This window comes from Schistocerca gregaria, chromosome 3 (assembly GCF_023897955.1).
Source record: "Schistocerca gregaria isolate iqSchGreg1 chromosome 3, iqSchGreg1.2, whole genome shotgun sequence".
In the NCBI taxonomy this organism is placed as follows: Eukaryota; Metazoa; Arthropoda; class Insecta; order Orthoptera; family Acrididae; genus Schistocerca; species Schistocerca gregaria.
This window is the reverse complement of record NC_064922.1, coordinates 486184047-486256135: the sequence shown is the minus strand read 5'-3', so window position 1 is coordinate 486256135 and position 72089 is coordinate 486184047. Positions and strand designations below refer to the sequence as shown.

General features: G+C 43.7%; 1 protein-coding gene and 1 pseudogene across 1 annotated transcript; one reads left to right on the top strand and one right to left on the bottom strand.

Annotated features, from left to right (window-relative positions):
- Positions 1-38204: 38204 nt before the first annotated feature.
- On the bottom strand, positions 38205-39641 carry LOC126355439 (uncharacterized). Its single transcript, XM_050005748.1, has one exon. It carries the CDS (start codon positions 39639-39641, stop codon positions 38595-38597), a length of 1047 nt encoding a protein of 348 aa, XP_049861705.1. The 3' UTR covers positions 38205-38594.
- A 3581-nt stretch (positions 39642-43222) lies between these two features.
- Positions 43223-43340, top strand: LOC126357206 (5S ribosomal RNA; annotated as a pseudogene).
- The last annotated feature ends 28749 nt before the right edge of the window (positions 43341-72089 follow it).

Below are 72089 nucleotides of genomic sequence, written 5' to 3'. Positions count from 1 at the left end.
GCCAAAGTCCCAGCGTGATATTTTCAACTACTTTACTGAACTGTAAGATGACCACATTCTGTTTGAAAGTTTTCCTCACGACTTTTCCCCTTCGCCGGATTGCGTCGTCACTCCTGAATTAAATGACGTTTTTTTTGAGAGTTTTTCACAAGGATGATTACATAATGTTGTTACTGGGTCTCAGTCACGTATGTCGTCTGGACTGGATGGTATTCTTAAAGAATTTTATGTTCATTTCCAGTCTCTCACTTCCAGGTGACACAATAACATCGATGATCAGTAAAGTGATAGGGGGAGCTTCGCTTCCTGCTCTGGTCCTTATCCTGAAACTCTAGGGTCGACCTGATCTTGAACGTTCTCTTAATCTTTGACTATAAAATTGTCGCTCAAGCTATAAACCCCCTTGTCTCTCTGAACTCCTCGACAAAGTCACTGGCGTTCGCCGAAGTTATGTTCGCACGATACTAACTTCCGTTATCGAATGTCGAGATGTCGTTTGGGTAGCTGCAGTCACTAATATCTCGGGGGCCTTGCTTTTTCTCGTCTTCCACAAGGCATTTAACATCGTCAATCATAGTTTTTTAATTAGTGTGTCAATAGCTTTGGGTTTTACTAACGGCTCATGCCAGGTCCAGGCCAAACTTTCCACTGGTATTCATGGACAGAAGCTGCGAACTGTCTCCTTATCCCCCAAATTTCGATCCGACATGGCCTACCCGTGGAAGCCCCTTATCCGTGCCACTCTTCGTTCTACTTTCAGAACCCTTGCCGTGCGAATACGTGGCTGGATTATATTGAGAGAATGATTCTCAGCCAGCGCTAACGCCGATGATGTCATGGTTTTAGTACGAAATGTCGATGATATTTCAAGGATTATTGTTTTCACCTTGCTGCTTCCCACATTAATGATCGTGAAAGCACGTTTCTGCCGTCGCTAGGCTTTAACCAAGTGGTAATTCCTTGGGCATGGTGGTTTTTCACAACAAGTCTTTAGGGAGCATAGTAGAATGCAACCCGAGCATAATAACGGGACTTGACTTGCGAGAGTTTACGACTCGAGTTCAGAGAGCGATTGAAGGACACGAACACCGTTCCCTTAGCCTCAGTAAAGAGTATTGCATTGCACGTATCTTCCCACCTCTCGCGATGATGGTCAGCAGACACAAAAACAATTCTTATAGCTACGACACATCTTTCGAGTTCAGTATGAAGTGGTGGCTAGGCTTCGAAGCTAGGAAAACTAGGTCGTCGCGGTATTGAAACGAGGGCGTCGATCTCGTTTGAATCACAAACTGCCTTAATATGTACACAGGTGCAGTATTCTATTACAGGTCTTTGATTTTACTGTCTCCAGCTGGTCATTCTTACTCTCCCAGTTAACGTTGGATGGCGTAACCCTAAACTGGATCATATCGACGAATGTTTTATAACTATCTAAGATCTTAGATGATAATATCCGTTCAAAGATGCACCTCACTACCGGAGACTTATTAACCCGTTGGTGTCAACCATCTTGCCTCTTCCCTGCTGAAATAGATCCCCCGTAAACATCCCAGAAATTTGTGTGGTGTCCTCTTGGTCTTCCTATATTACTGATGAAGAGTGCTTCGTCCTGGTACAGGGGTGTTCATCGTTTGATACCGAATCGGGGACGTCCTTTCCGCATAGGCCTTCGCGCCAATGATAGTTATGACGAGTGTCATCACACTGATACCTTACTTCACAGTCTGGTCTGTTGTGAACGGAATCATTGACACTGGAATCGTCAACCGTTGGCTTTAATCTATCGAGGGTCTGACTCTGTTTTGTCGGATGAATTCCTTATCCGCCCAGACGTATCCTTTTTCCCCTCAGACGAAAAGTACATTATTGAAGGAGGGAACGACCATGATCCCGTGACTTCCACCAGTGTCTGGAGACTGCGCATTGGAGGTGACCGTGGTTTCTACATTATCGAACGCTTTTTTTGCTTTGTAATGGACATGGTATTGATTAAGTTTCCTTGTGGGCTCTGATTTCTCCCTGTTTCTGGTGGACAGTCACATACAGCTTAGATTTATTCACTTTTCTTCCTCACAAACATTAAATAAAAATAAAAATAAAATTATAACGTACAGAACACAAATTTAAAAAATAAACACTATGTTGTGAGTTGGTTTCCTGGTTATTAAAAATCCTTTTCTCCAGTCTTGTTACTAATAATTATTTATTTTCTGAATTTGGAATTCATTTCTTGCATAATGCTTTGACTTTGGGTGTCTGAATGTTCATGAAAGTACCAAGTCAAAGTGGCAAAAAAAAGTAAAATAAAAAAAATTGAAGACGAGGCAGTGCGATGAGGAACGAAAGGGATGTGCAGAATCGCCGATGTTGAGTTGCGTTCGTGTCGATTTTTTTTTTTTATTAAAGCTTCCAATTCTATCCAATTTACATCAACACAATGCGGTATCTTAAGTATTTCTTTCTGTTACTGTTACCTTTATTTGAAGAGGCAATATGAACTTCTTACAGGCGTAAACGACCACTTTGTTTTTACCATGACACAAATAAAGCTAACAGAAAATAAGAGTGCAAAAAGTAACATTGTTTGTATCCAATGAGGTACATAAAACGCAGTAGGTAGGCAACACTAGATTGCACATTATTTCTTTTCTGTCCATTTGACATCCAGACTTTTCTTCACAGCACCGGTACACACATGTACGAGGAATATTCACCATAGAGATGTTCTAAGCGACCGCATTACATTTGCAAACACTTCGTCACTCTCTGGATCACACTTTTTTGGACTGCACGGAACACACGTGTATCCACCATTGCCAAAGCGGCATGCACGCGAGCCATTAGGTCGTGTACATCCGTGGGCGGAATACTATAAACTTGTTCTTTTAAGTGTCCCCAAAAATAAAAATCTAGTGGATTAAGGTCCGGAGAATGTTGAATACAGAACGTTGGATCTCCACGACCACTCCATATCTCTGAAAACGCTTCATTTCAGTAGTTAAGCACATTCATTTCAATGTGTGGCGGTGCACTATCATGCTTACATCACAGCTGTCGGTGTCGAACACCAAGTGGAATGTTTTTTAATGCGTCAGACAAAGTGCTGCAAAGAAACGTATGGCTCAGGGGCACATTCAACTCCTCCGGCAATAACTGAGGGTCCAACAGCACTCTTCTCAGGATTCCTGCCCACAGGTTTATCCAATAGCGTGTCTGAAAGCGACGTTTGCGGGTGACAGTTGGGATGCGTCCGACCGATAGTGTTGTTATGGAGGGTGAAAATATCTTCGGGAGGAAAGCTAGATTCGTCAGTGCATGTCACATCATTAATAAAATCTTTGTCATTTTCCACTTGGCGCAAAAGCCATTCGCAAAAATGTACCCCTCCAATGCAGTCTTCTGGCTGTGTTAACGTGTGAGCGTCAACGGAGCTGGTCTTCGTCGTTCAACACTTCAACAACCAGTCTTTGACATATCCGGAACACTACCACGGGTACTTCGTGGAGGTGACTGAAGAACGGTTTCAAGAATCACGTCCTATTTCTGTGGAGTACGTCTAGTCCTCGGACAGTCTCTGTCTATTACTCGTGGACGAAGATTCCCGCTTACCCGAAGGCGTTGCTCTAGGTGACGAAAAACATGTTTGATCAAAAAACTTTTTTTTTCAAGTGACTGTCAACTGCGTCAATATACTTAGTAAACGCTGCGCTGTCATCAGTATACATGGTAAACACTGTACTGCCTTCCAATATATTTATCCACAACCGGTTTCGATCGTTGATCATCTTCAAAGTGGAAAAATATTGTGACAACTTCACATCTCATGGTTTCATTTTACAGTGTTTTGTGTTTGCTTAAGCCGGTATTATGGCGAGAAGTATGTTTTTCTGATGTTTGCAAGTGAGTTATGGCGTCTTTTCTGGTTCAACAGCATGTGTGACATGTGAAGTTGTGACTATATTTTTCCACTGTGAAGATGATTAATGATCGAAACCGGTTGTGAATAAATATATTGTACGAGAGCACTGTGTTTACCATTTCTCCAAGTTCTTATTAGGGCGGACATCTTTGAGGGCACCCTGCAGCATACGTACGCACCGCAGCAGAACCTTGGTTATCGGATGCACCCAGTACCAATGTCATATCGACGTATTTATCGTTTGCGTACTCCATAGGGAAGCCGCCCTACAAGAACTTGACAGGGCAAGTTATGATTGTGGACTAGGCAATTAATAGACACATAAGTGCAGTTTAATGGATCCGACTGTCATGAGGTAGACTATTGTCATGTGATAAAATGATGTCCTATTGATAACTGCTGTTCCAACAGGACAATGCACGTCCGCATGTATCCCGTGCCACCCAACGTGCTCTACAAGGTGTAAGTCAACTACCCTGGCCAGCAAGATCTCCGGATCTGTCCCCCATTGAACATGTTTGGGACTGGATGAAGCGTCGTCTCACGCGGTCTGCACGTCCAGCACGAACGCTGGTCTAACTGAGGCGCCAGGTGGAAATGGCCTGGCAAGCCGTTCCACAGGACTACATCCAGCATCTCTACGATCGTCTCCATGGGAGAATAGCAGCCTGCATTGCTGCGAAAGGTGGATATACACTGTACTAGTGCCGACATTGTGCATGCTCTGTTGCCTGTGTCTATGTGCCTGTGGTTATGTCAGTGTGATCATGTGATGTATCTGACCCCAGGAATGTGTCAATAAAGTTTCCCCTCCCTGGGACAATGAATTCACGGTGTTCTTATTTCAATTTCCAGGAGTGTATATACTGCAGAATATAGATTGATGGTATTTTATGTAATTTCGGAAAATCAAAATTAGCAATTTCCTTAATCAGTTTATTGTATTTTTCCCCATTATGTGATTTTATTTTCGTTTTGATTAATTTCATAATATAGTGCTCCTGAATGGTACAATACATGTGCATAATTTGTCAAATCAATATCAGTAAATTATATAGCCTTCTCATCATTAGTAATCTGTATTTTAGCTTTGGTTTCATATACTTTTCCACCAATTATTATCTCCTTTGAATTTATCTGGTAAACGACCGACATATTTAAGTTCACCAACACAGTGCCGGGTGGGGTGGCCATGCGGTTCTAGGCGCTACAGTCTGGAGCTGAGCAACTGCCTTGGTCGCAGTTTTGAATCCTGCCTTGGGCATGTATGTGTGTGATGTCCTTAGGTTAATTTGTTCTAAGTTCTAGCCGACTGATGAGCTCAGAAGTTAAGTCAGATAGTGCTCAGAGACATTTGAACCACTTCACCAACAGAATTTAAACCAAAACCCGTATCTTCACTATTGTTGACAAATTCTAACCTTCCTTCACTAATATTTATTTGTTTAACATTACTCTGAGCTTTGTCGTTTAACTCTTTTCTACCTTTGGTGTCTTCTCATATTTCCTTTTTTCTACTTTTACCTTCTTCTTCCTATTTATTCAGTATACTTTGTATTTCAGATTCACTTAATGTATAGTCACACAAAGCAGGGTTATCATCAGACTATTCATACTTTTGACTTGTGTGCCTGGTACATCTCCAAATCCTTCTGAATGTGTATGAAAGTACGGAACCATGTGTTATTCAGCCACTAGTTGTTTCAATAACGTACAAAACACTATCACCCAAGCATACAATTCCTTGTTTTACTTGTTCTATGGCGTCAATAAGTGGTTAATCTTCTTCCTGATGTTTTCATAATGTGTACTTGGTTGTTTCTTCCGAAAACTTGAATTATTCTTTCATTTCTTCAACTTTTCTTCTATTTTGTTTAGCTTTCTTAACAATCTTGGGTCATCTTTTGAAAATAGTTAATACAGATTACAGAAACATTAAGAAATTACTTTTAACATGTATTTATGATGAACAATTCATTCACCTTACATTAGGAATCAACTTACCTTGATTCGGACTTCTAGTCATATTCATCATATGAGAGAACGTGGGATATTAATCCACCTAATAATTTTCTCTAAGAATATGATGCACTTCTCGATTTCAAACGAGTTACAGTACTCAAAACAGACACTGACATAAGTCAACATAATCTCGTAACGAATGATCCTATCTATGTGGTTAACATGACTTGTAGAAAAAATATTCTAACAATTCAGTAGAAAATTAGTTGCAACTTTTAATCCTTGCAGACACTTGAGCATACATTGTCATGTATGGCAAAAATATGATCACTTACGACGCATGACACAGAATATTAACTGAGAATTTTTGAACTGAAAAATTGTGTACCTAATTTTAATGGTCGTTGTCATGTAGATTATGTAGCATTTTGAATTTTTATAAGTGGTTGAACAGGTGTCTAGGGAATTAGCTGTTTCCTCAGCGTAAACGGTAATGGAAGATAAAAACCAGCTGCCAACACGAGGCCAAGGCTGAGTGAGATAAGATAGTAGCTCCTGCTTCTGCACAGACTCATGACAGACTGAGAGCAGCTTGAATTCTGTCCACAGTACTTTATCAAACCATAGTTTCCTGGTTCAGGAAACAACTAACAGATGTCTCATTTATGTTCTCGAGTCAACTTCGTTCTTCAGATAACAACTACATATAAGATTTGTGACTATTAGTTGTTTGCCGTGGTGGTTACTTCTGAATAGCTATAGGACTGGTTCGGCTGGCCAGTAGTATTGTTATTACCTATAGTCGTCTACAGCTCGAGCCCATCTACAAGAAGACATGAACACCCATCCTCAGCATATCTACGAGTACCATTTGCATACATTACTGACAAGACGCTGCCAGAAGAAGTTGGGTGGATGGTGGTCAGCATTCAAGTAGCAGTTTAACAGCAACGTTCAGCAAAAAAATGACCCCTGGGGGTAATGAAATAAAGGTAGTACCATCAGCAGCAATTCCTAGAGGGCCTTCCTTCAGAAGGCGCCGAAGGTTTTGCTGAAAATTTGTATAATTTTGGGACTTGAATTACTTTTCTAATGAATTCTATTGCGTACAATAAAACGTTTGGGTATATATGATACATATGTAATAAGAGGTTTCGTTTCTCTGCTTTTTTAAGTTCGAATTTCTTTTTCTACATTCATTTTTCACGGGAATAATTATGTTTCTTATCTGACGTTCACCATTCCAGAAAAAAATCTAAATTTTATAAGAGTAGTGGTGAACCAGAGGTGAAATATGGGATAAAGTAGATTTGTTCAGTAGGTTCTGGGTGCAGTTTACTTGTGCTGCAGTTTATAAGAAATTTTAATTAAATGGTTCAAATGGCTCTGAGCACTATGGGACTCAACTGCTGTGGTCATAAGTCCCCTAGAACTTAGAACTACTTAAACCTAACTAACCTAAGGACTTCACACACATCCATGCCCGAGGCAGGATTCGAACCTGCGACCGTAGCAGTCAGGCGGTTCCGGACTGAGTGCCTTAACCACGAGACCACCGCGGCCGGCTTTAATTAAATATGAGTTTATTTTGTAGTGTCCTGTAACATCTTTCCTCAATGTTAAACTCTGAAGATCAGCGTCACTAGCTCAAGGAGGTGACATTGTCGTGCTTGCAAACACTACACACACACACACACACACACACACACACACACAAACACACACATGCAGCACATCGGAGGTATTTGCGAAAACTCCACACTGTCTTTGTACCTCCTTCATTCGGTCGAGACTTGTGCCGACTTCGTATTTTGTAGTGATATGTGACGTCTTTAACTACTGATAAAGTGTGAAGTCTCCATCATAGTCTTTCTCAGTTTGCTGTTGATTTCCCCCAAATGGGGAGGGGGGGAGGGATGTACCTACATATAGTCCTGAACGTAGAATTAAATCCAGACTTTAAAACAAAGCACATAAAATAATGTGTTCTACTCGTCGATGGTGTAAAATGCTTTTGTTGTAAACACACCAGGATCTATACTAACTCTCTTCAGCACTTCTATTCTGCCATTATTTCAGTTATTGTGACATAAATCTGCATCAAAGACGCCTATTTTGAGTACTTCAAGTCCACAGAATGTGATTTTTGAGCATGTAATCCAGATTAAAATATTGAGGCTTTCATTTGCATTTTTTTTCTTTCCGTGAAGACACTTACTCAATACATCAGTGTTTCCAAGAAACCTGAATGTGTGCCTAATTGTATTCATAATAGGTTCTGGTAATGAGTTTTTATGTGGGTACGTTTCAATTCTGTTATTAAACTTACACCAGTCATCTGTCGGGCACAGACTGTGCATTGGTGTTTGGTCGGTGGATAGTTTGTGGAGAAAATTCCCCTCGCTGCACGCCTCATTGTCTCTAAATTATGTGTGGTTTTAATGATAGATCTTCCATAAAATAACTGAAGAGAATCAATTTCTTTCGGAGTAAGCCTGTCTTTTCCTTCTAGCGATTTTCCATCCTCAAGTACTTCACCTTCCTTCTCTTCCAGCAAGCGACGAAGGCTGCCATCAAGCCACTTTTGGATGTGGCCAACACATTCCTACTTTTCTGTTCTTGTATTGTACAGATTTTTGTCGGTTACAGCTTTCAACGAAGAGGAGTCCCCATCACAAAGCATTTATTATATCTAACACCATACTGGTCCTCAGATCTGGAGAACATCCTCACAACTACAGCAGCCTCCGTGGCCACACTTCAGCCACTATAATATTTAGAGCATGCTACTGCATGGCAGTATTTAGACATAATTTCTACATCTAAAACTTTACCTGAGTCAATACCAATAACAGATTCGAGTACCGGGCTCATTGAGCTCCAAATGTTCTCAGTTTGAGAGAGATCCGGCGACCTCGCTAACCAAGGTATGGTTTGGAAAGCACGAAGGCAAGCAGTAGAAGCTCTCACTGTGTGTGCAGGCCGGCATGATCTTGCTGACATGTAGGTTTAGGTTTGCTGGCATAAAGGGCAACAAAATGAGTATCTCCATACAGCTGTTAAAACTATTAAAATATAAAACTGAATGAAAATTTCGATAGTCCGCTGTAGCTCTATTTGTCTGAGTCAATTAGAGAACCACAAAATCGGAGCTGTAACAGAAAGCCTCAGCGTGGCTAGGCAAAATTCCCAGCCATCTTCAATTGATAAAAGCCGTAATCAATGATGAATGTAGTAATGGGACACCGTTTTCTAACATAACCTTTTCTTTATAGAAGTAGCCGTTACCAGGATTAATCCCGAGTCTGGAACAGGTGAACATTCTCGGCTGTTTCACTGTAAGAATTTCTGTTGAGTTTGTATACGATGTACTATATTTCAGCTAAAACGTATAAAATTAAATTAAGTTCTTACAATCGATACAGCTAAAACTATTCTTCTTATAGAAATTACGAAATAAAAGGTATACTTAAAATTCATATTATTAATTGCACAATCTAACGCTAACTATTAAATTTATTTCTAGATTCACATATAAAATAATGATGTGGCTTAGTAAAGATTCTTCTTTTGTCAAGAAATTATGTAAACTCTTTTGCTTTATAAACTCTTTGGAATATTGTGAGTACCACAGAACGTAAGGGGTAGCGGGTATGCCTCTGATGGAGACAGACGTATTTATGTGATCGACACTAACAATGTAATTCTGAATATTAAGTGGAAATTGTAAAAACTGTGTTATATTTAATAATGTGACAAAGAATAAAATTCAAGAAATATACAGGCATATCATCATCAGTTATTTATTCATCAGGAACCCACAACGTTAAATCAAAAATTCAGCCGCAAGAATGTACCCCTAGACGCAAGACTAGATGAGACAATCAGGATCTAAGGACTGAGAGCAATAAAAACTACATATGGGGGGGGGGGGGGGGGTGAGCCAAAATACGTACATACCAAAGACAGAAAATGACTATGTCCAAAACCAAGTAGGAAATCTTGTGGCATTGAAAACAGCTTCCAGTCGTCTGGGATAAATACAGTACCTGCATGTTTTTCTAGGAAATCTTATATCACTCATAATACAAAAATAAGACGTATTATCAGGAAGATGGCCTCATCATGACCTCCTTTCTCGGGCATATTAGCAGACATTTTTATTAATCATTTGGAGAAAAATTTCTTTCTCATCATTTATAGTTTGAAGAATATTATTGTATCTTATAGGCTGTATGTAGATGATATTTTCGTACCAGCAAAAGATAATGAGCAAGATGTGCTTGATTTGTTGGATGCGATTAATAATTAGCATCCAACATCAGCCTAATAGTTGAATTTGAGAAGGACAGCAGCCTCAATTTGCTCAATCTTACAGTGAAAAGGAATGCTACGCGGTTTGAACTTGACATTTATCGTAAGCCGAGAGACAATATCAAACTTAAACCTAAGTACGTCATGCATAAACTAGGAAACAGATGTAATCATCCAGATAGGGGTGGACAATGGCTACACTGCAGAGTTTGGGGGTAATATTGGTAAGGAAGTGTTTAATAAATTATTAGTTTCCTTTGCACCGGCAACAAATAAACTCTATTTCTCGTCATTTTAATATACTGGTCCCTTTTGTTAACGCATAGTACATGCACTTAAGAAAACTAATGTAATGACTGGCTCTTGCACATGAAGAAATTGCTTTCCGCTCTACGCACTTTAGTGAATCTGAATGATGATATGTTCTCACTTCCAAGAGTTTATGAGATAACTTGAGGCTCTTGTGAGTGCAATTAAATCGGGAAAACGAGTGAAAATTTCGATACTCGTTTCAAAGGACACAATTATAAAAATGATACTGCACTGGCTTGCCATTTGGTCTCAGAGATTCATGCACTGGGCCCCATTGATGAATGTTTCAGCTGTTCTGCACATCGAATCTAAGAGTACAGAATTAGTAATTTTGAAAGAGTTTACCCGCATGTTGTTTTGAAAGAACTGTTTAACTCAAATAGGAGATGCATTTCGTGATGTCCTACTTAAATTATTGTTATGGTTTTTATTGTTATGTCTCATAAACATCTTACCCACAATCATTATTGTTGCAGCTCTTATCATTTATTTTAACCGCATAATGTGCACCCAGTTTCTTACACTACCCACTCCCCTATTGTCTTCTCCCTCCCCTCCTTTTATCTCCTTCTGCGCTCCTCCTTTATAGACAAGCTCCTTTTGCTCGCCAGTGTCTATCATTTTTGACGCCGCTTATCCATAATTTCAGAATTCTCCCGCCGCCCGTCCTGTTTTCCTCATCCCCAACCCTCTATAATCTTCCATTAATAGTAAAAAACAAAAATAAAATAAAATTTTCTGACCAACTGAGTCATATGATCGTAGTTGTCGTTGGTATATATACACTCCTGGAAATTGAAATAAGAACACCGTGAATTCATTGTCCCAGGAAGGGGACCCTTTATTGACACATTTCTGGGGTCAGATACATCACATGATCACACTGACAGAACCACAGGCACATAGACACAGGCAACAGAGCATGCACAATGTCGGCACTAGTACAGTGCATATCCACCTTTCGCACCAATGCAGGCTGCTATTCTCCCAGGGAGACAATCGTAGAGATGCTGGATGTAGTCCTGTGGAACGGCTTGCCTTGCCATTTCCACCTGGCGCCTCAGTTGGACCAGCGTTCGTGCTGGACGTGCAGACCGCGTGAGACGACGCTTCATCCAGTCCCAAACATGTTCAATGGGGGACAGATCAGGAGATCTTGCTGGCCAGGGTAGTTGACTTACACCTTCTAGAGCACGTTGGGTGGCACGGGATACATGCGGACGTGCATTGTCCTGTTGGAACAGCAAGTTCCCTTGCCGGTCTAGGAATGGTAGAACGATGGGTTCGATGACGGTTTGGATGTACCATGTACTATTCAGTGTCCCCTCGACGATCACCAGAGGTGTACGGCCAGTGTAGGAGATCGCTCCCCACACCATGATGCCGGGTGATGGCCCTGTGTGCCTCGGTCGTATGCAGTCCTGATTGTGGCGCTCACCTGCACGACGTGCACGGCGCCAATCACGCATACGACCATCATTGGCACCAAGGCAGAAGCGACACTCATCGCTGAAGACGACACGTCTCCATTCGTCCCTCCATTCACGCCTGTCGCGACACCACTGGAGGCGGGCTGCACGATGTTGGGGCGTGAGCGGAAGACGGCCTAACGGTGTGCGGGACCGTAGCCCAGCTTCATGGAGACGGTTGCGAATGGTCCTCGCCGGTACCCCAGGAACAACAGTGTCCCTAATTTGCTGGGAAGTGGCGGTGCGGTCCCCTACGGCAGTGCGTAGGATCCTACGGTCTTGGCGTGCATCTGTGCGTCGCTGCGGTCCGGTGCCAGGTCGACGGGCACGTGCACCTTCCGCCGACCACTGGCGACAACATCTGTGTACTGTGGAGACATCACGCCCCACGTGTTGAGCAATTCGGCGGTACGTCCACCGGGCCTCCCGCATGCCCACTATATGCCCTCGCTCAAAGTCCGTCAACTGCACATACGGTTCACGTCCACGCTGTCGCGCCATGCTACCAGTGTTAAAGACTGCGATGGAGCTCCGTATGCCACGGCAAACTGGCTGACACTGACGGCGGCGGTGCACAAATGCTGCGCAGCTAGCGCCATTCGACGGCCAACACCGCGGTTCCTGGTGTGTCCGCTGTGCCGTGCGTGTGATCATTGCTTGTACAGCCCTCTCGCAGTGTCCGGAGCAAGTATGGTGGGTCTGACACACCGGTGTCAATGTGTTCTTTTTTCCATTTCCAGGAGTGTATTAATTGTGTTACCTACGCATGGGTCTGATTGAACAGGTAAAAAAACATAAATGTTCTTTCGACACAGTCGATGATTTTCTATGTATAGAACTGCCATGGATTGTGCTGTTACCTTTTAAGGGCATTCAACTCGCAGTTGTTGATGCAGCCATGATGTTTTGCTATTACCTACCCATCACCCATCCTTTTCCTCCTTCCACCGTCCCTCCGCCATGCACAGAGAGCCCTCGTGTTACTCCTCGACCACTTTCATCCCCCTCCCATTGCCCTTTCCCCTAACACTTCCCCTATTGCATTTCTAGCAAAAGAAAAATTAAAAAAAATAGTTTGCTACAATAATATTCAAAATAGATGACCAATGCACTCACATATATTTCGAAGCTATGGTGTTACCTCTAACTTTGTTGTCGTTTTATTTAGGTTTTAATAAATTTTTATTAGTGTTTTAATGCTGCTCTCCATTCGTATTATAAATGACATTACTAGCTTTTACGTATAATTGTATGTCATGTACCTATATTTTTCGTAATAAGCCCTTTATTATATTTATCCTTACTCTCCTTTTACAATGATTAATATTATCATAATTTGACAGTTGACATTTCTGTTTTTTGTTTTTGTTTATATAACTGTTTTATAACTTGGCTTACCACGTACCATAAGTAATTTTCGACCATTGCACTAGTTTATCTGCGTAGTTTATCCATTATCTTGGACGACTTGTTTTACAGTCACAAATAGGTAACTGTGTTGATTCTGTGTATCTTGGGTGGCGCTGGTTGTGAGCATGAACGTGCTGTAGCACCACCTAATGGTCATGCCGTGGTACCTCTCTGTACTCACAGTCCAAATTCTGTCAGTCTTCTCCTGTTCGTTTTAAGTCAACCATGTAACTTTGTAATCTGAGCCAGGGTGGGTATCTTCTGGCAAATTTGAAAGTTTCTAGTCTTCATGGATAGCAGGATTCCATTTTGTTACATGTGACTCATCTGTAGTTAACTGACATACCTTCTGTTTGCTGTATGCTAGCCCTCATTATCTCCTTTCTTTTGTATTACACATGCATCAGTTTTTATGTACATATTCTGAAAACGACTAAAGTCTAACCACGTAAACAATGGATTAATAAATGGTTTTCCCTGCACTCCAGTTCCTGCATCTGCGACTTATTGAGCAAGTTGCAGACTACGTAAATTATACTGGTCTTCCTGTCAAATACTAGAGGTTCGGGTAGCGATGATTGAGGTGGATTGCAGTCACGCTGCCTTCTGCCCTAAGGAGACCAAAAGACTCAATAATATTGAGATCTGCTGATTGTATAATGTCAGGGAAGACGAAAAGTTCATCTTCCTGTTCACAAAACTAGTCCTGGACGATGCGAGCTATGTTAACAGGGGTCCTGTCATCTTAAAACACAACGTAATTTTTGAACCATAGGATAGACTTGATGAGCCAAAACCGGCATATAACCCCCGGCAGTAGCGTGACATTGCCGAGGAACCCGGAGCCCCTGGAATACGACGATATGGCTGCCCAAATCATCAGTAGATTTCCGCCGTCAACCACTCTTGGGACGTAAACTCGGCCGGAAGTTGGCAGCAATATGAAACAAGGCTCATACGACCAGAAAACTCTTCTATACCCCATAGTCCAGGTTATATGAATGCGGCAGCACGTTTTCCTGCTACAGGCATTTGCATCACTGATGAGCAGTTTTGGAATTTCAGCTCGGCATGCAGTTCCCTGCTTATGGAGCTTTCTTTGTGTTGTTTTGATTCTAGCGCCGTTAGTGAGTTCTGGAGTGACTTTTGCAGCTCTCACCCTTTCATCCTCTTCAGTCACCGTATGTCACGATCACTCAGTGCACATGTTCGTCCGCGTTCTGATTCAGCGGATGATGTCTGGCTCTGGCTCTGAAAACTATGGGACTTAACATCAATGGTCATCAGTCCCCTAGAACTTAGAACTACTTAAACCTAATTAACCTAAAGACATCACACAACACCCAGTCATCACGAGGCAGAGAAAATCCCTGACCGCGTCAGCGAATGATGTCTTCCCACTTTCCCTTTGTATTCGACACGATGCCTCTTGAAACACCAAGCACTTCGGATACCTTGGCTACGGAAGCACCCACCATACAAGCACCAACAATTCGCCCTCGTTCGTATTCAGTTAGCTTGACATAATGCACTCACAACTTCACAGAACGCTGTTGCGACCACGACTGACACTTGCAACGTATTGACCCCTTTACACAGTTGCCGTTAGAGATGAAATAAGATAGCACGTCTGCCTAGCTTCTCCATTTATGTTAAAGCATGCATTTTTTGTGGTGTTTCCATACATTTGTCTAACCCATGTAAATGATGACTGACTGTTCCATCATCGAGCAAATTTCCGTACAACAGAGCAATGGAGGGAGGAAAATGATAGGCAGCTATGAACAACTGCGGATACAGCTTTGCATCCCTGAGCTGGAAGACTGTCCGACTTGTAGCTCGTCTCTCTCTCTCTCTCTCTCTCTCACACACACACACACACACACACACACATATATATATATATATATATATATATATATATATATATATATATATATATATATATATGGCTCACTGCAGTGATAGTTCTTGCGACCTAGCTAAAGCAGTGAACAACATGAATAAGAGAAATTTTGCTTCATACTTTTAAAATATTCCAAGTCCTCTAAATACAGAAAAGAAAAACTAACAGGTTGTTTTCGAACATTTTTAAATGACACCGTTCCCGTTCCAGCCCCATTCCTATAGCTAGTAGGGGTTATCTTATTGCCACAGCATTTTTCTACAATAATGAGCTACGTATATACTGAATTGGGTTGAAATTGCTCCTGGCGTTCCTGGGTTATGCTTCTGTATCACCCCTCTTCATACCCATCCTCGGTCATAGAAATGGCAGGTTGTCTTACGGTCACAGTCATTTTTTCCTCTCATACTTGTACGACATTTGGTAGAAATTGCTTCAGTCGCTGCAGAGTCACTGTCTTCGCTCCACTACCACTATGCACCCCCTATTCCAAGGAGTGCAAATTTATCGGGACTGTCACCATTGGGCCATGAGACCTCGAGCACTATGGATTATATACTGATTTTTGTCGCTGTCAAATATTTTTACATCTCACGGCTTCTCATCCCAATACTCTCCCCTACATTAGCTGTAGACAAATAATTATACAAATGAGATATGTATATAAAAAATCTGAAAAACGTTGCTCCAGGCGTTCTCAAGTTAGGCATCTATGTCACCCGTTTTCATCCTCATCCCGGCAGCTGTGGGTGGCAGATGGGTCTTGTACCCTCAGGATTCTTTGCAGATGTCCGTAAAACAACTCATCAAAGTTTCATCGCAATCAGATGACTGTCATAGGAACGCGTAGGAGACGCACAAACAAGTATTCACTTTCATTTATCACATTGATAATGCGCGTTAAGAAGGTTCCCTGTCTTGGAGCCTTATTTTAAGCTCATATTGAATATTTTTTGCAGAAAAAGTGATTTGTTCTTACAAATCCTTATCAACAAACCAAAGTACTTAGTAATGGAATTAAGTTCACATTCTACTGCTTTATAGTAATTAAGTGTTTAGTTACAGTGAACATCTGTGTGCCTGTCGTAATACTTGTCGTTGCATAGCTTATTGGATGATTTGATAAAGGACTTAGACTCAAAACTAGTCAACAAATATCAAGCGAAATTAATATTGCCACGTTTACTGTTCTCTGCAATTTACTGCATCATTAAAACGACATATTCTAAATACAACGTAAATAGTTTCTGACCGGTAAACTGGTGAGTGCATGCAAATAAAATGACGTCCAAAATACTTCTGCATGGAATACGTATCTAAACGGTTCCCACATGTGCAATGAAAATTAAATGCTGCTCTTTAACGAGCATCTGTCCGAACGCTTGAGATGTTTCTCGTCCCTTTTCGTTGGGAACGAGCAAGTCGTAGTGCCGCTAACGACTCCTATGACTTTCGTGTTACGCAGGACACGCTTAAACCCGTCGTTAAAAGTGACATACGCTAGTTTCTTAGGAATTTTGACCACTTCTACCTTCCATGACATGTGTTTTGGACTATGGTCCAAATTAATTAATTCACTGCTTCAGTGGTGTCACTCATATTAGGGTCCAAGGCTTCTCTAAATCAAACTCACCTGTCAAATGTTTGTAGATATCATCAATTATTTTAATAACTTCACTGCTCAGTGATGAGTAATGATTAAAAATATCCAGTGTCTCATTCATCTGAGCCCGCTAGCGTTTACAACACCTTTCAGAGCAGTAATAGTTCTGCGGTAGTTATACGTTTAAATCCTGTGATAAAGTGACATCTAGTGGCTAATTACAGCATCTATATCAATATTTGTTTCACGTTAAAATGATATCCATAATCATTATGTAGAAATATTAATGGATATTGGGGTGTATTATATGAACGGTGTGTCTCAGCAATGCGTTGTAGTCCGACTCTTCTTAGTTGTACAATTGTTACGGCTTGTGTTTTCACTGTCCACAATTACGAGGGCGACTTTGTCCATCTGAGGTGCACTAAATCGACGCTCGTGTTCTCCAGGTAGTCTATCGGCTCTAATTATAACTTCATAGTCATCGGAAATCATTCGATCTAGTGCTGTTCTGAATATGTGCATCAGTTGACTGTATTTGTGTAAGATCCTCTGCACACCCTGCACTACTTCTCGTCTCAACCGTGCATCTTGATCAATTTCTGTGTCTTCATATCTCACGAAATATACTTGCGGAAATGTATGGTCCTCGTTGGGTAGTGGTACTTACTGATACCATGTTGTAAGAGACTTGTCTTTGGAGGGAAAAAATCGCTTTTATCTCTGTTAGTGTTGATCGAAGTTACATCGAGAGTAGTTACTTGGAAGTAGGCTTGTAAGCTTTTATATTCTGAAGAAATTATTTTGTTTCGGGAGCTTCCCCGGTCATCTAATGTAAAAGTTCCTGCGCAGGTGCTTCCAGTGGTAAAAATCTAGTGTTTCCATTCATGTAACAGAATCCTGGTGTTTCTCTACTGAATTCTTTCGCATTATAAAACTAGCAGATGTTATCCATTTTTCCGACTACTACGTGTTTGTCATATTCTTTCGTCCGGTCGTAGTGGAATGCTTCATTTGTTGGGTTGTACTGTTTACATGTCCTCGCCCGCACTTCGCGTAGGTTGATCTTTCCATGGGTGGCTTGGAGTTCGCAGTCTCTTATTATAAGACTGGGTCGCCATTTTTGATTCTTAAGTTCGTTCATTTCCTTGTTCTCCGTTTCTCTGCTTGTCACAGTGCTCATTCTCCTTCGCTGGCAAGTTAAACGTGCGTCGCGCTCTTCGTCTGTTTCGTTTTTTCGCTGTTCCTTTTGTTTTCGCTGTTTTGCTTCAAAACTGGCCAGATCTCCTATTTTATGTTTGCAAATTGTCTAAAATATAAATGAGATCAACTTTTTATTAACAAATACACTAAGTACACTTTAAACACTTCTCACGGTACTACTTCTTCGGTTCCTCCCTTCGACACTGACAAGAAACTAACATTAAAACCCATGATGGGTCTTGCTTTAATTACCCCTACCAATGGGTAGCGTCACCAGTAGCGAATTCCAGAACATGACACAAAGGTGAACATACCACAAAGGCTGCAAATGGACCACAACGTTACAGAGTATTTCCAAACATCGAGAGAGTTCTGGAATGTTCCGAAATGATCTGGGATATTCATGAATGTTAATCAACATTTTGGGACCTTTCTGAATGTTCCAGACTTATCCCAGGACATCCCGGGTGATTATGGAACATTTCGGAACATTCTGGATTGTTGTGGAATGTTCTCTAATACTCTCAAGTGTTCTGAAATGTACTAGAATACTCTTGAATGTTCCGGAATGCTCTCGAAACTTGTAGAGTGGGAAACCAACCCTTATATCTTCAAAAGCAGGCCTTTTAGGTGAAATGGTGAACCTAGAAGAGGAATAGAGAGCTATCACGCCTTGTAACTCCCTTGATTGTACCGGGACTCATTTCTGAGTTTCAGTGGCATGCACTTACTTACTTTCATAATATATAATTACTCGACATTTTCTCTTACCTTCATTACCTATAACATTGTAAGTATGTATCGTCAAATTTACTGTGATCGTCAGGCGTACATTTCTGAAAGGATTCAGTCTTGACTGCTCGATCGTTTGAATCCGAGAATACTCATCTGCGTTGCCGTCACTGTACAGTGTGTAGTGGGGAGGGTACACTGTGTACTGATGCGACTGTTTGGGCGCCCTTCACTACGACGTGTTTCATTTAGTTTGAGTCTGTTATAACATAGTGTTACAATCAACTACCTGTCATCTCACTTTTTTGTCAGTCCTTGACGGTGTTGCAGTTTCTTTCCGACGGTCTATATGCCCTATTTATAACTTCTGACATTGGTCATCTTTGGTTGTAAGTTGGTGGTACTTGTTTGCGGTGTGATTGTTGTTTTCCTGAGTAGGCCATTTTTGCTTTATCGCCGTAGCGAAATTTTCCAGCAATTCAAAATTTACTGGCTCATCTCCATCTCGTTGAATTTGTGCCTCGAATATGACAGGATGTTCACATGTCAAAATATCGTCGAATGGCGCTTCTGGCAACAAGGGGTGAAGGAAAATGGGTTTTAGTAATTCAGTGGTCTTAACCAAATTCAGTGAATATTATTATCTTCTAGCCTGCTGTTAGCTCCGCTGTATAGAGGATGAGTTACGACCAGTGGCTCTACCTTTCATTCGATCCTTGCGTAACCCTACATTTCTGCAGGATAATGCACGACCGCATGTTACAGGTCCTGTACGGGCCCGTCTGGATACAGAAAATGCTCGACTGCTGCCCTGGCCAGCATATTCTCCAGATGTCTCACCAACTGAAAACGTCTGGTCAATGGTGGCCGCGCAACTGGCTCGTCACAATACGCTAGTCACTACTCTTGATGAACTGTGGTATCCTGTTGAAGCTGCTTGGGCAGCTGAACCTGTACACGCCATCCAAGCTATGTTTGACTCAATGCCCAGGCGTATCAAGGCAGTTATTACGGCCAGAGGAGGTTGTTCTGGGTACTGATTTCTCACGATCAATGCACCCAAATTGCGTGAAAATGTAATCACATGTCAGTTGTAGTATAATATATTTGTCCAATGAATACCCGTTTATCATCTGCATTTCTTCTTGGTGCATCAATTTTAATGGCCAGTAGTGGTATGTCACTGGAAATGCTTCACTTAAATAGTTACGCACATTCACTCCGAAGTGTGGCAGTTTGATTCCTGTTGCGGGTAGTGTTAGCATCAGTTCTGATAAATCCACGTGACATGTGCAGCTCAGCTCTTTAGAGATACATGACGAGATCAAGATTACCAGATCAACTGCGTACTGCATACATTGATTCGGAATTATATGTGGTTTTTGTTAATTCTTTTGACCCGCTTGAAGTTTACAGGAGGTTATTACATCACAGTACTCATATCCGTTTCACTCAACGTGGCTGCTCCTCTAGCATGGTTCTTTTGGCGAATACAGAAGTGCTCTACGCTGGTCTGCTCAGCACCGCTTACAGATCTGTAGCGGTGTTCAATCGGCAGAAAAGACGATTAAAAATATATTCCCTCTCACTTGCACGTATGTGGGTATCCGGTTCATATTACTTACACCGGCCAGGAAGGAACCTCTTTATCCGTAATCAGAGGGGTCACGTCCCTACCAATACTCCGCATCGGTGGTGGTATCAAAGCCTGCTTACGAACAGCAAAAAATTTATCTTTAGCGGATCTTCTCCCACAGGATTCTACAGCTCAGCCAACCACTGTTTTTGAGAATCTCTTAGATGTAATGCTCATGATTTTTCCCCGCTGCCTAGGTGTAGGGGCATTAAAGCCGTCACTTCCGCGGTTCCGTTCCCGGGTATTCCAAACAAGCGTCGCAGAACACAAGACGATGATGCAGTTGAGGAGCCTTTGCCTTTGACTCGCCCTTCGACCTGCCCTCCATTGAAGGACCCTCTTCTCTGGCTTGAATTTGTGAACGAGGAAGGTATGCGTGCTTCTGCACTCTATCAGACGGTTCCTTATAAGTCTGCCTCCAGGTCGACTCGTCGGCGCCGCCTATTAAGGAATCTGTTTCAGGACCCCACTTGTCTGCTCCGTTCTATAGGATTGTCTCCGCTTCTCATATTAATACTGCGCCTTCTTTCGCGGCCTCCACGTTACAGTCTCTTGATGAGTATAAATAGACTGATTGACAAGGGCAGGGTGACCCCGTCGTTACTAACTAAATCTCCATACGCTATCCCCTGTCCATCAACGAGTGGGGAGCGTATGTCTCTCCCTCTCATTCTGTAACTGCATGACCCATTCACACAAACGCTTGAGGTGGCGGCAGCTCCGGGAAGCCGCTGTGAACAAGGTACCCACTTTGAGAGAGTCGCATCGTGGAAGAAGAGAAAACAGAAGATGGAGGAAATGTTCACACTTCTCCTCCCTACGTTTCGTCCTTTAATTCTGCAGTGGATACTGGATGACGCTTTTGTAATTTTGTAGTTTTTCTTCAATTTCAGTTGTCTGTTGACCATATACTTTCCTCACTTGAATGTTAGCACTATTTGTTCCCAACAACGTTTCGCTTCTTTGCGACAGTTTATATATGACTCTGGTGCAGATGTATTTTTTTTTTTACAGAACGTATTATTTGACCAGTTTTCAATTACTGGTTTCTCGATCTTTTTTAGTGTGGCTCCCGAACTTTCTACCGACACTATCTTGTTTCATAGGGAAGGATTCATCTTTCATGATCCGACTTTACCTCTTCTCTGTGCCCCTTCTGGCTCTGGTCGTTTTATGGAACGTCCGCGTACCTGCAAAGAGAAAATCACTTACCTACTTCGTAAATCCCCTACAAAGATTCTATTGGGTGGTGATTTTAGTTATGTTCCACGGCCAGTGGATAAGTCGCCTAATTTTATTTTTAATAAAAATCTCGATAACATTGTACGCTCCTTGCACTTACATGATGCGTGAGTTTGTCGGTACCCTACTCTTGTCTGATACACTTAGATTACTGCTACCTCCAGCAGTCGACTTTTTACTTTTCTGTTTTCTTTTGAGGGCTGCTTTTGGACGTTGAAGTGATACCTATTTGTTTTACTGATCATAGTGCTGTAGCCCTCACATTTAACTACATGGAGTATCCGGTAAAGTTGTATCGTCATCGTCGGATGCTCAATATAGACCATTTCCGTAGTGTTGTCATTCAGGAAGTATGGCTGGTTTTTCTCGTGCTGTAGAACGATACTCGCCTATTGTCGAATGGTGGACACTACATGCCAATCCACAAACTCGTAAAGCTGTCATCTATTTTTGTGGCGTAAGGTAACAGACGGCCGGCGGACTTCAAGATGAACTGACTTTACAATACCATCTTAACTGCATACGGGCGCGCAGGAAATGCGTTTTCACTGCATTCCTCGATAACGCCAATGATTGAGTGCCAAAGTCCCAGCGTGATATTTTCAACTACTTTACTGAACTGTAAGATGACCACATTCTGTTTGAAAGTTTTCCTCACGACTTTTCCCCTTCGCCGGATTGCGTCGTCACTCCTGAATTAAATGAGGTTTTTTTGAGAGTTTTTCACAAGGATGATTACATAATGTTGTTACTGGGTCTCAGTCACGTATGTCGTCTGGACTGGATGGTATTCTTAAAGAATTTTATGTTCATTTCCAGTCTCTCACTTCCAGGTGACACAATAACATCGATGATCAGTAAAGTGATAGGGGGAGTTTCGCGTCCTGCTCTGGTCCTTATTCCGAAAATCGAGGGTCGACCTGATCTTGAACGTTCTCTTAATCTTTGACTATAAAATTGTCGCTCAAGCTATAAACCCCCTTGTCTCTCTGAACTCCTCGACAAAATCACTGGCGTTCGCCGAAGTTATGTTCGCACGATACTAACTTCCGTTATCGAATGTCGAGATGTCGTTTGGGTAGCTGCAGTCACTAATATCTCGGGGGCCTTGCTTTTTCTCGTCTTCCACAAGGCATTTAACATCGTCAATCATAGTTTTTTAATTAGTGTGTCAATAGCTTTGGGTTTTACTAACGGCTCATGCCAGGTCCAGGCCAAACTTTCCACTGGTATTCGTGGACAGTAGCTGCGAACTGTCTCCTTATCCCCCAAATTTCGATCCGACATGGCCTACCCATGGAAGCCCCTTATCCGTGCCACTCTTCGTTCTACTTTCAAAACCCTTGCCGTGCGAATACGTGGCTGGATTATATTGAGAGAATGATTCTCAGCCAGCGCTAACGCCGATGATGTCATGGTTTTAGTACGAAATGTCTATGATATTTCAAGGATTATTGTTTTCACCTTGCTGCTTCCCACATTAATGATCGTGAAAGCACGTTTCTGCCGTCGCTAGGCTTTAACCAAGTGGTAATTCCTTGGGCATGGTGGTTTTTCGCAACAAGTCTTTAGGGAGCATAGTAGAATGCAACCCGAGCATAATAACGGGACTTGACTTGCGAGAGTTTACGACTCGAGTTCAGAGAGCGATTGAAGGACACGAACACCGTTCCCTTAGCCTCAGTAAAGAGTATTGCATTGCACGTATCTTCCCACCTCTCGCGATGATGGTCAGCAGACACAAAAACAATTCTTATAGCGACGACACATCTTTCGAGTTCAGTATGAAGTGGTGGCTAGGCTTCGAAGCTAGGAAAACTAGGTCGTCGCGGTATTGAAACGAGGGCGTCGATCTCGTTTGAATCACAAACTGCCTTAATATGTACACAGGTGCAGTATTCTATTACAGGTCTTTGATTTTACTATCTCCAGCTGGTCATTCTTACTCTCCCAGTTAACGTTGGATGGCGTAACCCTAAACTGGATCATATCGACGAATGTTTTATAACTATCTAAGATCTTAGATGATAATATCCGTTCAAAGATGCACCTCACTACCGGAGACTTATTAACCCGTTGGTGTCAACCATCTTGCCTCTTCCCTGAAGAAATAGATCCCCCGTAAACATCCCAGAAATTTGTGTGGTGTCCTCTTGGTCTTCCTATATTACTGATGAAGAGTGCTTCGTCCTGGTACAGGGGTGTTCATCGTTTGATACCGAATCGGGGACGTCCTTTCCGCATACGCCTTCGCGCCAATGATAGTTATGACGAGTGTCATCACACTGATACCTTACTTCACAGTCTGGTCTGTTGTGAACGGAATCATTGACACTGGAATCGTCAACCGTTGGCTTTAATCTATCGAGGGTCCGACTCTGTTTTGTCGGATGAATTCCTTATCCGGCCAGACGTATCCTTTTTCCCTCAGACGAAAAGTACATTATTGAAGGAGGGAACGACCATGATCCCGTGACTTCCACCAGTGTCTGGAGACTGCGCGTTGGAGGTGACCGTGGTTTCTACATTATCGAACGCTTTTTTTGCTTTGTAATGGACATGGTATTGATTATGTTTCCTTGTGGACTCTGATTTCTCCCTGTTTCTGGTGGACAGTCACATGCAGCTTAGATTTATTCACTTTTCGTCCTCACAAACATTAAATAAAAATAAAAATAAAATTATAACGTACAGAACACAAATTTAAAAAATAAACACTATGTTGTGAGTTGGTTTCCTGGTTATTAAAAATCCTTTTCTCCAGTCTTGTTACTAATAATTATTTATTTTCTGAATTTGGAATTCATTTCTTGCATAATGCTTTGACTTTGGGTGTCTGAATGTTCATGAAAGTACCAAGTCAAAGTGGCAAAAAAAAGTAAAATAAAAAAAATTGAATACGAGGCAGTGCGATGAGGAACGAAAGGGATGTGCAGAATCGCCGATGTTGAGTTGCGTTCGTGTCGATTTTTTTTTTTATTATAGCTTCCAATTCTATCCAATTTACATCAACACAATGCGGTATCTTAAGTATTTCTTTCTGTTACTGTTACCTTTATTTGAAGAGGCAATATGAACTTCTTACAGGCGTAAACGACCACTTTGTTTTGACCATGACACAAATAAAGCTAACAGAAAATAAGAGTGGAAAAAGTAACATTGTTTGTATCCAATGAGGTATATAAAACGCAGTAGGTAGGCAACACTAGATTGCACATTAATTCTTTTCTGTCCATTTGACATCCAGACTTTTCTTCACAGCACCGGTACACACATGTACGAGGAATATTCACCATAGAGATGTTCTAAGCGACCGCATTACATTTGCAAACACTTCGTCACTTTCTGGATCACACTTTTTTGGACTGCACGGAACACACGTGTATCCACCATTGCCAAAGCGGCATGCACACGAGCCATTAGGTCGTGTACATCCGTGGGCGGAATACTATAAACTTGTTCTTTTAAGTGTCCCCAAAAATAAAAATCTAGTGGATTAAGGTCCGGAGAATGTTGAATACAGAACGTTGGATCTCCACGACCACTCCATATCTCTGAAAACGCTTCATTTCAGTAGTTAAGCACATTCATTTCAATGTGTGGCGGTGCACTATCATGCTTACATCACAGCTGTCGGTGTCGAACACCAAGTGGAATGTTTTTTAATGCGTCAGACAAAGTGCTGCAAAGAAACGTATGGCTCAGGGGCACATTCAACTTCTCCGGCAATAACTGAAGGTCCAAAAGCACTCTTCTCAGGATTCCTGCCCACAGGTTTATCCAATAGCGTGTCTGAAAGCGACGTTTGCGGGTGACAGTTGGGATGCGTCCGACCGATAGTGTTGTTATGGAGGGTAAAAATATCTTCGGGAGGAAAGCTAGATTCGTCAGTGCATATCACATCATTAATAAAATCTTTGTCATTTTCCACTTGGTGCAAAAGCCATTCGCAAAAATGTACCCCTCGAATGCAGTCTTCTGGCTGTGTTAACGTGTGAGCGTCAACGGAGCTGGTCTTCGTCGTTCAACACTTCAACAACCAGTCTTTGACATATCCGGAACACTATCACGTGTACTTCGTGGAGGTGACTGAAGAACTTTTTCAAGAATCACGTCCTATTTCTGTGGAGTACGTCTAGTCCTCGGACAGTCTCTGTCTATTACTCGTGGACGAAGATTCCCGCTTACCCGAAGGCGTTGCTCCAGGTGATGAAAAACATGTTTGATCAAAAAACTTTTTTTTCAAGTGACTGTCAACTGCGTCAATATACTTAGTAGACGCTGCGCTGTCATCAGTATACATGGTAAACACTGTACCGCCTTCCAATATATTTATCCACAACCGGTTTCGATCGTTGATCATCTTCAAAGTGGAAAAATATTGTGACAACTTCACATCTCATGGTTTCATTTTACAGTGTTTTGTGTTTGCTTAAGCCGGTATTATGGCGAGAAGTATGTTTTTCTGATGTTTGCAAGTCAGTTATGGCGTCTTTTCTGGTTCAACAGCATGTGTGACATGTGAAGTTGTGACTATATTTTTCCACTGTGAAGATGATTAATGATCGAAACCGGTTGTGAATAAATATATTGTACGAGAGCACTGTGTTTACCATTTCTCCAAGTTCTTATTAGGGCGGACATCTTTGAGGGCACCGTGCAGCATACGTACGCACCGCAGCAGAACCTTGGTTATCGGATGCACCCAGTACCAATGTCATATCGACGTATTTATCGTTTGCGTACTCCATCGGGAAGCCGCCCTACAAGAACTTGACAGGGCAAGTTATGGTTGTGGACTGGGCAATTAATAGACACATAAGTGCAGTTTAATGGATCCGACTGTCATGAGGTAGACTATTGTCATGTGATAAAATGATGTCCTATTGATAACTGGCGAGAACTAGGGGATCAATATCTAAAAAATGAAAAAGGAAGTGGACGTGGATTCGGGCCATATCTCCATGGTGGATGTTTGGTGCTTGGTCCAACAGACAATATATAAAAGTTCATGATATCCAGTCTTACGAATTTCCTTTTTCTGATGGACACAAGTCCAGATTGTCCGCTCTCAAAAATTCTACTATCTCTCTCCCCACATCCACCACAGCTTGCGGCTCACCTCCAACTGCCCAACACTACAATAGCAAATATTCCAACAATGCAAACCAGGCAAGACTCCACACAGCACAGTCAGTCTTTTTCATATAGAACGCTACGTGGCATTACCAACATGAAAACCTAAACAGCCTACTTACACAGTACAGTCAGTGATTTTCATATAGAGCGCTACATCTACATCTACGTCTACATGATTACTCTGCAATTCACATTTGAGTGCTTGGCAGAGGGTTCAACGAACCACAATCATACTATCTCTCTACCATTCCACTCCCGAACAGCGCGCGGGAAAAACGAACACCTAAACCTTTCTGTTCGAGCTCTGATTTCTCGTATTTTATTTTGATCATCATTCCTACCTATGTAGGTTGGGCTCAACAAAATATTTTCGCATTCGGAAGAGAAAGTATGTGTCTGAAATTTTGTAAAAAGATCTCGCCGCGACGAAAAGCGTCTTTGCTGTAATGACTTCCATCCCAATTCGCGTATCATATCTGCCACACTCTCTCCCCTATTATGTGATAATACAAAACGAGCTGCCATTTTTTGCATCCTTTCGATGTCCTCCGTCAATCCCACTTGGTAAGGATCCCACACCGTGCAGCAATATTCTTGCATCCTCTAAGTGTCCTGCCAATGAAACGCAACCTTTGGCTCGCCTTCCCCACAATATTATCTATGTGGTCTTTCCAACTGAAGTTGATCGTAATTTTAACACCCAGGTACTTAGTTGAATTGACAGCCTTGAGAATTGTACTATTTATCGAGTAATCGAATTCCAACGGATTTCTTTTGGAACTCATGTGGATCACCTCACACTTTTCGTTATTTAGCGTCAATTGCCACCTGCCACACCATCCAGCAATCTTTTCTAAATCGCTTTGCAACTGATACTGCTCTTTGGATGACCTTACTAGACGGTAAATTACAGCATCATCTGCGAACAACCTAAGAGAACTGCTCAGATTGTCACCCAGGTCATTTATATAGATCAGGAACAGCAGAGGTCCCAGGACGCTTCCCTGCGGAACACCTGATATCTCTTCAGTTTTACTAGATGATTTTCCGTCTATTACTACGAACTGCGACCTTCCCAACAGGAAATCACGAATCCAGTAGCACAACTGAGACGATATCCCATAGGCCCGCAGCTTGATTAGACGTCGCTTGTGAGGAACGGTGTCAAAAGCTTTCCGGAAATGTAGAAATACGGAATCAACTTGAGATCCCCCGTCGATAGCGGCCATCACTTCATGCGAATAAAGAGCTAGCTGCGTTGCACAAGAGCGATGTTTTCTGAAACAATGCTGATTACGTAAAAATAGATCGTTTCCTTCGAGATGATTCATAATGTTTGAATACAGTATATGCTCCAAAACCCTACTGCAAACCGACGTCAATGGTATAGGTCTGTAGTTAGATGGATTACTCCTACTACCCTTATTAAACACTGGTGCGACCTGCGCAATTTTCCAATCTGTAGGTACAGATCTATAGATGAGCGGCCGGTTGTATATGAGTGCTAAGTAGGGAGCTATTGTATCAGCGTAATCTGAAAGGAACCTAATCGGTATACAATCTGGACCTGAAGACTTGTCCGTATCAAGCGATTTGAGTTGCTTCGCAACCCCTAAGGTATCTACTTGTAAGAAACTCATGCTAGCAGCTGTTCGTGTTTCAAATTCTGGAATATTCCATTCGTCTTCTTTGGTGAAGGAATTTCGGAAAACTGCGTTCAATAACTCTGCTTTAGCGGCACAGTCGTCGGTAACAATACCATCGGCACTGCGCAGTGAAGGTATTGACTGCGTCTTGCCGCTTGTGTACTTCACATACGACCAGAATTTCTTCCGATTTTCTACCAAATTTCGAGACAATATTTCGTTGTGGAACCTATTAAAGGCATCTCTCATTGAAGTCCGTGCCAAATTTCGCGCGTCTGTAAATTTTAGCCAATCTTCGGGATTTCGCGTTCTCCTGAACTTCGCATGCTTTTTCCGTTGCCCCTGCAACAGCGTTCGTACCTCTTTTGTGTACCACAGGGGATCCATCTCTTACCAATTTATGAGGTATGAATCTCTCAATTGCTGTTGCTAATATATCTTTGAATTTGTGCCACATCTAGTCTACATGTGTATAGTCAGTTCGCAAGGGATGGAGATTGTCTCTTAGGAAGGCTTCTAGTGACACCTTATCTGCTGTTTTAAATAAAATTATTTTGCGTTTGTTTCTGGTGGATTTGAAAGAAACGGTATAGAGCCTAGCTACAACGACCTTGTGATCACTAATCCCTGTATCAGTCATGATGCTCTTTATCAGCTGTGGATTGTTTGTGGCTAAGAGGTCAAGTATATTTTCGCAACTATTTACAATTCGCATGGGTTCGTGGACTAACTGCTCGAAATAATTTTCGGAAAAAGCATTTAGGACAATCTCGGAAGATGTTTTCTGCCTACCACCGGTTATGAACAAGTATTTTTGCCAACATATCGAGGGAAGGTTGAAGTCCTCACCAACTATAACCGTATGAGTGCGGTATTTATTTGTTACGAGACTCAAATTTTCTCGGAACTGTTCCGCAACTATATCATCGGAGTCTGGGGGTCGGTAGAAGGAGCCAATTATTAACTTAGTTCGGCTGTTAAGTATAACCTCCACCCATACCAATTCACACGGAGTATCTACTTCTACTTCACTACAAGATAAACCACTACTGACAGACACAAACACTCCACCACCAATTCTGCCTAATCTATCTTTCCTGAACACCGTCTGAGACTTCGTAAAAATTTCTGCAGAACTTATTTCAGGCTTTAGCCAGCTTTCTGTACCTATAACGATATCAGCTTCTGTGCTTTCTATTAGCGCTTGAAGCTCAGGGACTTTTCCAGCACAACTACAACAATTTACAACTACAGTTCCGACTGTTCCTTGATCCAAGCACGTCCTGAATTTACCATGCACCCTTTGAGATTGCAGCCAACCCCGTACTTTCCCGAGGCCTTCTAACCTAGAAAACCGCCCAGTCCACGCCACACAGCCTACGCTACCCGTGTAGCCGCCAGCTGAGTGTAGTGAACTGCTGATCTATTCAGCGGAACCCGAAACCCCACCACCCTATGGCGCAAGTCAAGGAATCTGGAGCCAACACGGTCGCAAAACCGTCTGAGCCTCTGATTCAGACCCTCCAACCGGCTCTGCACGAAAGGTCCGCAGTCGGTTCTGTCGACGATGCTGCAGATGGTGAGCTCTGCCTTCATCTCGTAAGCAAGACCGGCAGCCTTCACCAAATCAGATAGCCGCTGGAATCCAGGGAGAATTTCCTCAGATCGAAAGCGACACACGTCATTAGTGCCGAGATGTGCCACCACCTGCAGCTGGCTGCACCCTGTGCTACGTAGCATTACCAACATGAAAACCTAAACACCCTACTTACACAGGAAACAACTCCACCCCATTTCACAGTCATACAGACCCTTCCGCAGCACGCCTTGTAAATTACTGGTGACACGATGCGCAGACACAAACGGAGAGTATTTATTTTACATAAAATGTGTTAACAATAAATTGAATACAGATTTTAGTCACTAATGAAACAACGCATACGAAGAGAATCTATATCCGAGGTCTGTTCAAAAATTCCGGAACATTCGTAATTTCGTGGCAGTGGAGTGATGGAGCGAAATGCGGTTGGCATCCCAGCACACACCTGTGTTTAATACACTCCTGGAAATTGAAATAAGAACACCGTGAATTCATTGTCCCAGGAAGGGGACACTTTATTGACACATTCCTGGGGTCAGATACATCACATTATCACACTGACAGAACCACAGGCACATAGACACAGGCAACAGAGCATGCACAATGTCGGCACTAGTACAGTGCATATCCACCTTTCGCAGCAATGCAGGCTGCTATTCTCCCATGGAGACGATCGTAGAGATGCTGGATGTAGTCCTGTGGAACGGCTTGCCATGCCATTTCCACCTGGCGCCTCAGTTGGACCAGCGTTCGTGCTGGACGTGCAAACCGCGTGCGACGACGCTTCATCCAGTCCCAAACATGCTCAATGGGGGACAGATCCGGAGATCTTGCTGGCCAGGGTAGTTGACTTATACATTCTAGAGCACGTTGGGTGGCACGGGATACATGCGGACGTGCATTGTCCTGTTGGAACAGCAAGTTCCCTTGCCGGTCTAGGAATGGTAGAACGATGGGTTCGATGACGGTTTGGATGTACCGTGCACTATTCAGTGTCCACTCGACGATCACCAGAGGTGTACGGCCAGTGTAGGAGATCGCTCCCCACACCATGATGCCGGGTATTGGCCCTGTGTGCCTCGGTCGTATGCAGTCCTGATTGTGGCGCTCACCTGCACGGCGCCAAACACGCATACGACCATCATTGGCACCAAGGCAGAAGCGACCCTCATCGCTGAAGACGACACGTCTCCATTCGTCCCTCCATTCACGCCTGTCACGACACCACTGGAGGCGGGCTGCACGATGTTGGGGCGTGAGCGGAAGACGGCCTAACGGTGTGCGGGACCGTAGCCCAGCTTCATGGAGACGGTTGCGAATGGTCCTCGCCGATACCATAGGAGCAACAGTGTCCCTAATTTGCTGGGAATTGGCGGTGCGGTCCCCTACGGCACTGCGTAGGATCCTACGGTCTTGGCGTGCATCTGTGCGTCGCTGCGGTCCGGTCCCAGGTCGATTGGCACGTGCACCTTCCGCCGACCACTGGCGACAACATCGATGCGATGGAGCTCCGTATGCCACGGCAAACTGGCTGACACTGACGGTGGCGGTGCACAAATGCTGCGCAGCTAGCGCCATTCGACGGCCAACACCGCGGTTCCTGGTGTGTCCGCAGTGCTGTGCGTGTGATCATTGCTTGTACAGCCCTCTCGCAGTGTCCGGAGCAAGTATGGTGGGTCTGACACACCGGTGTCAATGTGTTCTTTTTTCCATTTCCAAGAGTGTATGTAACTGCCGGAAGTTTCATTGTTGTATGTCTTTTAGTTATTGTTCAGTGAACAGTAAGTACGACGTTGCGTCACATGGTTCGAGAATTTCGAGATGGCAGAGTTAGAGGAGCAATGCGTCTGCATTAAATTTTGCGCGAAACTCAAGAAAAGCTTTACATAGACACACCAAATGATGCGGGACGCTTACGGTGACGAGTTCTTAAGCCGTACTCCGTGTTAAGAATGGTTCTCACGGTTTACAAATGGCAAGACGGTACTTAAAAATGACCCTTGTGCACGATGCCCTTCGCTGCCTACCGACGAAGCTCATCTCAGGAACGTCAACGAAATCATGCTTGTCAATCAAAGACTGACTGTCCGAGAGGTTGCAGAAGAAGGTAACATTTCCTTTGGATACCGTCATGAAATATTGACACAGCATCTTCGAATGCATCGTGTTGCAACCAAGTTCGTCGCACGGCTCATGAGCCATTACCAGAAATACCTTCGCCTCGGCGTCTGGGAAGAGCTTTTGGATTGCGCAAATGGGAAAGAGATGTTCCTTAAGAGAATCATAACTGGTGATTGAGACGTAGGTCTGCGGTTATGATGTTGAGATCAAGGTTCAGTCTTCACAATGGGCCAGGAAAGGTTCTACAAGACCAAGAAAAGATCGTGAGGGCAGGACAAATGTCAAAGCCATGCTGATAGTTTTCTTTGACACTGAAGGATGGAGTTCATCATGAATTCACTCCGCAGGCAGGAACTGTTAATCGATGGCACTATAGGGACGTGTTGCGAAGCCTGCGAGAAAATGTAAGAAGGAAGAGGTCTGGAATGTGGTGAGGCAATTCATGGCTCATGCATCGCGATAACGCACCCGTACATTCATCCCTGTTGGTTGTAACTGTTGCAAAAGCGATGTCACTGTGCTGCCTCGTTCCCCGAACTTTTCAGACCTGGTCCCCGGCTTACTTTTTTGTTATTTCAAAGTTCAAAACCCCGTTGATAGGACGAAGATTTACAACAATAAACGATATATAAGGAATTTTCAGATGGCGCATCGCGCGAGCCAGCAAGAGGCATACCAAGACTGCTTCCGAAAGTGGAAGCGGCGTATCAATTGTGGAGGAGAGTATTTCGAAGAAGACAATGCACATTAAGTAAAAGGTAAGCACAGAAAAATTTTGTGGACAAAGTTCCGGAAGTTTTGAACAGATTTCGTAAATCTCCGAACACCACCTGGCGCTGCCAGTTGGGAAAATGATTGTTAGTCATTCTGTACAACTGTCGTGGCTATCTTCTGGGAAAGGTCAGTTCCCACACCAAGAGAACTTCTCCTCTTTAGCTTACACACAGAATAATCGACTGTACTCTCCCCAGCATTTCCTGTGCAGTTCCCGTAAGTGAACAGACAAAGTAGCTCCAGTGTGCTCATGTTTAAATAGTGGAGTGATTTTTCAGTTTATTAAGTGAGTACTTTTTCTGCCGTAACTAAGAGACTTTCTACATAAAATATGTTTCTATAAACAATAACTTCTTGATTTCTAGTGATATGCACGCCTAGAAATCAAGAAGTTATTGTTTATAGAAACATGTTTTATATAGATACTCTCTCAGTTACGGCAAATAAGCACTCACTTAATAAACTGGGAGATCCAGGCCTAACAAAACTCTACCATTTGGTGAGCAAGATGTATGAGACAGGCGAAATTCCCGCAGACTTCAAGAAGAAGATAATGATTCCAATCCCAAGGAAAGCAAATGTTGACAGATGTGAAAATTACCGAAATATCAGTTTAATAAGCCACGGCTGCAAAACACTAACACGAATTCTTTACAGCCGAATGGAAAAACTGGCAGAAGCCGACCTCGGTGAACATCAGTTTGGATTCCGTAGAAATGTCGGAACACGTGAGGCAATACTGAACCTATGACTTATCATAGAAAATGGATTAAGGAAAGGCAAACCTACGTTTCTAGCATATGTAGACTTAGAGAAAGCTTTTGACTATGTTGACTGGAATACTCTTTTTCAAATTCGGAAGGTGGCAGGGGTAAAATACAGGGAGCGAAATGCTATTTACAACTTGTACAGAAACCAGATGGCAGTTATAAGAGTCGAGGGGCATGAAAAGGAAGCAGTCGTTAGGAAGGGAGTGAGACAGGTTTATAGCCTACCCCAATGTTATTCAATCTGTATATTGAGCAAGCAGTGAAGGAAACAAAAGAAAAACTAGGAGTAGGAATTAAAATCCATGGAGAAGAAAAATTTTGAGGTTCGCGGATGACATTGTAATTCCGTCAGAGACAGCAAAGAACCTGGAAATGCAGCTGAACAGAATAGACAGTATCTTGAAAGGAGGTTATAAGATGAACATCAACAAAAGCAAAATGAGGATAATGGAATGCAGTCGAATTGACCTGGGTGATGCTGCGGGAATTAGATTAGGAAATGACATGCTTAAAGTAGTAAATTAGTTTTGCTGTTTGGGGAGCAAAATAACTGATGATGGTTGAAGTAGAAAGGATTTAAAATGTAGACTGCCAATGGCAAGGAAAGCTTTTCTGGAGAAGAGAAATTTGTTAACTTTGAGTATAGTTTTAAGTGTCCGGAAGTCTTTTCTGAAAGTACTTGTATCGAGTGTAGCCATGTATGGAAGCGAAATGTGGACGTTTAATAGTTTAGGGAAGAAGAGAATAGAAGCTTTCGAAATGTGGTGCTACAGAAGAATGCTGAAGATTAGGTGGGTAGATCACATAACTAATGAGGAGGTATTATATAAAATTGGAGAGAAGAGAAATTTATGGCGCAACTTGACCAGAAGAAGGGATCGGTTGGTAGGACGTACACTGAGGCATCAAGGGATCACCAATTAAGTATTGGAGGACAGCGTGGATGGTAAAAATCGTACAGGGAGACCAAGAGATGAATACACTAAGCAGATTCAGAAGGATGTAGGCTGCAGTAGGTACTGAGAGATGAAGAAGCTTGCACAGGATAGAGTAGCATGGAGAGCTGTATCAAACCAGTCTCTGAACTGAAGACCACAACAAGAACAAATAATAGCTGAGAAGCGTTTACCTATAGAGTGATTTTAGTGTCCTATGCAATGTTCACGAGAAAGGAATATGCGGATTGGTAAATGCCAGCTACTGTGAAAGATGTGGAGGCTAATAGTTTCAGGAACAAACAGCATGGTGTGGTTCATGCATCTTGCAGAAAACAGTAACCAGAGCTACTTCAATTGAAGGATTATCAAGAGACGCTCTTTTCAGAGGAGCAGCCTTCAATATTAGAGAATTGTGAAGGTGGTTCGATGAACCCTATGTCAGGCACTTAAGTGTATCCATGTAGATGTATATTATGACTCTAATTACGATTATACTCATTTAAGAGTGGGTACTGAGAAAATGGATAAATTATATATGTATTGCAATGTCCTCCGATTTCAGAACGAACCGTCAGGAATGTGCTGTGCAGGAGGTAAACTGAAACTGCCACTATTACATTCACCAAACTTGCCATTAACAATATACGCATCAGATGACGAGAGCACACCAAAATATTTCTCTGCGAACATGCGCAAAACAATTGAGGTTTTCAAATGACATCGATCAATGTTCGCAATATTGCATACGAGAATCGAATGACTACATTCAAAGTTCAAGAGAAAATTTATCATCGTACAGGATTACCTCTCGCACTGACGAACGCGCAGGTCGCAAATTCCTTCAAATTTATGTAACGGGGAACACTGATGAACAAATCGATCAACATTATCCGTTCAAAATGAGCAAATTATGTACGCACCGGATGGAAAAAAAGTATTGTGTATGCAAAAGCACATCAATAAACAAAATTTAATTACAAACACTTTCTTCCTGTGAGTAGCATTGCAATGGATGCCGGGTATTAGCTGCTCAAATATAAAAGCAAATTTCAAGAGAATTTTAACAATTATTAAAAATAAAATGCAAATGAAACAAAAGAGTTTAAATTGTGTATTTAGTGATTTTATTTGGCGTACAAATCAATGACCAGAGGTAAATGGATCATCTATGTACCAGTATGAGTGGAACTGAAGACAACGGATTTCTCTGGGAAAGGACACTACGATCCAATTTCTCCAAGCAGATGTGGGATAGAGACTCTTCAATAGTTAGTTCGTTGATCAGAACGGCATTTGCACAACTGATGAGCCACTGTAAAGAACTCAGAAGATTTATGACTTAATGTAACACAAAATGTCCGATATACACTCCTGGAAATTGAAATAAGAACACCGTGAATTCATTGTCCCAGGAAGGGGAAACTTTATTGACACATTCCTGGGGTCAGATACATCACATGATCACACTGACAGAACCACAGGCACATAGACACAGGCAACAGAGCATGCACAATGTCGGCACTAGTACAGTGTATATCCACCTTTCGTAGCAATGCAGGCTGCTATTCTTCCATGGAGACGATGGTAGAGATGCTGGATGTAGTCCTGTGGAACGGCTTGCCATGCCATTTCCACCTGGCGCCTCAGTTGGATCAGCGTTCGTGCTGGACGTGCAGACCGCGTGACACGACGTTTCATCCAGTCCCAAACATCTTGCTGGCCAGGGTAGTTGACTTACACCTTCTAGAGCACGTTGGGTGGCACGGGATACATGCGGACGTGCATTGTCCTGATGGAACAGCAAGTTCCCTTGCCGGTCTAGGAATGGTAGAACGATGGGTTCGATGACGGTTTGGATGTACCGTGCACTATTCAGTGTCCCTCGACGATCACCAGAGGTGTACGGCCAGTGTAGGAGATCGCTCCCCACACCATGATGCCGGGTATTGGCCCTGTGTGCCTCGGTCGTATGCAGTCCTGATTGTGGCGCTCACCTGCACGACGTGCACGGCGCCAAGCACGCATACGACCATCATTGGCACCAAGGCAGAATCGACTCTCATCGCTGAAGACGTCACGTCTCCATTCGTCCCTCCATTCACGCCTGTCGCGACACCACTGGAGCCGGGCTGCACGATGTTGGGGCGTGAGCGGAAGACGGCCTAACGGTGTGCGGGACTGTAGCCCAGCTTCATGGAGACGGTTGCGAATGGTCCTCGCCGATACCCCAGGAGCAACAGTGTCCCTAATTTGCTGGGAAGTGGCGGTGCGGTCCCCTAAGGCACTGCGTTGGATCCTACGGTCTTGGCGTGCATCCGTGCGTCGCTGCGGTCCGGTCCCAGGTCGACGGGCACGTGCACCTTCCGCCGACCACTGGCGACAACATCGATTTACTGTGGAGACCTCACGTCCCACGTGTTGAGCAATTCGGCGGTACGTCCACCCGGCCTCCCGCATGCCCACTATACGCCCTCGCTCAAAGTCCGTCAACTGCTCATACAGTTCACGTCCACGCTGTCGCGGCATGCTACCAGTCTTAAAGACTGCGATGGAGCTCCGTATGCCACGGCAAACTAGCTGACACTGACGGCGGCGGTGCACAAATGCTGCGCAGCTAGCGCCATTCGACGGCCAACACCGCGGTTCCTGGTGAGTCCGCTGTGCCGTGCGTGTGATCATTGCTTGTACAGCCCTCTCGCAGTGTCCGGAGCAAGTATGGTGGGTCTGACACACCGGTGTCAATGTGTTCTTTTTTCCATTTCCAGGAGTGTATATTGTTATCGGAAAAGTAAACAGTAGTCAGGAGAGGAATACTTTTATAAATTTGACAATAGTGCGGTTTTAGCATTGGAAAGGAAGTCATTGAACGACAGGAATGAAAGTTGTTAGCAAATGATTCATACTGCGAGACCTGACCGATTGGGTTCAGTGTAAAACATAGAGCTAAGTTTACTGCATATGGATGGATGGTAACATAACGTGGCAGACTTTGGTGTGAGACTCTGTGTGAGGTATCTTAGTGTCTGATGGTTGGTGCCAGTACATGGACTGTGGCTACCACTTGCAATCATTGCCTCTAATGCCTGTCCGTTATAGATTTGTGCCTTTACACACTAATCAGTCAGTAGCTGGACATGCCTCGCGTGCAAAATGCGCAGCAGTGAACATCGTCAACTACAACATGCATTGTCTGGTAATGAAACTCACCAATTGTCTCGAACTAATAGCTGAGAGAGATGACCTTGAGATTATTTTGTTTTCTTAATATATGACGTAAATATGTTAACTGTTTGGGAATAGGTTTCTTAAAACGTAAGACCGGTTATCTATCTGTGGTTCAAGCTAGATACCTTGTGGAAAGAAGAACTGTTTTAATTACATTTCTAGTGCTCTGCGTGATTGTCATTACAAATTTAATACTCAGGTACGGGTTTTACAGTTAATGAATATAATTCAGATAAATTAGCTTTTTTGATTTACAGAAAAGCACATCGTTACAAGAAAACACAGCCCTCGTCTTGTTTGTAATTCAGAGCACTGTTACATATATGACTACCAATGTGTAGGTATCAACAACTTCATCACTAGAGTGTTATCGATACTGAACTACTAGTAGTGGCAATGAAAGGACGTGCGGAGGTAACAGAGAGTATAGATGTGGCAAATAAAAATTAATGGTAATTAATATGAACTTATACATACATTAGAAAGGCCAGCTTGTAAATGGGATCTTCAGAAGAAGCCTGGCTTGAGAAATAGAGCACAGGGTGATTTGGTTGCTCCAGTGCGATAAATTTGACAAACATATCGTAATGGTAACATCTTAAGTAGCTGTCACAAAAACTATTGTTACTCCATTTGTAATGAGAACTATCCTGCAGGCACTACGTAATGTCTATGGACTTGGCATCTGCAATGTCTCCTTGCGAGGATTCCAGAATGGAATCTGGGTTTCCTCACGTCGTAATGGTAGGCTAGAAACAGAGCTCAGAGGTCGCACTCCAACTTCCCAGTCCACACCGACCAGCCTGCTAGGACACTCGCCCATCAAGCAGCTACCCACGGTGCTCTCGAAGTGACTTCCGTCTGGACACTTGCTGTGCGATGCTTGCAGGCTGCTGTCGCAGTAGTAGTACCAGTTGCAGTTCAACGGATCTGCGAAAAAGCCGATGGACGGGCACGTGAAGTGCGAGCTGCTTCCGGGGCAGACTGTGGTGCACTCTCCCTGCACACACCCTCCAACCGAGCTGTCGAAATGACTATCACTCGGACACGTAAGCTGCGTCGCTTCCGAAGCATCGCTAACGCAGTAATAGAACGAGGCACAATCGGCTGGATCTGCAAAAAAACCCTGCGACGTGCACTGAAACTTAGTGCAGCTGTGGTTGTAACTAATGAAGTATTCGTCAGCGTTGCAGTACGTCGGCTCTGGTGACTCACCTGGGCCACTGCAGTAGTAGTAAACGGAACAGTTATTAGCATGTCCGTAATAATAAGTTCCGTTGCATGTGGAGGGCCCAGGCGACTCATTATTGACTGGACAGTCGGGGGCAATACCTATGCAAGTGGTCATGTCAGCACCGATTGCAGTGCCACTAGGACACTTAGCAATAGTTAAGGTCGGTACACTACCAACGGTGTTACACACAAAGTACACAGACGGATTTTCAGGTGGAAACCCGGCAATGCCATCATTATCACAGGTAAAGGAACAGACGGATGGTTGCTGAGTTTTGCTGCAGTCGCCCTGGCAGGAATCGTAGTAGGTGCCGGCGGGGCACGGGTTGATGGTCGACGTGTAGGTGCCGTCGCTGTTCTTTGTGCAGTCCACGTAGTAGCCGCAGTCCGTTGGGTCGGGCAGGCGGCCCTCGGCCGCGCAACTGACTATGGGGGCAACCAGTTGGCAGCAGGCGAGATCTGAAAGGGCCGCCAGCGCCAACATCTGTTTACGACAGAGAATCTCTTTAGCGACAGCAGGAAATTTCGGAAAAACAAAAGTGCATGGTGACTGGCAAACGAAGCACGATAACCAATATCACTGTAAGACAAAATTAGCCAAATAACTAAGAATCAACGTAATGGAAGATATAAGGTGCCACCGGAAGCCCAAAGCTCGAACTGCCGTAGCTAAAGCGTCAACAGGAAGAGGAAATTATTATCTGTAATGGCAGAAAGAAAACACAGGAGAAAACTACAGAAGTATTTCATCTGGAAGTGGCAGTATATCGAGCTGTAAACTGGACATGTGGACAATGAGTAGAGAAAAAGAAAAGAGGTTGGAAGCATTTGAGATGTAGATGTAGAGGACGCTGGAAAGATTTAGGTAGCTACAAGAGCAAATAAAGACTTACTGGAGAGAGTAGGGGAGAAAAGAGGGCTAATGGAATTTATAAGAGAAAGGAAGAAGAAATGGATTGGTCATGTGTTGCGGTAGGACTGGTTCATGGTTAAAGCGTTGGAATGATTAATGTGCGGGAGAAGAACGAAATGACGGAAGGAGATTATACACGATGATAGATGAAATTAAAGCAAATGTAAACTATGTGTAAATGAGAAGAATAGCAGAAGGCCGTGGAAACCGTAGTAAGATCTGCCTACAGCCAGAACACTTTATACTGTTTTACTGTTTATGCTAACAAATAGAAATCATTATTCACTGGTTCAAAAAAAAAGGTTCAAATGGCTCTGAGCACTATGGGACTTAACATCTCTGGTCATCAATCCCCTAGAACTTAGAACCACTTAAACCTAACTAACCTAAGGACATCACACACACCTATGCCCGAGGCAGGATTCGAACCTGCAACTGTAGCAGTCGCGCGGTTCCGGACTGAGCGCCTAGATATTTACATGTCTCTAGAATTCATGGAACGAACGGAAAATTGTTTGTACACACTTCAAAAAAGTTCTGCATCACCTCGGTTCCGAGAGTTCCGGAACATGTACAGAGATGAACACAATTTCCGCCCTTTTTATTGCTCTTGAATCCAACACATTGACCGGTGTACCACCATACAGCGAGACCTTCAGAGGTGGTGACCCAGACTGCTGTACACACCGGCACCTCTAATAGCCAGTAGCACGTCTTCTTGCGTTGATGAATGCCTGTATTCGTCGTGGCATTCTGTCCACAAGTTCATCAAGGCACTGTTGATCCAGATTGTCCCAGAGTGGTTGGTGGGTCACATCGTCCCACAACAGCCCTTTTCAATCTATCCCAGGCATGTTCGATAGGGTTCTTGTCTGGAGAACATGCTGGCCACTCTAGTCGAGCGATGTCGTTACCCTCAAGGAAGTCATTCACAAGATGTGGACGATGGGAACGTGAATTGTCGTCCATGAAGACGAATGCCTCGTCAATATTCTGCCGATTTGGTTGCACTATCAGGTATCGTACAGCAGTTCCAGCATCTTCCATGACCACCAGCGGCGTACGTCGTCCGCACATAATGCCACCCGAAAACAACAGGGAACATCCATCTTGTTGCATTCGCTGGACAGTGTGTCTAAGGCGTTCAGCCCGACCAGGTCGCCTCCAAACACGTCTCCGTCAATTCGGCATGTTGTTGCGCCCATCTGTATCGCACTGCATGGTGTTGTGGTTGCAGAGATGGACCTCGCCGTGGAGGTCTGGAGTGAAGTTGCGCATCATGCAGCTTATGGCGCACAGCTTGAGTTGTAACACGACGTCCTGTGGCTGCACCAAAAGCATTATTCAACTCGGTAACGTTGCTGTCAGGATTCATTCGAGCCATAATACGTAGGTAGTAGTCATCCGCTGCAGTAGTAGCCCTTGGGCGGCCTGAGCGAGGCTTGTCATCGACGGTTCCTGTCTCTCTGTATCTCCTCCATGTCCAAACAATATCGCTTTGGTTCACTCCGCGACGCCTGGACACTGCCCCCGTTTAGAGCCTTTCCGTGCACGAAGTAAAAATGCCGTAGCTGTGAAACCACGATACTGACTGTCTTGACTTGGTTGAACTACAGACAACACGAGCCCGCGTACCTCCTTCCTGTTGGAATGACTGGATCTGATCGGCTGTCGGACCCTCCCCATCTAATAGGCGCTGCTCATGCATGGTTGTTTACATCTTTGGAGCGGTCTCTTAACAGTCACAGGGATTGTGCCTGTGATACAATATCCACAGTCAACGTCCATCTTCAGGAGTTCTGGGATCAGGGGTGATGCAAAACTTTTTTGATGTGTGTTGTGTAAAAAATGGTGTGGGGAGTTAAAAAATACACTTAGGCGACAAGTAGGACAGGAGAAGTCACCAGACTTTCGGCTGTTTATTTCGCCTGTGTCAACGTCTTATCTCATGGTAACACATCCAGTGTCTCCAATAATTTGCTCTATATACTCTGGCTTCCGACTTTCTCCATGCTTTTTAACGTTTACTATACCTACTCCTAGCATCGTGGAAGTTATTTCCTGATGTCTTAATGCGAGTCATGCTATGTTGTACCTTCTCCCAGCCAGTTTTTTGCGCATGTTCTTTTCTTCCACTAGTCTGTATGGAGCCTCTGCTTTTGTTATCCTATTAGTAAACATAATTTTCACAATTTTTCTGAAGCACTACACCTCAAACTCTTCCACTTTTTCCCCGCCGGTTTTCCTACATTCGATGGTTCTCGTCTGTCGAATGTTGTGCGTCAGACATGCATTCTCGGAAAAATTCTTCCTCGAATCAAGGTCAATTATTGATACTTGTCAACTTCGTTTAGGGAGAAACTCTCTCTTTACCTTTGTTAGTCAGCTTCTTATGTTCTAGTTGCTTCGTCCGTCATTCATATCTTCCTTTTTTCCTTCCGAGGTATCCGATTTAATTCACGTCGTCTGCTACACGGTCCTCAATTTTGATGTCGTGTTTATAGCTTATATTATTTCTGCTACTCCTCATTACTTTCGTCTTCCCTTAATTTGCTATTAGTCTGTGTTCTGTGTACTAGTCGCAATTGCCTGCATGTTCGTAACCGCACACAGCCGTCAAAGCTGTTTTATTGATCTTCACGTATACGTGCTTAGATTTTCAACGTGATGCATTTTCCAGAGAGCTATTCAGTCGACTCAAAGTTGCGATCGTCGGCAAGTGGGCGGTCTGCGACAGAATCGGTTGCTTGTCCAGGAGTCTGAAGTTGTGGGGAGGCTGTTAGCCGTTTGAACAGCATGTGGATTAAGAATCCAACAGTAAAGAAGGCGGAGACGCAATGCATCAGATTAGAGCTACATAGATAAACTTTAGAATTAAACAATTATTAACAGTTTTGACAAATACCAAAATATACCACGTCATAATAATCGCAACCGCTGAGGTGCATGTTAGACGATTTCACCATATATATAAATAAAACTACCGAAGTTATTACAGCAAACGTATACTGTTATAAAATTTTTTTAAAACTAATAATGGTTTGACAAACTTTTTATTAATGATAGTTAAAGACACTAGCTCTCATCACTAAAGGTCCCACATATGTATGTAATTTATTTATTGAATTTTTACATGTGTTATACTTTTTTAAGCCAACGGCCCTGCAGCAGTGGTAACACTGGTTCTCGTCAGATCACCGAAGTTAAGCGCTGTCGGGTTGGGCTAGCACTTGGATGGGTGACCATCCGGTCTGCCGAACGCTGTTGGCAAACGGGGTGCACTCAGCCGTTGTGAGGCAGACTGAGGAGCTACGTGATTGAGAAGTAGCGGCTCCGGTCCCGGAAACTGACATACGACCGGGAGAGTGGTGTGCTGACCACATGCCACCCCATATCCGCATCCAGTCACGCCTGTGGGTTGGGGATATAACGGCGGCAGATCGGTGGCTTTGGGCCTTCATGGCCTGTTCGGGAGGGGTTTAATTTTTTTATACTTTTTTAAACACGTCAGTGTACCATACCTCTGTATTCTCCCCACTTAAACAGAAAATGAACGCATCACGACTTTCCTTTTACCTTTCTCTATGTTCCTTAGTACATACATTTAGATTATTAAATGATTTCTAGCTTTTCAGGTAAGCATTAAATATGTCCTTCAACAAAGATTTTTGTCGGCAACGGCCTTGCTGAAGTGGATCACCGAAGTTAAGCGCTATCGGCCGTGGTCGGCACTTGTATGGGTGACCATCCAGGTCGCCATGCGCTGTTGCCATTTTTCGGGGTGCACTCAGCCTCGTGATGCCAATTGAGGAGCTGCTCGACCGAATAGTAACGGCTTCGGTCAAGAATACCATCATAACGACCGGGAGAGAGGTGTGCAGACCCCACGCCCCTCCTATCCACATCCTCATCTGAGGATGACACGGCGGTCAGATGGTCCCGGTAGGCTACTCATGGCCTGAAGACAGAGTGCTTTAAAGATTCTTGTCAGTTTAACTTTAATATATCAGTGGGTACTCCCATTGAAGCGAGTGCAAAGAGATGCTTCTATTCGACAGGTTGCTTTTATTATCCATCATGTTTTAGCAAGAATATCTGGGTTATTTATCGTAAACAAGCGTGCACTAAGAACGGGAAGCGGGTAAGGATGAAACATGGTATTTCTTGCAACTGCTGCAGCCTTATGATGACTGCCTTTTTAGGACGAGATTTAAATAGAAAAATTTGTATGTAGTTACCATTTTATTGATACATTTACACAAAAACACAGAATGTCAAATTTACATCGAGGATACAGAAGTCTACAAGACCAATTTTTCTATGAGACTAATCATGCAAACGTCACACTATAGATGTTTGACTTCTGTCTGTAGCCGAGTTTCCGAAATGTCAGCAAAGCCGGAAAATCAACTCAACTGCGCAACTCTTTACAAGCTGAATAGCAGTGTCACAACTTGATTTAACAGCAGTTTCATTGACTGAGTGTCTCTCCCGAAACAAAAATATATTTTTATAGTCAAAATGTTGGGAAAATTATTGAGACGTTTATTTCTCTGCTCCCGTATGATGAATTATTTCTTCTGTCTTATCGCTTAAAAGCGGACCTTTTTTTTCTTTAAAATAGAACTTCTACATCGGCTTCTCGCTGTTCGACTTCCGAGTGTCAGTAATCATTGCATGGAATCTATTGTAATGTTGCTTTAAATTGAATTTTTTCGTTGTGTGCACAGTTTTGAAGCATATTAATAGAACACTAAGCATAACAATACACCACTGCATACAAGAAACATATGAACCTGGAATCCTGCTCTGATACGTTGATGTTGACGTGTTTGACCGCACTGAAACTCGTAACCCGGCCATTATGTTAGTTTTCATCATTTTCAAAACAGGTACTCAAAACCGGGGTGTAGCGACCGAAAGATGCCAAAGATAATTTATGATCTTATCGTCATGAGATAGAACCATATTTACCTTGGCATAAATTTAAACTGAGAAAACAAGTTGCAGGATTTCAAAGAAAATCAACGATATAGTTTGCAGCCAGTCGTTGGAAATTTAGTTAATACACTGAAGTTCTGTTCAGTATGATCAACAAGCTCCAAGGAAATAGCACCAGCTTACATTCAGATAGGCCTACCACTGCACCTCCTCAAGAAGACTATGAGAAGATTTTTATTCAGAAAATTCGGCGCGGGGTCAGGGAAATGGGCTTTGGCTTTCCCAAGAATACGTTGCAGGTAGCGGCGGACAGGTTGGAGTATCCTACTTCTGTCCACTGTCTACAGTGTCCCAGGTTCCGTGAAAATGTCACCACATTTGCCCTCCATACAAGTGTCACTCCGTGAAAGTGTCACAAACTCGTGTGCACAGGATGACCACTCTCCTACTGGTGATGGGCTGGCCTCTGACGCCACCAGACGAAACTACGTCTCTCCTCTACTTCCCGTCAGCATCTACCTACGGATAACGAACGACTTTCACCCACCTGCGTCTGATGCACTTGCCTCCCTTTCTGTATCTGACGCTACCCTTGGGCGCACCCCTGATAGTGTTAATCCGAACCGACCTGGTGAGACGCCTAGCTCGTGGGCGGACTTTCAATGGGGAGCAAGTATACCTTCACGAGATTCACCTTGCATGGATCCCTTTCATTTTCGCCTGTGATGTTATGGACTCGAACAAGCATCTCCTGGTGTGTGAAGGTATACATAGCGATGCAAGCCCCTTGATGGAGTTGCCTCCCTCCATGTCACAATTATGTGCCCTTCCGAGAAGTCCTAACAGGTGGCTCCCTGTGCTTCCCTCATGTTTGCATCACCTGTCCTCCTGGTGATGGCAGCGTACCAGACTTATCTCATAGCCACAGTCAATGTTAGTATCAATCAACGCACTTCACAATCTGACCTTACTCTGTGAAATGCTTTATGCTGCGGACGTCAACATCCTACTTCAGGAGATGAATGTTGCAATCTTTTGAGCGCCCCATGGACTTACGGCACACATGTCCCATGCTTCCGGTACTGGTAGTGGGGAGGCGATCCTCTTACGTGACAGTATTCATGCTGGTACAGTTGCCTATCTCCCTCATGCAAGAGGTATAGCCCTCACGTTTAGTGGCGTCAGGATCACAAAAACTACGCACCATCTGGTTCGAGTCGCCGCTGACTCTCTTCCTGGGTCAGCAGGTTGCATTGATCATGCGAGGTGACTTTAACTACACCCAAAGACCAGCTGCTGCATCACTCTCTATACGTGGCGCTATCAGCAATTCTCAAGCACCTCTACCTTGTGGACCCTTGAGAGCATTTTCATTATGATCGTCACGTGTTTACACGTTTCTCTAGTCATTCTTCCACTAGTCTCGACGAGTTTATATTTAATACTGGTGTCTGGCCTGTTGCATTCTCTGACCATCCATGTATCTGTACCACGAGTTTCTGTCACCAAAGGGTGTGGCGCGACCAGGACTGTGGAAATTGAACGTGCTTCATCTTACTTCATTCGAGTGCTGGCAGCTCATTGAGGCCACGTGGATAGCATGTCGTCTGTCCTGGCGTGGTGGGTCATCTACGCAAAACCTGCCGTCTGCAAGGTCTTGTTTGGTTATGGAAGCGAGGCTGCGGTGTGGCAGCGACGAACCCAGGATTTCTACTTGAGGATTTCTACTTAGCTATTCTCTGGGACTTTACTATGATGCCTTATGAGCTGGAGCGTCAGGTGATGGTGAATTATGCGAAGGCACAGCTCACGTCCCTCTCTCGATGTCATTTTGAAGGCGCTTTGAGCTTTGGTCAGAATGGGCACACATGATGGGTTAACACAGGGGCGTCTGTCTGTGTACCGTGTGATAGCTGAATGGCGCCACCATCGGTGGACTTTGAATAATGTTCTTACGGTGGCGATTAGATACCCAACGTTGTTTAGGTTCTACCATCCCTGAACCTTAGGTTATGCTGTACTCTGCGCTGTACTCATCACCACCATCCCACCATAACGGCACACTCCCAAGTCTCTTTTGGGTCGGTTCCTGATGATGCAATGATGAATCTGTTTGCCAACGAAAATCCATGATGCTATCCAAGCGGCCCTGACGGCCTCTCACTGAATTTTTACAGGATGTTTCGTCTTCTAACGGCGGCATTGGGGTCGAAAATTTGTTGGGACCTTGCGTCACCTCTGTTGCAGATCACAGGCGGTTTCCGTATCGGTATTGCCACCCACAAGTCTATCGATCGGGTCCATCACGACTACTTGGGAAGGGCGCTCCGGATTATAATACCGTCAACATCGCGATGCGTCTCCTTTGTGGAGCTACATCCCGTGTACTCTATGAAGGCAGCCTCACACCTCCCGTCTACATCCGTCGTTCGGTGCGTCAAGGCTGCAGGTGCTCTGCACTGTTGTATGTTTTCAGCACGGAACCGTTGCTCATCGGCCTCTGCCAACGCCTGTCGGGGACGTCTCTCGGAGGCCATGTAATCAGCTGTACTGCTCATTGAGACAATCTCGTCTACTTTCTTCGTAGTGGTGCTGATTCAGGGAGTGATTGCTTAAGTTACCACCAACGGCGAAGCTTCTGGTAGATGTCTTAACGTCTTAAAATCAAGCGCAATGCCCTGCGGACGGCGCTGCTCCAATACGTGTAGCTGCTACTATCTGAAGTTTAGGACCCGAATTCGCAAGTGACTTGAAGCGCACGATTCCCTTTAGCTTCCGACGCCTACTCAACGTTTACTAGCACTGTGTCTTCTTCAACTGATGCAATATGTAAATGTATATTTGGCGTCACGTATTCCCCACGTGGCACAGAAACTTCCTGTTCCACCATTCGTGGCCCACGGCATGCAAGCAGCATTCGTCCATATGTTTGCCACGGCTTGCTGTTCAAGGTACGAGATCCTCACCGTCCAACATTACATGGGCTGTTTAGGTCTCTATTATGTCCCTGACGGAGTAATAGCCCTTTTCGTCAGCTGTGAAATAGTGCTGTGGCGCCGTTTTCTACAGACCTTACCAGCCTGTTGCTGGAGGCCCTTGCAGCACGTTCTCTCTCAGCCCCTATGCAGCTTTCGGACCTCCTTTTACTTCCACCTTTTCTTCCGCGAACTGAGCTACGTCCATACTGTAATATCGCCAATGCGCTTGACATCCACAAAGGCGATCAATGGCTTTCTTCAGCAGCACAGGTTACCGAATCGGATATAGGGGAAGTATCCTCAGGTTGACTGGCGTGCCGTCTGGCGATCAATATCTGCTCTTATCTGGTCACTGTGGTCCAGTCTGCGTGGTACCTTTCTGACAGTGAGAAATAAGTATGTCGGTCGTACCTTCACGGGATTCACCTTGCAGGCCTCCCTGCGATGTTCTGGACACAGACGAGCATCGCCTGGCGTGCGGATCAGCGATAGGTGTCTAGTGTCTAGTTCGTGGGTACGACAGATGCAGGCCCTAGTTACCAGTAGATCACCTACCTCCTCACGTGCTCCTCTTTCCGTGGATTTGTGGATACGCAACTCACTACTTGTTTGCTCACGGCGAGAAAAGTCTTTGATTGTTAGCATTTCGTCAATTAACGCCACTGTCCAGTTGTCCGCAATCCCAAATACAGACAATTTTCCTCCAATTTTCGCTGTAGTGCAACAGAGCTGGTATGTTTCGGCAATGAGGAGTTGATGGTGATGATGTTTAGTTTGTGGGAAGCTCAAATGGGCGGTCATCAAAGGCCGTACAAAGCCCCAATTTTTACACAGTCCCTTTTTTCCCCAATACAATCTAGCCGCTGTCACAAATGATGATAATGATGATCAAATGGTGAGGACAACACAAACACCCAGTTCCCGGACAGAGAAAACCCCAACCCCGCAGAGAATCTAACCCGGGACCCCCTGATCCAGAGACAGTGACGCTAGCCACTAGACCACCAACTGCGGACGAGGAGTTGACCCACGAGTTTTCCACTCTTAAAACCGCTCAGGTTTCGGGATGTTTTCCCGTGAAACACTAAACGTCGTTAGTCTCACCGAGCCGGCAACTTGCCGCGCCCTCCTCATCGCGACGTCGGTTTCCTGCTGTTATCTGTGCATTTAATAACAATTAAAAAAGGGAAAAATAAATGAAAAAGTATTGATGTTCTTTGCACCTCCATTCTACATTCCGTACGCTGTCCTTGGTTCCTGGGTGGTGAGAACGAGAAATGGTGACTAGGCCTCGGGTTGCGACTCCTACTCACTTTGCCCCCACCAATCCCTTTGAGCGCCAGGAAGGTTCCTTTGACAAAATAAAAGAAAAATCCCAATTTTGAAGTCGGCACTGCTCAAATTTTGATTGTAAATGATCAGCTTTGGCGGACGAAGACTTCCGGCATAAGAAGACACTCACACTCTACCAATGGTCTTGTAAAGAGGGCGAAGAAGCGGACAGCGGTTCAGAGCACTCTCTTGCCCTTACGGTGGGAAACTGCCTCTAAAGGCGGAAGAATCAGCAATGATCAACGGCATGAGGATGCAGAAGGAAATGGAGACAACTGCTTTCAGGAAACATAATGTGTTTCCGTAGGACATGCGGCCTGTAGTTGAAAAAGTGTTTTGATGATCTCTCCATTGACAAAAGATTCCGGAATAGTCCTCCATTCGGATGTCCTCGACAGGACTGCCAAGAGATAGGAAAAGGTTGAACACCAACGAAAGGAAAATGTTCTACGAGGTATAAAATATGAAACGGGAATTGCAAAGACCTAATCTAGATGCAACTGAAGTTGAAGATGATATTACGAGAGTAGTATTCGTTATGAATAGGAAGGTAGGGCAGAGAGTGTGTTAGTATGAACACATTAGTAATAATGTTGATCTCATCATATCAACAGCAGACGAACACCGACAACGACGGTTCAGTAAGTCGCAAGTTGAAAATGAGGAGACACAGAAAGTATATAAGGATATTTAATGGGTAATACAGGCTGAAGTTTAAGACATTAGTGAGAAAGAATCGGTACGCAAGGAAGTGGGACACGGAAGTATGAAGGAATTACGAGATACGCTTGAAGTTTTCTAATGGTGTACATACAGCAATAAGGAATAGCTCAGTAGGCAGTACAGTTGAAGAGGAATGGAAATCTCTAAAAAGGGCAATGCAGAAGTTGGAAGGAAAACATTGGTAGAAAGAACGTAACTGCGAAGAAACAACTGGTATCAGGAGAAAAACTTGAGTTGATCGTTGAAGGAAGGAAGTACAAATATGTTTAGGGAAATTCAGAAGTATAAAATACAAGTCACTGAGGAAAGACATAAACAGAAAGTGCAGAGTACTTAAAATGGAATGGCTGCATGAAAAATGTGAAGAAATCAAAGAATAATTATTGTTGGAAGGACTGTCTCAGCATACAAGAAAGTCAAAACAACCTTTGGTGAAACTAAAAGCAAGGGTGGTAACATTAAGAGTGCAACAGGAATTCCACTGTTAAATGCGGAAGAGAGAGTGGATAGGTGGAAAAATTACACTGAAGGCCTGTATGAGGCGGAAGATTTGTCAGATGTGACAGAAGAAGAAACAGGAGTCGATTTAGAAGAGATGAGGGCTCCAGAATTAGAATCATAATTTAAGAGAGCATTGGAGGACTTAAGACGGCAGAAGGGTAGATAACATTCCATCAGAATTTCTAATATAATTGGGGGAAGTGGCAACAAAACTACTCACGTTGATGTGTAGAATGTATGAGTCAGGCGCCATACCAACTGTCTTACGGTAAAATATCATCCACGCAATTCCGAAGTGTGCAAGAGCTGACAGATGCGAAAATTATCGCACACTCAGCTTAACGGCTCATGCATCCAAGTTGCTCACAAGAATAATATACAGAAGAATGGAAAAGAATATTGAGGATGTGCTAGATGACGATCAGTTACGCTTTAGGAAAGGGAAAGGCACCAGAGAGCCAATTCTGACATTGTGGCTGATGACGGAAGTAAGAGTAAAGAAAAATCAAGACACGTTCATAAGGTTTGTTTACCGGAGAAGGGTTTCATAATGTAAAATGGTGCAAGATGTTAAATTCTGAGAAAAATAGGGGTAAGCTTCAGGGCGAGACGGATAATAAACAATATGTACAAGTGTCAAGAGGGAATGGCTCAAATGGCTCTGAGCACTGTGGGAATAACATCTGAGATCATTAGTCACCTAGAACTTAGAACTACTTAAACCTAACTAACCTAAGGACATCACTCACAGCCATTCCCGAGGCAGGATTCGAACCTGCGACCGCAGCGATCTCGCGGTTCCAGACTGAAGCGCCTGGAACAGCTCGGCCACTACGGCCGGCTATCATGAGGGAATAATAACAGTGAAGGACCAAGAACAAAGTGCTCGGATTAAAAGGGTGTTAGACAGGGATGTAGTCATCCACCCCTATTTTCAATGTGTGTGTAGAAGAACCAATGAAGAAAATAAAAGAAAGGTTCAGGAGTGGTATTACAATTGAAGGTGAAGCTTCTCTGATGGCATTGCTATCCTGAGTGAAAGTGAAGAACTACAGTATCTGCTGAATGTGATGATCAGTCTATTGAGTACAGAATACGGATTGAGATTGAATCGAAGGAAGACGAAGACAATTAGAAGTAGCGGAAATGAGAACAGCGAAAAATTTATGAGGAGTCATGCTCACGAAGTGTATGAAGTTAGAGAATTCTGCTGCCAGGCAGCGAAATAATCGGTGATAGACGGAGCAAGGAGGACATCAGAAGCAGACTAGCACTAGCCAAAAGGGCATATCTTGCCAAGAGAAATCTACTAGTTCCAAACATAGGTCTTAATTTGAGGAAGAAATTTCTGAGAATGTACTGCTAGAGCACAGCATTATATGATTGTGAAACATAGGCTCTTATTGGGATGTGGTGCTACAGGCGAATGTAGAAAATTAAGTGGGTTGACAAGGTAAGGGATGAGGAAGTTTTACATAGAATCAGAGAGGAAAGGAATATGTGGGAGACACTGACAACAAGAAGGGACAGGATTATAGGACATCTGTTAAGACATCACGGAATTACTTCCATGGTACTAGAGGGAGTTGTAGAGGACTAAAACAGTAGACGAAGACAGGAATTGGAATGGATCCAAGAAATAACTGAGGACGTAAGTTTCAAGTGCTAGTCTGAGATGAAGAGGTAAACACAGTAGAGGAATTCGTGGACGACAGCATCAAACCAGTCAGAATACTGATGCTCCCTCCCCCCTCCCAAAAAAAGGAAAACTCAGTACGTAAACGGACATGAAAATGTAACAGTCACTCGGGACTGGAATTCGGTTGTGGGGAAGGAGTAGATGAAAGAGTTGCGGGAACACAATGGCTCGGTACAAGCAACGAGAGAGGAGTAAGACTGATCGAGTTCTGCAAAAATTTCAACTTCTAATAGCGAATACAATGAAAGAATCACAAGAGGATGAGGTATACATGGAAAATGCCGGGAGATACGGGAAGATTTTAGTCAGATTACACCATGATCAGTAGAGATTTCGAAACCAGATACGTGTACACAGGAGCAGATATAGACTCAGATCACAATGTAGTGGTCATGAAGATTAGGCTCCAGTTTGTGACAATAGACAGGAAGAATCAATGCGCAAAGAAATGGGATACGGAGGTCTGAGGAATGAAGAGATACGCTTGAAGTTGTCTAAGGCTGTAGGTACTGAGATAAAGAACAGCTCCAAGAGGCAGTTCAGTTGAAGAGGAATGGACATCATTACAAAGGGCACTCGCTGACATTGCAGAGAAACACGTAGGTTCGTGGAAGGTAACTGCGAAGAAACCATGGGTTAACAGAAGAAATACTTCAGCTGATCGCTGAAAGAATGAAGCACAAAAAAAAATATTTTGGGAAACTCAGGAATACAGAAATACAAGTTTAGGAATGAAATAAATGGAAAATGCAAGGAAGATAAGGCGAAATAACTACATGAAAAATGTGAAGGAATCGCAAAGGAAATGATTGTTGAAACACTGACTCAGCATACAGTAAGATCAAGTCACCTGTCAATGTAATTAAAAGCAAAGGTGGTAACACAAGAGTAAAGTAAAGATTCCAGTTTTGAATGCAGAGGAGAGTGCGCACTGATGGAAAGAATATCTAAATGCATCTACGAGGGAGAAAATTTATCTGATGACATGCTAGGAGAAGAAACAGAATTCGATATATAAGACATAAGGGATACAGTATTAGAATTTAAAAGAGAGTTGGAAGGCTTCACATCCAATAGGGCAGAAGGGAAAGATAACATTCCATCAGAATTTCTAAAATCATGGGGGGAAGAGACAATAAAACGACTATTCACGCTGGTGTGTACAGTGTATGAGTCTCGCAATATACTACGTATCTCACATTCGAAAAATATCATTCATACAGTTCCGAAATGTTCAAGAGCTGACAAGTGCCAGAATTATCGCACAATTAGCTTAACAGTTCATGCATTCAAGTTGCTGACAAGAGTACTGATCAGAAGAATGGTAAAGAAAATTCAGGATGTGCTAGATGACGATCAGTGTGGTTTTAGGGAAGATTAAGGGACAAGAGAGGCAGTTCCGACGTTGAGTTTGATAATGGAAGCAAAACTAAAGAAAAAGGAACTAACATTCATAGGATTTGTCGCTCTGGAGACAGCGTTCTACAGTGTCAAACGTGCGAATTGTTTGAAATTCTGAGGAAAATAGGGATGAACTGTAGGGAGAGACGGCTAATATACAAAATGTACAACATGGAACGAAGTGCTCGGATTAAAAAGCATGCAAGGCAGGGATGCAGTCTTTCGCCCCAACCGTTCTGTCTATATATCGAAGAAGCAAGATGGAAATAGAAGAGAGGTTCAAGAGTGGAACTAAAATTGAAGTTGAAAAGATATCAATAAGATTCGTTGACGACATTGCTACCTCCAGTGAAAGTGAGAAGATCTGTTGACTGGAATGACAATGGATAGAGAGTAAATAGAAGAAAGACGAACGTAATGAGAAGTAACAGAATGGAGAAAAACGAGAAACTTAACATTAGGGTTAACGGTCACGAAGTAGATGATATGAAGGAATTCTGTTACCTAGGCAGCAAAATAACGTATGATGGAATGAGCAAGGAGGACATAAAAGGCGGACTAGCACTGACAAAGAGGGAATTTCTGTCAAAGAAAATACTACTAGTATCAATCATAGGCCTTAATTTGAGGAAGAAATTCCTGAGGTTATACCCTTGGAGCAGAACATTGTATGGTAGAGAAACATGGAATGTGGGGAAACCGGATCAGAAGAGAATCGAAGCATTGAGATGTGGCGCTACAGACGAATGATGAAAATTAAGTGGACTGATAAGGAATGAGGAGGTTCTGCGCAGAATCGGAGAGGGAAGGGATATATGGAAAACACTGACAAGAAGAAAGGACAGGATGACGGGACGTCTGTTAAGACATCAGAGAATAACTTCCATGGTACTAGAGGGAGCTGTAGAGGGCAAAAACGTAGGTTGCAAGTGCTACTGTGATGAAGTGGTTGGCACACGAGAGAAATTTGCAGCAGTCCAAATCAGACCAGCAGTGCGACTTAATGTGGCCGCGCTTTCACAGAACCCTCGGCGTTGTCGGCGTTATCAGCCAATCCATTTTGGTAAATTAGCCTGTCGCGCCAAGTAAAACTAGAGGTGCAGCAGGCGGGCACAGGGTTTTACTCTCTCGGATCTTATGTCATTACAGCTCTGTGTTGTGCATTCATGCAATGGAGAGCTGCACACGAAGGAAATTTTGGGAAGATCATTGGGTTTTGGTTCAATCATGGCACAGGTAAAGGGTTAAACGTCACCTTTATTGATGAAAATAAACACCACCTAAGAGTACGGTCGGCAGGCAGGATTTGTGTCAGGTTCTAATTTTAGTAGACCAGGCAGACAGATGTTTCAGGTTTTAGGTGTAGGATTCGGTGTCGTTTTATTGCTTAATTAAAAAATTTCTTGCTGTTGGCGTGTATGTATTCACTTACGAGGTGCATTGAAGTTCTAAGGCCACCGATTTTTTTAGAAATAACTACTCACCCGAAATCGATGAGACTGGCGTTACTTCTCGACGTAATCGCCCTGCAGACGTACACATTTTTCATAACGCTGACTCCATGATTCCATGGCAGCGGCGAAGGCTTCTTTAGGAGTCTGTTTTGACCACAGGAAGGAAAATCACTGAGGCAATAGCAGCACGGCTGGTGAATGTGCGGCCACGGAGAGTATCTTTCATTGTTGGAAAAAGCCAAAAGTCACTAGGAGCCAGGTCAGGTGAGTAGGGAGCATGAGGAATCACTTCAAAGTTGTTATCACGATGAAACTGTTGCTTAATGTTAGCTCGATGTGCGGGTGCGTTGTCTTGGTGAAACAGCACACGCGCAGCCCTTCCCGGAAGTTTTTGTTGCAGTGCAGGAAGGAATTTGTTCTTCAAAACATTTTCGTGGGATGCAAGTGTTATCGTAGTGCCCTTTGGAACGCAATGGGTAAGGATTACGCCCTCGCTGTCCCAGAACATGGACACCATCATTTTTTCAGCACAGGCGGTTACCCGAAATTTTTTTGGTGGCGGTGAATCTGTGTGCTTCCATTGAGCTGACTGGCGCTTTGTTTCTGGATTGAAAAATGGCATCCACGTCTCATCCATTGTCACAACCGACGAAAAGAAAGCCCCATTCATGCTGTCGTTGCACATCAACATTACTTGGCAACATGCCACACGGGCAGCCATGTGGTCGTCCATCAGCATTCGTGGCACCCATGGATGACACTTTCCGCATTTTCAGGTCGTCATGCAGGATTGTATGCACAGAACCCACAGAAATGCCAACTCTGGAGGCGATCTGTTCAACAGTCATTCGGCGATCCCCCAAAACAATTCTCTCATGTCGTCAGACTTTCGACACATCTATAACTCCATCACCACATGTCTCCTTCTACGGTCGATGAATTTCAGTTGGTTTCACACCACGCTAATTCAGAAAACGAATGATTGCGCGCTGTTCAAGTAAGGAAAACGTCGCCATTTTAAGTATTTAAAACAGTTCTCATTCTCGCCGCTGGCGGTAAAATTCCATCTGCCCTACGGTGCTGCCATCTCTGGGAGGTATTGACAATGAACGCGGCCTCATTTTAAAACAATGCGCGTGTTTCTATCTCTTTCCAGTCCGGAGAGAAAAAATCGGAGGCCTTAGAACTTGAATGAACCTCGTACACACGGCTGGCACATTTACTGATCATGAGTTGCGTAATATAGCGATATGAGTGTGGTCCATTGTCACGTTGACGATTGTATAGATCCAAAGTGGAATTACACTGACCAGCCAGAACACTATGACGACCGACCTACAATAAATATAAAGCAGTCTAGGCGATAGCAGTATCAACTGGCGAGGAATGACTTCTGGTCAGACACAGGCACGGCGTATGTTGCGTCAGTGAGCGTGCTGTCTGTGAGTCGAATGGGGAAGCGCGCTATCTCTCTGAGTTTGACCGAGAGCTGAATGTGATTGCCCGGAGGCTGAGCACGAGCATTTCGGAATCTGCTCGACTTGTCGGGTGTTCGAGAAGTTCTGTAGTGGGTGTGTTTAACACGTGGCGAAACGAAGGTGAAACTACGACCAAACGTCGTGGGATTGGGCGGCCAGCCTTCATTTCTGATGCTGGATGTCATAGGCAGACTCGTAAAACGGGACAGGCGGTGAACTGTATCAGAAAAAAAAACATCAGACTTGAAATCTGGGCAGAGTACAAGTCTGAACACACAATGCACCAAACACGCCATACGTTGGTCCATCGCAGTCGACGACCCAAGCATGTGACCATGTTAACATCACGATATCGGCATCAACAATTGAAATGTTCAAAGTGAACATTGCCACTGGACGTTGGCGCAGTGACAGAATGTTGCGTGGTGTGATGCATCCCGATACCTTCTTCGTCTTCGAGGGGAACAACTCTTCGACAACTCTACTGCGGGACAAGCTGGCGGCGAATCCATTAGGCTCTGGTGACCATTCATGGGGGCATCCAAGGAGCCAATGGAGCTCGTGCAAGGCCAGATGGCGGCCAAGGAGTATCGTACCCTGGCTGCAGACCACGCACACCCATTCTTGACTATCATGTTTCCCAGTAGCAGGGGCGTATTTCAGCAAGATAGTGCCATGTCACAAAGTGAGTGTGATGGATTGTTTCAAGGAACACAGCAATGAGTCCCAACTGATGTACTGGCGCCCCAACTCGGCAGATCTGATCCAGATCGAACATACCTTTTATGTGATTGAACGTGTCTCAGAGCTCATCGCCACCCTTCCCGAAATTTATGGGAATTAGATGACTTGTGAGTGCAGCTGTAGTGCCAACTCCCTGCAGCGACTTGCTAAGGCATCACTGCTTCCACGCCGCAATGCATCGCCTTGTTACCCGTGCCAAAGATGGACATACAGCTTGTTAGGTAAGTTATCGTCTGGTTAATCAGTGTAAATAAAGTCGTGGTCATGCATTTTAGAAAGTGTAGCATTAGTAGAAAAGACAATTTTAGTCAAGTTAATGGTTGGTTGACTGTAGCTACTGGTTGTCACACTTACCATACTAGTGAGGTAGCGAATGAAGATTTTGCTTGCACTCCCAGAAGCAATTATGGCTCGTGCCCCATAGCGGATGCTAACTTCCTGTGCGCTTAACGTTATCAGCGTTGCACAACGGCAACCGGTTTAGTGAATGTGCCTGCAACGTGTTTTAAAATACACTCCTGGAAATGGAAAAAAGAACACATTGACACCGGTGTGTCAGACCCACCATACTTGCTCCGGACACTGCGAGAGGGCTGTACAAGCAACGATCACACGCACGGCACAGCGGACACACCAGGAACCGCGGTGATGGCCGTCGAATGGCGCTAGCTGCGCAGCATTTGTGCACCGCCGCCGTCAGTGTCAGCCAGTTTGCCGTGGCATACGGAGCTCCATCGCAGTCTTTAACATTGGTAGCATGCCGCGACAGCGTGGACGTGAACCGTATGAGCAGTTGACGGACTTTGTGCGAGGGCGTATAGTGGGCATGCGGGAGGCCGGGTGGACGTACCGCCGAATTGCTCAACACGTGGGGCGTGAGGTCTCCACAGTACATCGATGTTGTCGCCAGTGGTCGGCGAAAGGTGCACGTGCCCGTCGACCTGGGACTCGACCGCAGCGACGCACGGATGCAAGCCAAGACCGTAGGATCCTACGCAGTGCCGTAGGGGACCGCACCGCCACTTCCCAGCAAATTAGGGACACTGTTGCTCCTTGGGTATCGGCGAGGACCATTCGCAACCGTCTCCATGAAGCTGGGCTACGGTCCCGCACACCGTTAGGCCGTCTTCCGCTCACGCCCCAACATCGTGCAGCCCGCCTCCAGTGGTGTCGCGACAGGCGTGAATGGAGGGACGAATGGAGACGTGTCGTCTTCAGCGATGAGAGTCGCTTCTGCCTTGGTGCCAATGATGGTCGTATGCGTGCTTGGCGCCGTGCAGGTGAGCGCCACAATCAGGCCTGCATACGTCCGAGGCACACAGTGCCAACACCCGACATCATGGTGTGGGGAGCGATCTCCTACACTGGCCGTACACCTCTGGTGATCGTCGAGGGGACACTGAATAGTGCTCGGTACATCCGAACCGTCATCGAACGCATCGTTCTACCATTCCTAGATCGGCAAGGGAACTTGCTGTTCCAACAGGACAATGCACGTCCGCATGTATCCCGTGCCACCCAAGGTGCTCTAGAAGGTGTAAGTCAACTACCCTCGCCAGCAAGATCTCCGGATCTGTCCCCCATTGAGCATGTTTGGGACTGGATGAAGCGTCGTCTCAGGCGGTCTGCACGTCCAGCACGAACGCTGGTCCAACTGAGGCGCCAGGTGGAAATGGCATGGCAAGCCGTTCCACAGGACTACATTCAACATCTTTACGATTATCTCCATGGGATAATAGCAGCCTGCTTTGCTGCGAAAGGTGGATATACACTGTACTAGTGCCGACATTGTGCATGCTCTGTTGCCTGTGTCTATGTGCCTGTGGTTCTGTCAGTGTGATCATGTGATGTATCTGACCTCAGGAATGTGTTAATAAAGTTTTCCCTTCCTGGGACAATGAATTCACGGTGTTCTTATTTCAATTTCCAGGAGCGTATTTACAGGCCGACAACGAGAAACGTTCTATGTCCGAATGGTGCTGGGACTCGACCAGCTCTAGACCTCAAAAATGGAACATTCTATGAGATGCGTAATTGATACAGTCAAGGGCTCACAATAATGTCCGCCAGACACGTACTTTCGTGAGACGCCCAGTCCTGTTGAATGATTTCTTTAGTCGATGGTCTATTAATCCTATCAATTCTATCCTGAAAATGATGCCTCCTTTACCAAGAGACAACTTCCTAGGATTGTCTACGACTGTGTGCATGAGCAGGATTTTATTCCATTCCATTATGGCTCTACAAAATTACCAACATGGCAATGGACCGCACCCTTATCGCTGTCCTATCGTAACTCACGACCAGAAAATGTACCTTCTGTGTCTATTAAAATATATCCACTTCTACAGCAACCAATTTTCTAAACACGATGAACGACAAAGAAACCCCGAATCCTACACCTAAAAAATGAAAAGTCTCCCTGCTCCGTATAGCAAAACTAGAGAACTGGCAGATGACACGGATCACCACGTGTTCTTGGGGTTGGCTCAGACAAATTTTCTCGCTAGGTCTGTCTCCTCCTATCAATTCTCAGTTCGTTGAGGTCTGATGCTGGAGGCCTGTCGAGAAAATAATTTCCACTCCGTTCTGTAAATCACTCTCGAAGTCTCAGATGATATGTTCGCTGGAGTCATGCTACTGTAAACAGATGCACCCCTTAGGATATACACTGCCTGCGAAGAAGAGTGAAGTAACCAGAAGACATGGTCGCATGTCATTGTAACTTTGCGTACCTAAACACCTATGTAATCGGTTAGAGTTACAGTTCTCTGTCGTAGATAGAATGGCCATTAGGCTACATTAGTGCTGTTCATGTTAAATGATCAGAAAAGGCCTTATAGGATGTATAAGGGGCGTGAAGAGCATGAGATGTTGAGTTATCACTTTGTAGGACGCGAAGAAGCCACGTAGACGTGTGAGAAGGTGTTATCAGCAGAAGGCCCCAGTTTTAAAAGCAGCTCAGCGTATGTGTCCATTTGGCCGAATGGTCGAAACGTGCAGCATCCAGATTTTTTCGGCACAGTGATGTGACAGTGGCCCAATGAGGGCTACATAGAAACGTGAGGGCACGCATACTCGTCGCCAAGGTACCGGTCGTCCGTGTCTGCCCACCGCAATACTCCATACCGTGCACCAAGCACATTGTAACATCTTCACATGTGCACCTGCCATCCGAGAACCAAGTAATGAACCCCCTGTGTCAGCTTCAACCATTGGTCAGAAACTTGCAACAGCCATACCGCGAAATGCATAGGCTGACGTTAAGTCCACAACGCAGACAGATGGATGTACAGTGGTGCCGTGACTGGGAAGCACGGACTTCTCAAGAATGACATCGCACTGTGTTCAACAATGAATTGCGGTTCTGCGCTAATCCGATGACCATCGTCGACCGGTATGACGGTGACCTGGGGCAATATCTCGTCCAATGTTTTGAAGAGACAGAGCGGGTGTTACTTCAGGTCACGGTTGGTAGTTACTGAGGGAACTCTGATGGCAAAACAATACATCACGGATATCCTGAATCCTGACGTGTTACCTCTCATGTGACACTATGATGGTGTCATTCTTCAACAGGACAATGTTCATCCACATACAGCACTTGTCTGGTGAAATATCTGTGTGAAGCCGAGGTACTAAACTTGTCACTAGCAAGATCGCCAGAAATGTTACCGACAGAGCATGTGTGAGACGAACTCGGACATCAGTGCCGGTATCCAGACATCAGGGACCAGTTACAACAGTTGTAAGAGGGACAGCTTGCCTCAGGACGATGAAGTAGCTTTATGACACCCTTCCCAAACGAATCAGTGCATGCATCCAGGCCAGAGGTGGTGCATCGACATAATGATAATTGTTCTAATACAGCCAAGCTCTTTGTAATTTTGTCTCGATTTTGTAATCACTGGTATAACATAACATACCCTCTCAATCCGTGAAGTTTCAGTTCTTTTCTTTCTTCCCTTCTCGTTGTTTTACCTTTTTTGTCAAGAAGTGTAGTTGGCGAACAGATGGAAGTATAACATTACCAATTATGTGAGTATAATAACCAGCTGCACTTGAACCCAACCAGCCCGAAGGTATCACAGACACACGGCCACTGAGATATGTGCTGGAAGTCGAAACAGACAGCCTGCAGCATAGATACATGTGCTGGACATTTAATTATCTGTGGAAAACATTGATTCGTCAGGAAATATTACATTCGCCCAGTCGCAATCTATATTTGACAAAGTAAATGTCAATCGGTTGAGTCTGTAATCATCATGGAACTTCCGCTTGACAGTCGCGCATTTACATAGCTTAGAAGCAGAAAATATGTTTGCGATATGGAAGACAGAGTCACAGATTGGATAGAACCCTCAAAAAGTTAATTTTATTTCAATTCTTATTATCTCTACGTTAAAGTTAATCTTCTGAAATTCGGTCTGAACTGTGTCGACCGACCTGGGAAACGCAAAAGCATGGTTCAACTGCACTGTGTTAAAAAGTTTCTGCAGTGGTGTAATCACAAGTTCCATATCGTGTTCTGGTGTTACCCGTCAGCTTCAAGTTCCCACAATCTGACTTTTTTCTGCAATATTCGTCTTTTCATAGTGTAATCATGAAGGTATTACCATGCTACAGCCTCCAACACTCAAATTCTTTACTTCCATAAGAACAATGACACTGTCACGAATAGCCCGTTGACGATGAAACATCGCCCATGAACAAAAATGTCGGACTCAGAGTGATGTGGTCGGGTATCTCAGTTCGAACCGTGTGTCGCCGCTGTCTGTTATAGAATAAGTATAATAGCCCGCCGGTGTGGCCTAGCGGTTCTAGGCGCTTCAGTCTGGAACCTAGCGACCGCTACGGTCGTATGTTCGAATCCGGCCTCGAGCATGGGTGTGCGTGATGTACTTAGGTTAGTTATGTTTAAGTAGTTGTAAGTTCTACGGGACTGATGACTTCAGGTGAAAAGTCCCATAGTGCTCAGAGCCATTTGAACCATTTTAATAATTCTTAATATCATTACAGCGATACAGGTAGGATAAAGCAATACTCCGTTTCGGAAAATCATAAAGCATTTCATTTGTTACTATCACTCAAGCATTAACTAATTAACTATAGAAGCTGTTTCAGAAATATAATCCAAGTATTTACATACTAACATAGAAGTTAATCTTTTCCCTTTGCAAACGGATTGATCATTCAGCTACAAAATTGTGAGCAATATTTCAAATGGTTCAAATGGCTCTAAGCACTGTTTGGACTTAACATCTGAAGTTATCAGTCCCCTAGACTTAGAACTACTTAAACCTAACTAACCTAAGGACATCACACACATCCAAGCCCGAGGCAGGATTCGAACCTACGACCACAGCAGCTGCGGGCTTCCGGACTGAAGAGCTATATTTCAAGAAGTCACTTTTCTTCCTTGTGCTTTCAATGTTATCCGGAAAAATTACGTGTTGCACTTCATTCTCAAATGTTCTGTTCCGCATTGCCTGCGATTTTCCACCTCTACATTTCCTACTGGCAAGTGTACATATGGCGAAAGTTACATAGCTTAGAAGCAGAAAATATGTTTGCGATGTGGAAGACAGAGTCACAAATTGGATAGAACCCTCAAAAAGTTAATTTTATTTCAATTCTTATTATCTCTACGTTAAAGTTAATCTTCTCATGATCTCACGATACAATGCGGATGATAAAATCTTAATCGTAGATGAGCCGACGGGTAATCAGCGAAACAAAGTTACACAAACTTCCTATCGAGTTCAGCAGTGAAGGTCAGAAAATGACGAATACACTGAGGTGACAGACGTCATGGCATGCCTCCTGATATCGTGCCGGACCTACTTTTGTCTGCCATACTGATGCAACGCAATGAGCATGTACTCAACAAGTTGGAAGTCCCGTGTAGAAAAACTGAGCCTTGCGCCTCTATAGCCGTCCGTAAGTGCGAAAGTGTTGTCGGTACAGTATTTTGTGCACGAACTGACTTCTTGATTATGCCGCGTAAATATTCGATGAGAGCCACGTCGGGCGATCTGAGTGGCCATTATGTTCTGGCATGGCGCTTTGTGACCCATAAAAATTCCATCGGTTTTTGGGTACATGAAGTGCGTTAATGACTGCAGATGGTCTCCGAGTATAATCACTCTCAGTCAAAGACCTGATCATTCCATGTGAACACAGCTCACACCATTGTGGAGCCATTACCAGTTTGTACGGTGCCTGCTTAACAACTTTTATCCATGGCTTCGTGGGATCAGCGCCACACTCGAATCCTACCATCAGCTCTAACCAGCTGAAATCGGAACTCATCCTAGGAGACCACTGTTCTCCAGTCTTATAGGGTCCAACTGATACGGTCATGAGCTCAGGAGAGGTGCAGCAGGCGATGTCGTGCTGTTAACAAAGGCGCTAACATCGGTCGTCTACTGACGTAGCCCATTAACACCAAATTTCTCCGCATTGACAAAAAAAATGGTTGAAATGACTCTGAGCACTATGGGACTTAACATCTGTGGTCACCAGTCCCCTAGAACTTAGAACTACTTAAATCTAACCAACCCAAGGACATCACAGACATCCATGCCCGAGGCAGGATTCGAACCTGCGACCGTAGCGGTCACGCGGTTCCAGACTGAAGCGCCTAGAACCGCACGGCCACACCGATTGGTCTCCGCATTGTCCTAACGGACACGTTCATCGTAGGCCCCACTTCTTTTTTCTGCGGTTATTTCACGTAGTGCAGCTTTTTTGTTAGCACTGATAACTCTACGCAAATTCCATTGCTATTGGTCGTTAAGTGAAGTCGGACACTGTGGTGAAAGGTAATGCCTCAAGTGTTGAATTCTCGGCACACTCTTGTCACTGTGGAACCCTGATTATTGAATTCCGTAACGATTTCCGAAATGGAATGTCCCATGCGTCTAGTTCCAACTACCATTCGGCGTTGAAAGTCTAGTAATTCCCGTCGTGCGGTCCCAATCACGTTGGAAACCTTTTCACATGAATCAACTGAGTACACATGACAGCTTCACCACTGCATTGCCGTTTTTTACCTTGCGTACGCGGTACTACCGCCATGCGTATGTGCGCATGTCGATATCGCATGACTTTGTTTTACCTCAGTGAATACAACGTATGTGCAAATACTGTATACTGGAAAATGGTTGAACGATGAGTATCACAGAGGACCTGATGGAAGAAATGCAGAACAAGCAGATACACCACATAAAGTAGCAGTCATTGTTTGGCATAGAAAACAAGAACAAGCCACACGAAACTACTGAAACAAAAGAAATGTGAGATCAAATCAGTATATCATGCAACCCTTTTTCCTACAGAAACTACAACAGAAACAAACGGTGCTTTCGAACGGATAAAGGAGCATTTTTACTTTCACCGAGGGAGGTGGCGCAGTGGTTTGCACACTGGACCCACATTGGGAGGACGACGGTTGCAATCCCCATCCGACCATCCTGATTTAGGTTTTCCATCATTTCCCTAAATCACTCCCGGGAAATGCCGGAAGGACAAGGCCGATTTTCTTCCGTATCCTTGAAACAATCCGAGCTTGTGCTCCGTGGCTAATGATCTCGTTGTTGACGGTGGTTTTCTCCCTTCATTTTCAATTTGGAATGCGCTCCATATAATAATCGACTGTCGATTGCTTACAAATAGTCTTGCACAAGATGTGTACAAAAACTCACTATTTTTGCAAACTGCTTAAAAAATACGTTTTCTGAAAAAACTGCCATGGAAGGTAAATAAAAAGATTTCAAGGTCAGATACAAATATCTAGATGAGATCACCTGTATGGTGAATGGATCTCAGACAAAAATTAACCAACAGCACACAGCCATGATGATAGCACATAATATGAACATAAAAATCACCGATGGTAAAGATAAATCAAGTGTTCTTTAATATCAGTAACAAAGTAAAACAAGAGGCAGCACGTTATAATCCCGGTGCTGTACAGAGGTTTGATTCCTTAGCTTTGATTGAGGCTGGAATGGCACCAGCTTATATATTTCTGCTAATTTAACAGACGTATGAAGTTACTTTAGGTTGGATCTGAAGGTATTACTTTTCGTGGGATCGTGAAGATGATTATACATGACATCATGCAGAATGGCAAAGGTTTTCTGTGGAGGATATTGTAAATAATTTTTAAAATGCTAACACGTAATTATCTGAAACACAACCATGTTCTCTTTTTGCTTTCAAATTTAGAGTTCTAGGCAAACACACAGCTGAGCCTTCCATCAAAATACAAGAAAATCGAAAACTTCAGGCATCAAAATTTGGTCACAAGACGACACTAGGTGAGGAGACCATTAAAAGATTTAGTTTTATGAGCAACGTAACTGCAAATAAGAAGGATGCATTCCATCTGTAAAAGAGTATATTGAACACTACAAGGCGAGACACGACAACAGGATACCATGTTTTCGGTCATAATTGAAGACACATTTGCATTCTGCATCCAATACGAGTATCCCTGTTACTCGTCTGATTAGACCATAGATTATCCCTCACATAACCCAGTATCGTTTGTGAACAAACTGTTTTTAGTGGAAGGATACTAATCACTTTCGTTTCCCGTGCGAGTGCCGATCGGTAGATACAGCATTTTCTACCAAGGAATGAGATTCTACAATAAGCTGCCCAAGGAGAATTGCATGTTAATTTTTTTTAGCACTCTGTTTAAACGTATGTTACATTCTATACCGTGAAGATAACACAAAAAATGGCTCTGAGCACAATAGGACTTAACTTCTGAGATCAATAGTCCCCTAGAACGCAGCACTAATTAAACCTAAGTAACGTAAAATCACCACACACAACCAACCCCGAGGCAGGATTCGAACCTACGACCGTAGCGGTCGCGCGGTTCCAGATTGTAGCGCCTAGAACCACTCGGCAACTCCGGCTGGCGTAGATAACACAGACTTGGCGTTTGGTAAAACTGTAACACAAGAAATTTATAATGAGAATAATAATAAAACTTTTGTAGTATTTTATTTAATTTTTACTGTGTCTGTTCTTTCAGGCATGCATGTCTGTTGGAACAGACAATATAAAAATTAAACCAGTATTCCTAGCGCTGATGGGTGAGAACGACGATAATGACACTGATCCTAATTTCATGTATTCTCATTGCCATGTTGCGGGAATCAATGTGAGAGCATTGAGGGATGTAGACACTGAGCGGCGTATGAAAGTTTGGATTGGTCAGCAGAGTGGCCACTGATAGCCGAGGTGTCTCACTCGCGGCCCATTGCTCAGCCTGTGTTGACGTGCGGTGCGGTGCCTGATGTAGCGACCTGGTTACGTAAGCAGTGTTACTATACGTGTACACAGCGTTCCTTGTGCAGCCACCTAACTTGTAAGTGGTGGCACTTTTTGTTCATCTTCTCTGTGCATTGCTCATGAAGCAGAGGTACCGCTTCGTAGCTATAAATCATATTTATCTATTCGACCGGGAGAAGTACTTTGATAAGAATACAAGTCATGTACAAAATACGGCTTTGGAAATTCATGACTGGCTGCATGGTGCTAATACTGAGTTCATTCTAATAAATAGTGAGAAATAGTTTGTTTTTGCTAAATCGCACGGTTCTGTTGCGGTAGACAGAATATTGCTGAAACCCAGGGCAAATTTGAATTCCGTCATCGTGATGATTCTGTCAGTACCGTTGACATGCACTTACCAGCCAAAACGTTATGACCACTGGCCACTGCAAAGGCTGGATGCCACCTGGCGGCGTTGTCGGCACGTGACTCAACAGAAAGCCATTTGAGCGGAACAAAGACGGATGGGGAATTACCTTAGCAAAGATAAGCGCTGCAAATGGAGAAATCCACTGAAATAAGCGACTTTGCCAAAGGACAGATTTTTACTACGCAGAAACTGTGAACGAATATCTCTAAAACGGCGATGCTGGTCGAATGTTCACGTGTTCCTGTCTTGAGCGTCTACGGAAAGTGGTAGAAGGGCAGTGATGTTACCATTAGAAGTTTAGTGGTTAGACGTCCACTGCTCTTCACAGAGTGTGGGGTTTGGAGGCTTGTCTGCTGTGTAATGTAGGATAGACGGCGATCTGTAGAACCAATGGCGAAAGAGCGCAGTGCTATTGGGCACACATGTATTTCAGAGGTCAGCATTCAGCGCACACTGTTGAACAAGGGGCTCCGCAGCAGACGACGCTGCGGGTTCACATGTTGGTTCAACGACTTCGTTAGGTACGACTCCAGTGGACACGGGATCATTGAGATCGGACATTGTATTACTGGAAACGTGTCGGCTCGTCGGACGAATCACGTTTTTGCCTCACCAGGTCGATGGTCGTCTTCTCAAGCTCCGTTATACAGGCTAACGTCTTCTTGAAACGTGCACCGCGCCACGGAAGCAGACTGGAGGGGGTAGTATTAAGGTATGGGAGACATTCTCCTTCGCTAGAAGGGACCTGTAGTAGTTATAGAAGACACCATGTCAGCTGCAGGCCACCTGCATCCCTTCATAGTTGAGGTTTGTCCTGACACCGACGTCATCTCTCAACTGAATAACTGTCCGTGTCTCGAAGTCAGAATTATGCTACAGTGGTCGAGGAGTATGATAGTGAAATTACTTTAATGTCATTCGCCTGATGTGAATCCGATAGTTCCGTCTGCGCCGCTATCAAGCGCTATCATTGCGGTTAGTCGGTTGGTTGGTTTGGGAAAGGGGACCAAACAGCGAGGGTATTGGTCCCATCGGATTAGGGAAGGATGGGGGAGGTATTCGGCCATGCTACTTCAAAGGGACCATCCCGACATTTTTCTGGAGCGATTTAGGGAAATCATAGAAAACCTAAAACAGGATGGCCGGACGCGTGTTAGAACCGTCGTCCTCCCAAATACGAGTCCAATGTGCTGACCACGGCGCCACCTCGCTCGGTCAGTTACCTACAGCGAATTACATGAATTGTGTGTACACACCTGGTGCCACAAAACTCCGCAAATCTACCAACGAACTGTAGAATCGATGATACCCAGAATCGACACAGATACCTAGGAAACAGAAGTCCGACAACATTACATGGATACAGGGTTGATCCGCGATGGGAACGGGGAATCATGAGGAAACGGTTGTTCCCCAATCCCAACAATCATACATGGGGAGCCCCTTGAGCCGTCCACAGCAGGATTGTTAACATCAACCGATGCAGGAAACAACACGTCAGGAAATAACACAACAACAGCTGAAATAGGATAGAGACTGAAAATTAATGGGCAGCTGAGAGCTTCAGTGCCGATTAAACAATGTCGCTGCTCGCCATAGCAGTAGAACATTTATTGAAAAAATTCCATAGTACCCTGAAAGTCTTGAGACCCTTAACATAATAACATAAGAACAGTTTGCCAAGCCTATGCATATGACGTGAGTGTGATCGTCAGTTCCAGGAAATACGTTGACAATCAAACGAATTATAAAGAAGTTTGAAGATGCAACTGGAGCAAAACTTTTGGAAGCAGTTCCAACACATCAAAAATAAGGCTTCCAGGTTCCCAAACCGAATACATGGACTAAACCTAGCTACAACCACGAAGAGAGTAAACGTCTAGGTATCACGCTGACCCATAGTCCAAAAGATATGGTCAAAATGAATTAGTAAATGAAACTTTTCGCACTACGGCATCCTATCAAAGAGCACATCTAGTGTAATTTTAATTGAATACTGAGAGTAACGTTTCTCCATGCGCACTTACTGTATTTAGTAGAATATAACGCATGGCTGCGATATTCCCCATTATAACAATTTTAGGAAATAAAATACGGGTATTAGCTCTCGCTTATTGATATAACTGGCAAGGGAATATCTTTAAGTTGAATCACAGTGCACAACTATCTTCAGTAGGAACACAGCTGGAATACTACGAGACAACCGTCCAAGCATTACAAAAAACTATTTTATATCCGAATCACTTGAGATCGCAACGACAAGAATCCACCAACGAACATCGGCCGCATCAACAAGGCATTGGTATACATCCGTCGATATTTCACAGAAATAAGTTACAATTTTTTTTAGGAGATAGGTTAAGGAAAGACGAACCTACGTCTCTAGCATTTGTATACTTAGAGAAAGCATTGGACAGTATTGACTGGATTACCGTCTTTGAAATTCTTCAGTTGGGAGGGGTAAAATACTGGGCGTGAAAGGCTGTTTACAACTTGTAAAAAAACTAGATAGCAGTTGTAAGGGTCGAGGGGAATGAGAGGGAAGCAGTGGTTGAGAAGGGAGACAGGGTTTTAGCCTGTCCCCGATGTTACTGAAACTATACACTAAGCAAATAGTAAAGGAGACCAAAGAAAAATCTGATGTAAGAATTAAAGTTAATGTTTTCCGATGATATTGTAGTTCTGTCAGAGATAGCAAAAGACTTGGAAGAGCAACTGAAAAGAATGGACAAGGTCTTGAAACGAGGATATAAGACGAACGTCAACAAAAGCAAAACAAGTCGAATTGAATCAAGTCATGTTGAAGAAATTAGATTAGGAAACGAGACACTTAAAGCAGTAGACGAGTTGTATTATTAGGACAGCAAAATACATGATGACGTTGAACTAGAGAGCATAGAGAATGTAGACTGGCAATGGCAAGTAGAGCGTTTTAGCAAAAGAGGAATTTGCTAAAACTGAATATAGATTTCAGTGTTAGGAAGTCTGTTCTGAAAGTATTTGTGTTGAGTTTAGGGATTTATCAAAGAGAAACATGCACGATAAACAGTTTAGGCAAGAAGAGACTAGAAACTTTAGAAATTTGGTACTGCGGAATAACGCTGAAGATTAGGTGGGTAGACCACGTAAGTGATGAGAGGGTACTGAATGTTACGCTGTTTTAAATAGGCCGACCTGTATTCGGAAGGATGGAGGTTCCAGTCTTCATCTGGCTATACTAATTCATGGTTTTCGTAGTTTGCCAAAATTACTTCAAGCAAATTTCCACTACATGGACTCGACCTCCTGTTTGCCCTATCTTTGTCCTGTGGTATGTAAATATCTGTATATGTCTTTTTCCTTGTTATGAAATTGTGGTATCTTGACAAGTTCAGTATCTTTGTTAAAGAGATAAGCGGCTTGACAGAATTACTGCCACTACTACTAATGCATGGAACCTCCTCCCACGCATACACACTAACTCAAATACTGGGTCAAGCACAATAACGTAGATAACTCTACATAACCTACGGCAAAAACTTCTAGTCCAACAAACTTTCGTCGTTTCATTATTACGAGAACAGAGCAACAAGTTATGTTCCCGAGCCTCACACGTAACTACTGAGATTCTGAGGAAGCCAGTTAACAGATAAAAGGCGGGCGCAAACAACAACTCAAGTACTTTTATCAATTTAGTTGCAATCTTTGACTCAGGTATCAGATGTGTCGACAGTCGGGTTTATCTCTATACTGAAGAGAGCGTAGACTGATATAAATTAATTGTATTCATTGAACTCTGCTAAAATCCTTGTATTAAGATAACTCGTGTTCTCACACTCCCGTTGTCAGTAGTAGCGATAAAATCTAGACAGTTTGTAATCTGAACAACAAAGTTCTTTAGAAAGAACAAATAAATCATAGTGTAAGACCATATACAAGTACATATATATTCTAATAGGTATTTCTGGTGTACACAAAACCTAATTTTACTTTCACAGCATCGTTCAGCATCTCAGAACTACATCAAAATAAATAGTTTTTATTCGGATTTAATGTTTGAAAGTCCTTGTATCTGTATTATGTGACACAGTAGTTGTGTCTGGTTATTCTGCAATGATGTAACTGCGAGCAATACTATGTTTTATAAACCACTACACTTGGCTAAAAAAATGGCTCTGAGCACAATGGGATTTAATATCTGTGGTCATCAATCCCCTAGAACTTAGAACTAATTAAACCTAACTAACCTAAGGACATCACACACATCCATGACCGAGGCAGGATTCGAACCTGCGACCGTAGCAGTCCCGCGGTTCCGGACTGAGCGCCTAGAACCACGTACTACGCTTGGCTTTCGTGGCACATTACTTTTCAGTTCATCTCAGTTCAGTCATTCAATCTTTCTGTTCCAATTTTAGATTATGCTTTACACAGATATGTCTCAGAACTTTACTATAGCACTTGACGTTTAGAATATCAAACGTTTATAAAACATAAAGTACCAGAGGTTGAAGATAGTGAGAGTATCGTACTATACAGCGTTGTCTTGGAAAATAAATATTACACCTTCATACAGACATGACTTGCTTCTGCTACTGTTGTACGTATTTATAGTGCTCATGACGCACAGAAATTTATGTCACAATCACTTCAAGTAAGCGAAAAGCTGCTACACCTACGAATCGAACAAGCCTCGAAAACTCGAAATTTGAACACAGGTCAGGACATTCTGTTTATATTGTATGACAATATATAATAAATTTATCAAGCTAATTCCTGTCTCATTTGCACCAGAAGAATTATACACGCACTCGTTACAGAAAAATCGACTGAGAAATATACGTCATAAAATCATGTTAGTATTTAGTGTTTAAGATTCACATGTGGCAATACACCTTGGTCTTTCATAAATAACCGTTAATACGTTGGTAAGTAAGGCAAACAGCAAGTGCTGGCAGGCACCAGTAAACACACACACACACACACACACACACACACACACACACAGAAAACCCATAGAAAAGAAACGACTCTGCGGACGAAAGAGAAACTTTGAAACGTT

Coding starts and splice junctions, on each gene's coding strand:
- LOC126355439 (XM_050005748.1), bottom strand. CDS start 39,641: ATGTTGGCGCTGGCGGCCCTTTCAGATCTCGCCTGCTGCCAACTGGTT.